The 60,948-nt window shown below is 34.7% G+C and overlaps 1 protein-coding gene and 1 long non-coding RNA gene across 3 annotated transcripts; one reads left to right on the top strand and one right to left on the bottom strand.

The window, feature by feature from the left end:
• Nucleotides 1-10,812: 10,812 nt before the first annotated feature.
• LOC109815173 (polynucleotide 5'-hydroxyl-kinase NOL9) lies at nucleotides 10,813-15,842 on the bottom strand. 2 transcript variants are annotated; one of them, XR_003805638.2, is made up of 9 exons: nucleotides 15,689-15,842; nucleotides 15,330-15,601; nucleotides 14,786-14,819; nucleotides 14,040-14,209; nucleotides 13,727-13,910; nucleotides 13,432-13,612; nucleotides 12,995-13,098; nucleotides 12,301-12,428; nucleotides 10,813-11,154 (listed from the first exon to the last, which is right to left on the bottom strand). XR_003805638.2 is itself a non-coding variant. In XM_020379813.3 (9 exons), the coding sequence occupies exons 2-9, from the start codon at nucleotides 15,589-15,591 to the stop codon at nucleotides 11,101-11,103; spliced, it is 1,113 nt and encodes a 370-aa protein (XP_020235402.1). In that variant the 5' UTR covers nucleotides 15,592-15,601; nucleotides 15,689-15,842; the 3' UTR covers nucleotides 10,813-11,100. The 2 variants fall into 2 exon arrangements, 1 of the variants encoding a protein (XP_020235402.1); XM_020379813.3 differs by having other exon boundaries at nucleotides 12,999-13,098.
• A 35,075-nt stretch (nucleotides 15,843-50,917) lies between these two features.
• On the top strand, nucleotides 50,918-54,196 carry LOC145958950 (uncharacterized). The gene is made up of 2 exons (XR_014434526.1): nucleotides 50,918-52,293; nucleotides 52,385-54,196. It is a non-coding gene; the product is annotated as an uncharacterized LOC145958950 (long non-coding RNA).
• The last annotated feature ends 6,752 nt before the right edge of the window (nucleotides 54,197-60,948 follow it).

Raw genomic sequence — 60,948 nt, 5'->3', positions numbered from 1 at the left:
CTTTCACCTACAATTGTCTTCATGGAAATGGTTAGTCTCGAAGTAGTGAGGGTTCTATAACCCTACAATAAAATTGACACATCTCATAAAACTTGTGTACTCTTTACATTGTGAATGTGTGAAGAAAAGAAACACTAAAATGAGGGTTAAATAGTATTACTAAAAAACTCTTACTTTTTGCATAATAATAAAGTAGTAATGTAACATTATGAGAAGACAGACGAAGCAAAGAACAAACTCAAAGATTTATACTAGTTCATCTCAATTATTGAGAATATGTCAAATTCTTGATTCAACCAGATTGAATTCTGATATTTTATCAAAGATACAAATATTTTTTTACCAAGTCACTTCTAACTCAACCTTAAATATTCTTTGAATTATCTTTTCAAATAACTATCCAAGTATTCTTTTTCTACAAAGTCTCTCCAAGTTTCAACACTGAATATTCTTTTATAGACAAGTCTTTTCGGGCTCAAACCCAATAACTTAAAGTTACAAATGTTTACAAAGTTGTTTTGTCCTCCTAATTTCAAGACTTGATACAACAAGTTAAGTACAAAGATGATTACAAAAAGAGTGAAGAAATAATATTTTGTTCTAGATTGTCGTTTCTTTCTTTCTGAACTTCAAACTTTATTTTATAAGGCTTCAGTTAAGATGATCTTTATAAATCCTTGAGCTTATCTCTCATGGCTTGTTTCATCTGTCTTCACAATTTGCTTCTTAAGGAGAAAAGTGTTTGTTGGTCTAATAAATGCTTGCATTAAGTTTTTTCACCAAATTATCACTTCTTATCTGATTGAAAAAGTTACTTATCACCTTTTAGCATTGAATAGGTAGAACCATGTGTGTGTTAGGTTGGTGCAATACTAAAATAGCTTAAACAATTGCCTTTGTGTTTGCAAGGATCTACGTGTCCTATTCTGACATTTTTTTTCCATTTTGTAAAGTGTTGGTATGAAGGAAGTATTTTTAAATTTGATTTGTTAAGAAAACATTTAGACGCTATCAATTTCTTGTTTAAAGATCATTAATGATAAAGATTTAATGCATATATTTTCTTATGACTTAAGATTCATCTTATTCAAGAATAGAATCATTGATAAGTGTTATGATTTCATTAAGTTTTTGGCCTAATTTGAAGCACTTATATCAATTTTCCTTGCTTTAGACCTTGTTTTTAACTCAAAACATATCTAAATTGTTAGGTGATCACATTTTTTCTTTGAATCATGTTTTTAGGTAACTCACAAGTATTTGGCTGTTGTTTTGTAGTTTGGGAGAAAGTTAGGAAAGGAGGAAGGAAGCCAAGGACAAAGTGATGAACTCAAAGTAGAAGAAATATTTGCTTATGTCTCCAGGCTAAGCCTTAAATCCACGCTTAGCCTCAGCTTGACAGAGAATCACTGGAACAAAAATTTAATCTTCAAGCTGAGCGTGGAATTGGTGCTGAGCGTGAGAGTCCCATAAACTCATTTCTTTCCATACCTATCCTCAAGCTTAGCGTGGCATCTCACGCTCAGCATAGATTGTGCTGACATGTCATTATTCACATAAGACAAAAGCTTTTATGACCTAAAAGAGGATATTTCGAGGAGAGAAGCAAGGAGAATCATTCTTGGAGTTTGTGTGGCGGCTGGAAAGTTCTGGAACTTTCAAGATCAAGCTTCTTCCCTTCTTCATCATTTTGTAGATTTCTATATGTCTATGTGTAGCTAATCTCACCCTTGTTAGGGTTTGATGTAACCAAACCCATTCTCATGTGTAAACTCTAAGTCATCAATGTTAATTGTTATTCAATTTTATTGCTTTGTTTCTATGCATAATACTTGTTATGGCTTGATCACCCTTAACTTGAACTTGAGGTTTTTAAGAGATTGAGAAATGATTTTAAACCTTTGAAATGAAATAGAGCAGCTAATGGTGCTTATTGCTAGAGATAGAGTAAATACCATTAGTCTTTCTTAAGCTCTGGTTTTTAAAGTTGGTTTCTTGGTTAAATTATGCAAGAAATTAATAGTTTAAGTTAGCAACTTAGATGCCAACTTGTAAGAGATTAGGGTTGGTTATTTTTGAGAGTGATTGATAAATTCTGAATGATAACTATTGTGAGCTTAGTGATAAACATGAGAGGAAGGTTTAGTGAAGTCAAACCCCAATATTTATTAATATTTCTTTAGAATCAAGTTTGCACCCTAAGTGTTCACCAAAATACCAAAAAGAATTCTTATTGTTTGCTTACATTATTTACTGCAACAAATCAATTTCTTATTATTTTTTGGTAGCTTAGTTAGTATAACAAGTGAATTTGTAAAGTGTTGCGTAAGTCCCTTTGGAGACGATACTAATACTTTCATTGAACTACTTATACGATTTGATACACTTGCTAAGCGAGATAACAATCATCTTAATGTAGCTTTCATCTTATACTAGGATTCGTCTTATTAAAGAGTTGCATTCTAGTAGAAGATTTATCTTAATCATTTTAAAAAACTTTATTCTATTGATCAATAATATTCTCTTTGTTTATTAGCAAAAAAACTTAAGATTAAAGAGAATCAAAGATTATCTTTTAACCTAACACAATGTCATAATCATCAACTAAACTTGATGAGTGATATGAAATAAGGCTGAGGAATAATATTGCTAGTTGTTGGATATGAGTTAGTTTCGTGTGTCCCATTTTTAAGGAAATTGTTAGATTCAATTTTGAGAGTTAGATATAAAGAGTTAGTAAACAATTAGATAGACACTTTTTGTTGTATCTAGATCTCCTTTCTTGTAAACTCTCAAATACACAATAAACTCTTCGGAACCTTTTCTCTTATAAGGTTCCCTGTTTCATCTCTGTTCTTCGAATTATATCCGAATTCCTAGAACTAAGAAATATTGTAACAATTGGTATTAGCCGGGACGATTCATTTGGACTAATCTTCCATGGCAGACTCAACTCGTCATGCGGTAGCCATGAGAGAGTTGGAAGAACGGTTGTCAGCGAAGTTGGATGATCGTTTGGTGGAACTTGTGGGTTCGATACAACAAACTTTGATTGATTCTATGAAAGAAACGTTGCAAGAATTGATGGGTAATGTGGGAAATATATCAGGATCATCAGGTATTCAGGGACACAATCGCGGGCCTTCTTATTCTTGTGGAACTAGGCTTGCTAGGATTGATTTTCCCAGGTTTAATGGTGAGAATGTGAACTAGTGGCTCTATCAATGTGACAATTTTTTTCTTATTGATAATACACCTAATGACTTTCGCGTTAAACTTGTTGTTGTTCATATGGAGGGTCGGGCTTTACAGTGGTACACGGCTATTGATAAAACTACTAATTGTTCTAATTTGCCTTGGCTTAAGTACAAGAAACTGGTTCTTGAAAGGTTTGGTGATGTTTGTGATGATCTAATGACGAATTTAATGAAATTGAGGCAGAAAAAGTTAGTCATCGAATATTATGAGGAGTTTGATGCTATTATTACTCACTTCAATTTGTCTGAGGAGTATTTGCTTAGTTGTTTTTTGGGAGGGCTTAAGAAGGATATTCAAATGATGGTAAGGATCACTACTAGAAAAATTAAAATTTGTGACGGATAAAATGTCGTCACTTATAGTGACGACTTTTGTGACGAAAATTTTATTTTTGTGATGGACTACTTATTTTTAGAGTTTGTGACGGATTTGGTGACGGATTTTGATTCCTCTCTAAATATTTCGTCACAAAATTTAATGAATAATTTTGTGACAGATTCTGTGACGAAAATTTTTTAAAAATTATATTCCGTCACAAAATCCGTCACAATCTGTGAAGGATTATGTATCCCTCTCAAAATAGAAAATTTTATTGTACAATTATTATATTTAAGAATTATGTATAAATAAAAAATATTTTGCTAAAAAAATATTTAAAAAATTATGAAACTAAAATATTTTTTTCATCAAAAGATTAAAAATTAAAACATAAGAAATGAATTAATTTAAATAATAAGTTGTCATTTTGAAGTATAAGAAATTAAAATATGAATTAGGAAAAAACTTTTAATTTAAAAATACTTATGGAATTATAAAAAGACAATATTATTTTTCATTTTAACTAAAAAAGCTAAAAATAAATATATAAAAGTATATTTATAAATTATATATAATTATATATAACTATATATATATATATATATATATATATATATATATATATATATATAATGGTTGAAGCTAGAAAAATCATTGTGCTTGATCATTTAATAAAAAGTACAATTAAGTCTATCAATAAATATATAAAAATATTATCATCATATTTTATAATACACTTAAATGGAATAATTTAATATATATTATATAATTAATAAAAGGTGAAAGAAAAAAAAATATATATATATATATATAATTAATTATAAAGTGTATTATATATGTTATATAATACACTTTATAATTAATACTTGTATATTAGAAAAAAAGGTGAAAATAATATATATTATATAATTAATAAATCTGGAATAATTTAATTATTTTTTATTTAAAAATTCGTAAAAATAAAAAATTAGGATTTTGTGACGGATTTTGAATCCCTCATAATTTGTGACGGATTCTATGACGGAAAAATTTTAAAAATTGTATTCCGTCACAAATTTCATCACAATTTGTGAGGGATTACGTATCTCTCTCAAAATAGAAAATTTTATTGCACAATTATTATATTTAAGAATTATGTATAAATATAAAATATTTTACTAAAAAAATAATTAAAAAATTATGAAACTAAAATATTTTTTTCATCAAAAGATTAAAAATTAAAACATAAGAAATGAATTAATTTAAATAATAAGTTGTCATTTTGAAGTATAAGAAATTAAAATATGAATTAGGAAAAAACTTTTAATTTAAAAATACTTATGAAATTATAAAAAGACAATATCAATTTGCATTTTAACTAAAAAACTAAAAAAGTATATTTATAAATTATATATAATTATATATAACTATATATATATATATAATGGTTGACGCTAGAAAATTCATTGTGCTTGATCATTTAATAAAAAGTACAATTAAGTCTATCAATAAATATATAAAAATATTATCATCATACTTTATAATACACTTAAATGGAATAATTTATTATATATTATATAATTAATAAAAGGTAAAAATATATAATTAATTATAAAGTGTATTATATATATATATTATATAATACACTTTATAATTAACACTTGTATATTAGAAAAAAAGGTGAAAATAATATATATTATATAATTAATAAATATGAAATAATTTAATTATTTTTTATTTAAAAATTCGTAAAAATAAAAAATTAGGATTTTGTGACGGATATTGAATCCCTCCCAATTTGTGACGGATTCTGTGACGGATAATTTTTAAAAATTGTATTCTGTCACAAATTCCGTCACAATCTGTGAGGGATTATGTATCCCTCTCAAAATAGAAAATTTTATTGTACAATTATGTTAAAAGATAGATGAAAAAGAGAAGGATAATATATTTTTAATACAAAGATGAAACTATTACTTTGTAATACATTGTCATTTGCATTTATTTAAACTTCTTTTAATTTTTATAATTAGTTTAAAAAATATTTATGATAATTTATAATATATAATTTATAAAATAATATATGAAAGTAAAAACATTCCTTAATAAATTAATAAAGATGTGACTCTAATATAGCAGATCAATATCTGTGAATGCAAGTAATGAAAAAATAAAATATATATATATATATATATATATATATATATATATATATATATATATATGGTTGATGCTGAAGAATTTATGGAACTTGATCATTATTTTGGATTTAAGTGTTACATGTATAATTTTAATAAATTTTATAAAAAAAATCATTATTTATAATATCTTTTATTAATTAAAAAATTAGTTAAAGGATTATAAGTATTAGAATTAAAGTTAAATTTATAAAATCATCTAATAATCGAATATAAGGTTTTAGTAATTGATTACAAGTTTCGCAATCTAAACAACTATTTATTCTTTTCGTTTTTTCTCGTGTAACCGTTTCGAATAAATTGTTTTAATTTTCAAATTCTATTTATGCATTACAGTTTCGGAGTCTATTGTCCTTTTCTTTTTTGTGGAAGATATCACGCTGAACTCAGTCCGTACGTATTGGGTAGTTTGGTCCAATCAACATTATTTTTTGGTCTTAATTTTTGGATGACTTAATTATCAAAAGGTTTGATCTTTTTCTTTTTATTTTATTTTTTTTGGAAAAATAACGCAAACAAATATAAGTTTAGTTTTTTTTGAAAATTTTTACTTAATTGGTGTTATGAGAGAAATAAATTTTAAAATAAATTTTCATTTAATTATTTATAAAAATACTTTTATATTCAAATATTTACTAAAAATATACTTTCAATTAAAATATATTTTAAAAATTTTGTTAATTCATTATCATTCATTCACTTGATTAAAAAGTGATAAAATATAATTAATTTTCAATTAATTTAATAAAATAAAAATTCTAAAATAAATTATATTATGATTTTAACTATGAATCTATTGTAAATTTATTAGTTTGATGTTTAATGATGTTTGATATTATTGTGATAAAAATTGATATTTTTTCATATTTATATATATATTGTTAAATAAATACTGAACTGATAAGGTAGCTCAGATGGCTGGAGAAGGAGTGTTAAGGTTAGAATGAGTAGAAGGTAAGAGGTTCGAATCTTACCACTGCCAATTATCTGAAAATTAATAATTAATACTTGTAGATTAGAAAAAAAAAGTAAAAATAATATATATTGTATAATTAATAAATCTGGAATAATTTAATTATTTTTTATTTAAAAATTTTGTAAAAATAAAAAATTAGAATTTTGTGACAGATTTTGAATCCCTCACAATTTGTGACGGATTTTGAGTCCCTCACAGTTTGTGAAGAATACGGTCCCTCACAAATTGCGACGACTTCTTAGGCCGTCACAAATTGCGATGGAATTTTATTCAAGTATTAACATTTATTTAAGTAATTTGTGACGGAAAATTTATTAGTTAGTGACGACATATTTCCGTCACTAATTGTGATGGACTGAATTTTTCCGTCACTAAATATTTTGTGACGCCATTTTTTGTGACGACCCAAAATCCGTCACAAATTCCGTCACTAATAATTTTGTGACGGATTTTCTTTAATTTTGTGACGGATTCTTTCCGTCTCTAATTTCCATTTTTCTAGTAGTGGATGTTTCAACCAACTATAGTAAGTAAGGTTTTTTAGTTAGCAAGATTATATGAGGCTGCTAATACTTGAAGTTCCGTGATTAATGAGATCAATAAAGAGCAGAAAGGTGTATTGGGCCATAAACCATTGAGTGTTGATAATTCTAATTCTTCCAGTATAGTAAATAATGCTAGTAAGATTATGGCAAGGTCAAGGAAGAGTTTGACCCCTGCATACATGAATGAAAGGAGGGCCAAGGGTCTTTGCTATTTTTGTGATGAACCTTACTCACCTGAACATAGTTTGACTCACAAGAAGTTGCAAGTGCATGTTTTGGAGATTGATGATGAGGATGACCAGTGGGATACAATGGATAATGTAAATGATGGACTTGCAGTAGGGGAACCACAAATATCGGTTAATGCATTGACAGGAGTTGCTAGTTTTTGTACCATGAGGATTACGGGGTATTATCAGAAAAAACCTTTGCACATCCTTATCGATAGTGGCAACACACACAATTTCTTGGATATTGAAGTGGCTAAGAAGTATGGGTGAAATATTGAAGGAAGGGAGCCTTTAAGTGTTGCGGTAGTAGATGGGTCCAAGCTTACAATTTCTTTTATAGTGAAAGGCTTCACTTGGTCTATTCAGCAAACTACATTTACTTCGGACATGTTATTGATTCCTTTAGGTTGTTGTGATTTGGTTTTAGGGATTGAATGGTTAGTCATTTGGGCAATATTACTTGGAATTTTTCTAAGTTGACAATGGACTTCAAGGTCCATGGTAAGATGCATGTGTTGAGAGGCTCTCCTAATACGGGTGTTAAGACTGCTAAGAAACAACAACTCAACAAGACCTTGGGTGATGGTGTTCATGTTTCCATGCTACAGCTTCGTGAGGAGGAGGGAGGATTATTACAGTCTTTAACTACTCATGTTGCTCAACCGTCATTACCGGAGGAAATGGACCAACTGTTAAAAGAGTTTGATGACATATTTGAAGATGCCTTTGCAGAGAAGGAGCTTGAAGAAATTCTGGATAGGATGACAATTAAAAGGAAGGGAGCAGCAATGACGAAAGTTCTTGTTAAATGGAAGCACCAACTTCTAGAGGAATTTTACGATGACTTGAAGAAGAAGTACCCTTTATTCCATCCTTGAGGACAAGGATGTTGGCAAGAAGGGGGCATTGATATGAAATAAGGTTGAGGAATAATATTGCTAGCTGTTGGATATGAGTTAGTTACGTGTGTCCCATTTTTAAGGAAATTGTTAGATTTAATTTTGAGAGTTAGATATAAAGAGCCAGTAAACAATTAGAGAGACACTTTTTGTTGTATCTAGATCTCCTTTCTTGTAAACTCTCAAATACACAATAAACTCTTCGGAACCTTTTCTCTTATAAGGTTCCCTATTTCATCTCTGTTCTTCGAATTATATCTGAATTCCTAGAACTAAGATATATTGTAACAATGAGGAATGTCTTGAAATATTAAATGCTAAATAGTTCATAAAAAATGGAAGTATAGGCGCAAAATTCCAATCAAGACAAATATATTAAAATGCCCACAAAAGAAAGCATGGTTTAGGCTTGAAAGGAAAGGAATAATTCTGAATACTCTCCCTCGATTACTCAGTTATCAGTTATGGTTTTCCTTTTATGACTACTCTGCAATTTCTCTGTACTTTCTATAGTTTCTAGTAGCTTAAGTTCCAATATAAGAAATTCACCAATTTCATAATACTAAATAGAGAGATTGTCTTCATCATTGTTCATTGTGTATTGAACTTGTAATTGTTACAACATCAAAACACACGGGTTCTCAAACACAGTTACATATTTAAGATTTAGGGTTGATACATGTCATTTAACTACACTTTTTTATATATATTTTTTTATACCCAGAGTGGCACCCGGTATAAAAGATGGCAACTTGACTGGGATTTCTATACATCTTGCGTAAAATGCTCCTTGATTAGATATTTCAGCAATTCAACCAGTTGAAAAACCACTTATATTATTTAATACTTTGTAATAAAAAGGTTAAATACCTCTTTTGGTCCCTTACAATATTTTTTTGTTTCAATTTAGTTCCACTTTAATTTTAGGTTTCAATTTGGTCCCCAATAATTTAAATCATTGCAATTTGGGACTTCCGTCTAAATGATTTAAACGGAGTTAACTGGTGGCCACGTGGATGCCAGGTGGATGCCACGTAGATGCCACGTAGGTGGATCCCAAAATACTTGAATACACCTGGAACCAGAACGACCCGTTCTGAAACCAGAACGGGCCGTTCTGGTCCAGAATTTCTTGCAAAAAAAATCAAAATACAAAACATTTCAAACACTAGATTTGGTAATATTGTTAATGGGGATTAATAACTTCAATTGCTAAACATTTGGGCTATACAGTATATCATTAAGGATGATGTAGTGTATCACTAAGGACAATGGTAACAAGTTTTATTTTATTGTTAGTGAAACTGGAGTGAACCACTTACTACCAAATTGACACTATACAGTCAAGGATGAAACGAAACAGTGTTTTTCCTTGAAGTCATTGACGATGTACCCCAAAAATAACAACCTGTTCTTGAGGAGATACATCCTGAATTTTTGTGGTTTAGAGTTTCCCTTCAGCGTTACCCAGGTGATTTCCTTTCTTAATAATTTCTTTGAACTTTTTTAGTATATGTTATGTTCTGAATTTTTGTTTTCAGTTTCTAAACCATATTTCTGTCTTTGAATTTATGATATATTATGAATTTTTATTTTCAATTTTTGAATCACATTGTGGCATTTTAGTCAAGATTTTGAACTGGATAAGTTCAAATCAAAGAAATATTTTGGAAAGTCTTATCATATTTGATTTTTTTTTAGTTTTATTCATAAATGAATATTAATTTATTGTATTTTTTTATTATATATTTATTAATATAGATATAAAAAAAAATACAATAAAAAGCATGACGTTCCAGAACGGCCCGTTCTGGTTTCAGGTTTTTTTCAGGGATTTTGGCGTCCACGTACGCATCCACATGGCATCCACGAAGATGCCACGTGACCAACAGTTAACTCTGTCTAAATCATTTGGACAGAAGTCCCAAATTGCACTAATTTAAGTTATTGAAGACCAAATTGAGACCTAAAATTAAAGTGAGACTAAATTGAAACAAAAAAATATTGTAAGGGACCAAAAGAAGTATTTAACCTAATAAAAATTTCTAGAGAAATATAATCTTGTGACTTTCTTCCTAACAAATTTAGATATCTTTTAGCATGAGATTAAAACGATATATTTTGAAACTACAATGAACATATATAATTTATCTATGAAATATTTACAAAAACATTTGAATTATATTTCATTCTTATTTTTGAATCTATCTTTAAGACTTTTTTCAATTAAAAGTTTCAAAAGGACGTATTTTTTTCATTATTTTTATTATTATCAATAAAGTTACTTTTCTTTAAATTTTATTCCTTTTTTTTATAGTTTACGTGTACTTATAAATATTCATATAATGCACGGTATTCAAGTGAGCTTTAACTTATAAAATTATATAACTTTATATAATACAATTTCCATACCAAATAATTGACAATGCTATAAAGTAAACTCAATTGCATTATTCATACAATTTTGTTGGATTTTCATAAATCGCATAAGGAAAAATAATTTCTCTCGGGAATATGTAAATTATAATGGAAAACGAAGCTTCTATATAATAACTATAAGAGTTGGCTACTATCCTGTCAATATGCCTATTATAATGCTCCTTTGTTTAGTCGTCCAATGATGACAATATTTGACCTAAAATCTCACCATTAGCAGATCCTAATAACTTATAGTGCTCTTTGCCTACACATGAATAACTACTTTGTAGTCAAAGTATTTGCTGACATGTAAGGTGAGATGCATCCCTGAACCTGAAAAGAAGTCAGTTTTATATGAGAAGAAACGTGCATAATTAATCGTTAAACAGATATAATAATAATAATAATAATAATAACCCCAAAGCAGCACAGAATGTAATGACATGTAATCTAAATATATCTTAAATATTTTCAACATGTCACCTCATTAAAAGTAATAAATCCCAGAAACATAAGACAGAATCTCTAGTCTAACTTGCAAATGAACTTAGGCAACTAGCATTCCTCTCAAACCATAACCTTCCATCGTGTACAGAACCCAACAACCTTCCTCTGAACTTTTAAAATTTAAAACACCCAAACAACCAGGTAGAAGAGAGGAGGAGAAACTGCAATTAATTTCAATAGGAAGGTATCTACGAAAAGAGAAGAAAAAAACTCAACACCATATCAAATCCAAACAACCAAACACAGAACAGACAAGATAGAGGGAAGCAACGCTGGACCATTCAAAGGCTGACCTAAACAAACATCTCCTTTTTGGCTGGCCAAAACCAGATGCAACTTGGGACAACTCTTGCTCCCAGATTTATGACACTCAGGCGCACCTTATTGGCTAAAAAGTAAAAAACACTAATTTAAGGCAGCTCCAACACGATGCTTTCATCGTAGGATAGGCCATCTATCTAGAAGCAGCTCCATTTCATGGGCAACCATTTCCTCTAATATCTATAGGGACAGCTTCAGCATGTTGGTAAATGATCTGTTTGAATAATTTTTTTCCAAAAGCACTTTTAGGAGAAAAAAATAAAAAAGAAAGTGGAATTAAACTTCATAAACTAAAACTAATTTATTCATAAGTTAAAAATAAGATTTCAGAAAAAGTTAAGATAATTTCTACAAATTAACTTATATACAAGCTAATTTTAACTTATGGAGAAACTTGTTTTATTTTCCCTTGCTATTATTCTCTTTTAAAAGTTTTTAAGAAGTTTACTCAAATAGATCCTTAGTCTCTTCACACAGGAAGCCCTTTGCTTCTATATAGAAATACTTTAACAGAACACATTCTAATGACTATTAAAAAAGCTGTAATTAAACAAAAAAAGAAAACAATATGGTTAAAAATTAACACATAATCTTCCGTTTCTATAAGATCGTGTTAAGAAGAAAGCAAAATAATGTAAAACAATCTCTTGCCTGCAATAAACAGGTAGGAATTTGGATATAACCCTGTAGTAAGAGGTTGACTTTTTCCAGAGAACTATGTGGCACAGGAGTAATGACATAGAGCACACCTTTGACTGTGTCAATGCCCCTCACAATCCCTGATAGATAAGAAATCAAGACTTGTTCAACAATTAACATGCTTAGAAGTATGGAAATGCACAACAAATAGAACACTAGAAGGCTGTATGATTTGTGCCATCAGGAACAATACACTTTTTTTTTCATTATCTTCTACATTTGTGGAAGTATGATAACCTAAATAGGTAGAGGTCCCTTAAAATATATTACACTTGAGATGTATTGCAACGGTAAGATACACTCGTAAAATGTTACAACCAATAGACATGAGATCTAATGAAGCTAACTTACAAATGCACGTTACTTAACAGTATTTTATGTGCCCCACTGCTACAAAACTTTTGAAACTTATTGTCAAGCTCAATAATTTAATTTATCTTTTAAACAAAATTATAATTCCCATTTTGTTTGCGAGACATTTGAAATTCTCAAAACTTGAAAAATACAGAATGGAACACTTTCAGCTAGTTTGCAATACTACTGCGACCTAAATTGCTTTCTAAATCTGAAATTTCAATTTTGCAGATGTATTTACATTTCAGAACAAGACATAATGAGACGTTACAGAATTCAGTAGTTAAATTACCTACCGAGCCCTAGACACCAAGGTAAATTTTCAGGTACATCAGAATCAACTGCTAAGCCAACAATGGTAGCATTCAAACTGTAGAAGATTTCAGAGCTTGGGACCTACAAAGATACGGATGGACAATAAAAAATGTTCTGAACACTTATATATAAGAAAATAGATCTAAGAAATATTGCTGAAATTCTTGACATATAGATTTGAAAATCAAGTGGGGTCAGAATAAAAATGAACCATAATGATTGAAAACCGAACAAATAAAGGGCAGCTCAATTCAATCACAATTATTCACAAGATTCCACCGTTATGGTGCTAGAAAAGGGCTAGCTGTATGCAACTTTAACTTCTGAAACATCAAGTCACAAGGTAGCAATCTTACTATTGCACTGAGGTGTGACTCAGAATCAGAACAGGTAAAAAGTAAAATTTGAACCAACCTCACAATGAAGATGTTGAATCTTTATGCTTGCAATGGGAACTTCATAAGGACAGTGATAGGCCAAGGCATGTGCAAGTTCCTTGATCGTAGAAATATTTGAATCACTAGAAAAGCACTGTCTGAAATAAGCCATTATTCTCAAATCACGCAGGAGACGAGCATCCTTCTTAACGAGCACCCTGGCCAAACAAATAGGGATATTCTATGATACTTGATTGAGGCATAAAAAATGGAAAGAAAAGGACCAAACTAGCAGCTGCAACTGATAAAGTTCTTATCAGATTAGAGCTTACAATCTATTTAACAAGTCCTGACGAGCTGAATTTATCTCAATCAAGTTAATTGTTTCATCATGTTCCCCATCTAACCAGAATTCTCCAGCAGGTAAATTCTTATTTTCACTTGATATGTTTATCTTAACCACATGTGTTGGACAAATATATTTCAACATGTCCACTAATACATCATAACCAACACCTGAAATGCAAGAGGAAAGAAACCATCAGTACTAGAATATATTGCTATCATTCTATAAAAGAAATAGTTTACGTGCAGTAAAAGTACAAATGCAGGATTAAAAAAGTCAGACTAATAAAAGAAGGTTACCTTTCACCCAGCCAGGAGTATTCACAATAAGAGGTAACTCAATTTTATGAGGATAATCTCCCTTATCAGAAATGCAATATTCATTTCGGTAATAATCATACATGGCACACACATAACTTAAGTATGTAGATGGATCTCTCTTACAAGAAACATCACCAAAGAAAAGGCATCTGTTACAACAGAATAAATGACAGTTAGTGAGTCAAGCAAATCCATAACATGTTCAATCAAATAATAACTAAATTGGCCGACACTTGTGTGATTGATTACAAAGATCCAACACAGATGATAAATGACATCCAACTAATTGTCCGTAAAAAAGTGGCACAACAATAAAAAAAGCCCCCCAACCCCAAACCATTCCAAGAGAGAGAGAGAGCAGAATGTCTGTGACCCTTCGCTCTTACAGCATCTTCAGAAAAAGGAACAACCATGTATGGAACAATATTATCTGAAAAATGTCATAATATAAAATATTTGTAATTTGTTAATATAACCAGTGATCTGATGTCAAAACAGTTCTACTTAATCTGGAAGGCATGCGATGCAACTCCTCAATAGTATTCATCTTAACCTAACAAACAAATAAAGAATACAATATGCTAAAACTTTACATAGTTCACTATATGTGAAAATGGCATCCCAAACAACGGAGCAGCCTTGTCAAATATTTCAAATTCAAAACAACATTACAAAAACAAAGAGATTCAGCTCCCAAATTATTGAGATAAGATAGCACTTCATACCTCTCCGGTGTCTTCAGGCATGGAACTGTCAAATCTAAAATAATCAAAAAGAAAAAAAAGAATTACTTTTAAATAAATTATAAAATATTGGCTTAAATATATTTTTAGTGATACAAATTTAAGGAGATTTTGTTTTGAGTCCCTCAAATTTAAAAGTTTTATTACTAGTCCCAAAATTTTAAAAAAATCTTATTTTTATACTTATACTCAAATTTTATAAGGAAATCTGTCACATTCGAATAAATATATCATCTGGTATCCCTGTTAGTAAAAAATATTTATATTATGTTAAACCCTAAATCCTAAAAAATTACATTAAACCTGAGTGATCTTATATAATTATCTCAATATGTCATATTATGGGATCTTATTGATGACTTGCAGGACTAAAATAATTTTTTTTAAAAAATTACAAGATTAATAGCAACAGAATTTGAGGGAAAAAACAAATTTACCATAAATTTGAAAGATTAAAAATATATTTAAGCCTAAAATATTTTTATGCAAAATAAAAAGAAAAAAGGGTAGGGATTGACTAACCTACCTGGAGTTACTTTATGAAGAATGGTTAGTGACAGAAAAGCAGGAGGAGTAAACTCAGGTTGGCCAACATCAGTATCCAGATAAGCTACTTTGGAGTATTTGTGCAAAAGGATATTTAGGAGATAGCGGGAGAAGGTTGTCTTCCCACAATTCTTGGCACCACATATAAGAGCAATAGGAGGTGTTGAACTCTCTGCAATGGACTCTCCGGCCTCTAACCATTGCTCTGGAATGTATATCTCTGGCGAAGGGGAAGAACCCATCTCTTTCTCTCTGCAAAATTGTAAGACAGGTTTTCTTTATCAAACATAATTATTGTCGATGACCCATAAAAATTTACGAATGCTCTTCCTGATTTACCAATGTTAGAGAGGAACGCCACAACACCAAAGCAAGGTGAATTGGGTTTTGGTTTTTGAACCCTTTTTTCCGAAATCTAATATAGGACGGTTCGGACCAGTGGGTTCGGATCGGGGAAACCCACCCTTCCTTGAATTCCAAAATTAATATTTGATTTGGAATTTGATTTCTTAGGATTTGGTATCAAAATTAAATATAACAAAAAAATTAATAATTTAGTTTATACATGTATATGATAAATTATTGTTTCAATATAATTCAAATTTAATAATTTTTTTAGAACATAAAAATTTAATAATTAATAAGATAGAAATTTAATATATAAATTATATTATAATTTATAATAAATATGTTTAAATATAGATATTATTTTGAATTTCTAATGAATAATTTTAAATAAGATATAAAATTAATTTTAAATATTATTTTTTTAAAATAATTATTGAAATTCAATATATATATATATATATATATATATATTGATATTTTATCATGTATCATACATAAGTTAAATGTTTATTATATAACTAAAATTTAAAATAAATTATATGTATAAATAAATACTATGTTTGAATATATGAATTGTATTATAAATTTATGATAAATAATTAGTTAAACTGACCTTTCAGTTTATCTATTTTTATCTGTTTATAATTTTGTTTTTCTATTTTAAAATAGAGACATTTAGTTTTTTCGATTTTAAAAATATAGAATTTTAATTCTTTTATCAAATTGACATATATTAATCATTAAATTTTAATGTTTATTTATACTTAAGTGATGTGACATTTATTAATATAATATTTTTAAAAAATTATATTAAAAAAAATTTTGTATGTTATTTTTAAATTTTTTATATCTTTATTAGTATTTGTTTCATAAGTTAAATCTTTATTATAAATAACAAAAATTTACAACAAAAAAAATTACTTATATAAATAACTATTATATTTGAATATATCACTTTTACATCTGTTATACCAATCAATAATTTTGAATTTAATAATGTTTTTTCAAAATTCATAGTTAAATTAAAATTTTGTATTACCTTGAATACATATGCTAAATTTTGTTAAAAATAAAAAATAATAAGAATGTAATCAAATTATTTATTTTTTAGTATATTTTTTTAAAGTATATATTACGTTAATTTTAATTTATATAAATGAGGTATCTATTTATTTTGTATTAATATAAAATGTATACATGATCTAAGTGAAAAAAGTTTCAATTTAATAATGAATTTTAGTGCAATAGTTGTAAAAATTATTTCATTAATAACTTTATATTACAAATGAATTTTGTTCATCTAATCGTTGGATTATAATTTTATATTATATTATATTTTTATGTTAAATTTTATTAAAATTGAATAACAAGTTGAAAGTGATGTTCCTGTCAAAAAAAAATTGAAAGTGAACAATTTGCCCATATTATGATTTTAAAAATATGGGATTTTACGATTTTCGTGTGTGCTAAAAATTCTCATGATAAATGCTTTAGATTTTTGTTATTAGTAATATTTGATAGTTTATAATTTGTTCTTCTAATCTTATAAATTAATATTTTAATAAGATAAATACATTTTATTGTATTATTATATTAAAATTTATAAATATTTTAAATTTATAGTAAATATACCAGTAAATTATACATTTGAATTTTTTCTTCAGATCCAATTTGATTCCTTATTTTTTTTCAAATTTTTAATCTAGTCCTTTAAGTTTTAAAAGTGGACCAAAATGTTTCTTTTCGTCATGTTTAATTACTATCATTAGGTGTTGAAACGAAACATGTTGATGTGAAAAAAAAAACTCCATTTTGGCATCAAAGTTTGAGAAAAATTGTAACGACTCACCATGATCTCTACACTTAGTAGAATCGCACTACTACTAGTAAATTAAGAGAAATATTAAGCTGGATAACTCATGCATACAAGTATAGACAAGAATAAAAATAAGTTTTTGTATACAAAATAGAACACCATATATGTGCAGTCATCCTAAAAATAATATTTTCTAGTGCCGGTCAAGTACAGACAAAACCGTTACCAAAAATGGTAACTCTAACAAGAGGATCAAACTTCTCGTCTCGCAGCAGTCACCTCAACTCCAAGTTATCCCTGACCTGCTCCCATACCAAGTATGATCATCGCAGTCCCACCACATGGAAATAGAAGGGTAAGCTAGAGTTCAAAAAATCAATTATACAAGTACATAATAAAATATATACTACACATGCATCCAAATCAAGTCCTAAAGGAACTTCCATCTCAATCAATCATCCATTCATCAAACATGAAGTCAAACACCATACACTTCATCATCATAACAATCATGCAATACATGCAACTCATGAAAGATATCAATGCATATCAATCATCTAATGCGTCGGCACGCATACACCTAGGAGATCTCCCTAACAGTAGAGCAATGTAAGTGACATCCCAATCCTATCGAAACCACCCCAACCGTTTTCATGCCCAATGCGCTCGCTCGGTCACAGCTAAACAGGATAAAAATCCTCACTCGGGTTTACTCGGATGATATCACTTACACAATTGGAAGTCTAGATCCACCGTTAGGTATAACATAGCTAGGTACAGCCTTAACACGACCTTGGCATGCATTACCAATTCACTTGTGGAGTTCGCCCGCCGACTATCTGTAAGGATCCACGCACCTCCTTCCCAAGTACTTGGTTAAGGGAATAACCCTCGACCTCATACTCCGCTCCAATGCTAGCTAAGGACTTAGAGGAGACTCACCCAACCTAGTGGCCTACCTGAGCACCACTCTCACCCAAATCCAGTGGCCTACCTAAGCACCACTCTCATATATCAGTGGTCTATCCAAGCACCACTCTCAAGAGACTCTATGTGAGCTCTTCTAGTTCAAAAATATTTTCCCTCTCCTCAAGTCCTAGGCTAGACTCGTGCCATAAGACATCACATGCAATTATTCATCATACATCATACATAATCTGCCCACCATCATGATCAACAATCATACACATATGAACATATACTCATGCCATATCATATTTAAACATTAATTCATATATATCATTACCAAGCATACATATGAATCACACCTCACCATACATCATATATCATACATACATGATCTAAAACTTCAACTTTAAACATGCATGAGCATTAATTTCAATCCAAAAACATCAAACCCACTCACGCCCAGTGCAACCAAATCATGCGCTGCCTAACATCTAACTCGACAGCCTTAAGCTCTTCCACGCCCGGCGCCCTCAACTTGCGGCTGGCCTAATCCTAGTCAGAGAGTTCAAAAACTCATCCAAACCAGCAATTTCAGCCATATGCAAACACAAAAACACAATGCATAGGCTCCATACAACACAAAAACAAACTCAAAATCAACATGCACCCATCCGATGCATCAAAATCACCAAAAACCCCACTTTTCCCAAAACCCCGAAAAATGAGCGAATTCTCCAATCTAGCCATGGATCCTCGACTTTCATGCATCAATTCACTAAACTCACATGCAACTAAACGATAAACTTTCTAGCTTCTCTCAGCTGAAAATTGGCTCAAAATGGCCAAGAACTGAGAAGAAATAGAATTTCCTTTCGAAGCTCAACCTGAAAACTTCAATCCACCCAAAGCAAGGTTCCTAGTCTAGAGTCCTTCTCTCTAAAACCTCTCTCTAAGTTCCCCTTCTTTCTCCTCATGTGGCCTATTTATAGAAATCTAGAGTGGCCATAACGGTCCGTTTCGAATCTGGAACGGCCCGTTCTAGACTCAAACGTCATGTGTAAAATTCACATGCAGAACAACCCGTTCTCAAACCAGAACGGTTCGTTCTAGGGTTGCCTTTTACTCACAATGACCCTGTTTGGAACGGCCCATTCCCAACAAGGATTTATAGGCCTATTTAGTAGTTCGAAATGGCCCGTTCCAGTTTGGGAACGGCCCGTTCTAGGCTACTGAATCACCTTTGTTTTAGTAGTTTGGAACGACCTGTTCCAATTTTGGAACGCCCCGTTCCAATCTACTAACTACGTTACAATACCTCCAAACAAATAGGAATTTTCATCCCCGAAAATAGGCTTACCTGAGAAGAGAAGTGGATACCATTCCTTGAACTGACTCTCCACCTCCCTGGTCACCTCACCAGTAGTTGTATCCTAGAGAACTTTCACCAAGCTGATGGATTTGCCCCTAAGCTCCTTCAACTTGTGATTAGCCACAGCTACCGATCTCTTCTCATAGGTCAAGTTCTCTCTAACTTGCACCTCATCCATCTCTACCACATGACTCGGGTCTCTGATGTACTTCCTCAACTGTGAAACGTGAAACACATCATGTAGGTTAGACAAAACCGGAGGCAACGCCAACTGATAAGCTACCAGACCTACACGACGAAGGATCTGGTAAGGACCAATGAACCTCGGAGTGAGCTTCTTAGCCCTTACTGCCCTTCCCACACCAGTAGTGGGTGTCACCCTAAGAAACACGTGCTCTCTCTCCTCAAACTCTAGAGGTCTCCTCCTCCTATCAGCATAGGACTTTTGTCGACTCTAGGTAGCCCTCAACTTCTCTTGAATCTGTCTCACCATGTCAGTAGTCTGAAGAACTAACTCTGGACCAACCACTACTGACTCACCCTCCTGATACCAACATAATGGAGTCCTACACCTCCTTCCATACAAAGGCTCAAACTAGAACGACCCGTTCTCAAACTAGAATGGCTCGTTCTGCGTTGCCTTTTACTCACAACGACCCTGTTTGGAACAGCCCGTTCCCAACAAGGATTTATAGGCCTATTTAGTAGTTCAAAACGGCCCATTCCAGTTTGGGAACGACCCTTCTGGGCTACTAAATCACCCTTGTTTTAGTAGTTTGGAACGATCCGTTCCAATTTTGGAACGTCCCGTTCCAGTCTACTAACTATATTACAAAAATGATCTACACTAATAAAAAAAATGGGATTTAACAACATAACATTAAATTTATTGTAAACTTGATACAATTTGCAACGTGGTGATAATTTTGAAAATAATGTTAATTATATTACATTGGTTTTAAATTAATTGATGTAGTATAATACTTTTTACACAGGTTGTAGTTTAACCGATGTAGAAAGGTATGTTGATTTGAATTTGAATTGATATAAAAAATGGTATATTACATTGATTGAACTACAATCGATGCAATATGTCTTTTAAATTACATAAACAGATAATGTTTTCAATGTTGGTGGGTGCTCAACGAGGTTTGAAAGGCCTTTACTCTCATTTCATATTTTCCTATGTTGTTTTTTTAGTAAGCACTTCCTTTGGACCCCTGAATTTGGAAGGTGTTATTATATTAATCATTGAAATTAAGAAATTGTCAAATAAGTTCCTAAAATATCAAATAAGTCCTTAAATTTGACTACTTATTATCATTTTGGATCCTAAATATATATCAATATTATTATTTTAGTCACACATTTTTTTTTGTGTTGTGGACTAATATCATTGTGAATTTATACTTTCAAGAATATATTTGACAATTTCTTAGTTTTAGAGACTCGTATAAAAGTATTTTCCAAATCTAGGAACTAATTTGGGTGTTTAGTCTTGTTTTTGTTTTTATAAAATTACGAAGAGGAAAGGACTTGATAGGTTGCATATTTGGTTGGATTCGTGAAGGAGAATGGAATCATGGCTATGGTAACAAATCTGAGTAGTGTTGGGTTTTGGGGTGAAGGTTTGTTGAGGCATTCATAAAGGGGGGAATAAAGATGAGGCATTGGGTTTGTGGAGGCACGAGTTCCCAGAGGTGTTTGCATATAAGGAAACCTAAGCATTTGTAAGGCAAAAAAGGGTACAATGTGAGGGTTTTTAGTGTAGTATGGGGTAAGGGAGAAGTGGCGATGGTCCTAAAATAAGGAGGTAGAGGAAAGATATTTTTGTATTTTGTTTTTCCATCACTTCTATGTCGTTTAATTATAACCAATATACAAACTCATTACATTTCACATCACTAGCATTTACATTTGTTCTTTAATCGATGTAGAGTACCTTTTTTAACTAATGTAAAAGATCCTCCTTGTACTAGTGTCAACATTTGATAATGGCATCTTACTTGCATGTAGAGAATGGGGGCCAACAAATTAAGAAAAATGGTCTACATGATGAAAATAACAATGATGACTATTGATAAGTGCTATGATTTCATTAAGTTTATGGCCTAATTTGAAGCACTTATATCAATTTTTGTTGCTTTAGATCTTGTTTCTAACTCAAAACATATCTAAATTGTTAGGTGATCACATGTTGTCTTTGAATCATGTTTTTAGGTGACTTACAAGTATTTGGTTGTTGTTTTGTAGTTTAGGAGTGTAATGTAGCAAGTTGTTTCAGAAGGCCCAAAAGCCCAATATAGGTGATATAGTAGCCCAGAACGGGCGTTCCCAATCTGGAACGGGCCGTTCTAAACTATTAAATTGACCTGTAAATTGTAGTTGAGAACGGGCCATTATGGATGGAGTACGGGCCATTCTGGATGGAGTACGAGACATTCTGAAGGGAGTACGGGCTGTTCTAGATGGAGAACAGGCCGTTCTGGATGAGTTCCATAATGGGTTGTTCTGGTTTCAGAACGGGCTGTTCTGCATGTAATTTTTACACATGATGAAGGGGTGCAGAACAGGTCATTCCGAATTCAGAACAGGCCGTTCTGGCCACTCCGGAACTTCTATAAATAGGGGTTGTGTGGTTGAGGAGAAAATGAAGTTTTTAGAGAGAAGTTTTAGAGAGAAGGACTCTGAGTGTGTGAGCTCTTTTCTCTCTCAAATTTCTCTGTATGATTCCTTTTCTCCTCTAGATCACTAATGTCTTCTGTCTTTTCTGGAAATTTAGATTAGGAAGCTTGCTTTGGGAAGATTGAACTTCCGAGTTGAGCTTCGGAAGAAAATTCTACTTCTTCTCAGTTATTGGCTATTTTGAGTCAATCTTCAGGTGAGGGAAGCTAGAATGTTTGTTGTTTAGGTTGCATGTGAGTTTAGAAACTCAATTGATGCATGAATGTTGAGAATCCATAAATGGATTGAAGAAAATCTCATTTTTTTGGGGTTTTGAGAAAAAGGAGGATTTTGATGATTTTGATGCATAGGTTGGATGTATGTGAGATCTAAGTTTATTTAAGTTGTATGGATCCTATGCATTGTGTTTTTGTATTTGCATGTGGCTAGATTTGTTGGTTTGGATGAGAGTTTTTGAACTCTCTGATTGGGATTTAGGCCGGGCGCAGGTTGAGCGCTCTGGGCGTGGAAGAGCTTAGAGCTCTCGGGTTGGTGTTAGGCCAGGCGCGAGCTGACTGCGCCGAGCGTGAATATGTTTATAAATAATTTATTTAAATTGATGCTTATGCATGTTTAAAGTTAAAGTTTTGGATCATGTATGTATGATATATGATGTATGCTGAGGTGTGATTCATATGTATGCATAGTGATGATATATATGAATGTTTAAATATGATATGATATGAGTATATGTTCATATGTGTATGGTTATTGATCATAATGGTGGGTAGACCATGTATGATTTATGATGCATTATTGCATGTGATATCTTATGACATGTGTATGATTGTTGATCATGATGGTGGGCAGACCATGTATGATGTATGATGCATAATTGCATGTGATGCCTTATGGCATGAGTCTAGCCTAGGACTTGAGGAGAGGAAAAATATTTTCGAACTGGAAGAGCTTACATAGAGTCTCTTGAGAGTGGTGCTTGGATAGGCCACTGATATATGAGAGTGGTGCTTAGGTAGGCCACTGGATTTGGGAGTGGTGCTCAGGTAGGCCACTGGGTTGGGTGAGTTTCCTGTAAGTCCTTAGCTAGTGTTGGAGCGGGATATGAGGTCGAGGGTTATTCCCTTAACTAAGTACTCGGCAAGGTGCATGGATCCTTGCAGATAGTCGGTGGGTGTAACATCCCAAATTTTATACTTTATATTTATGAAAATTATTTTTCTATAGTTATTAATTAATAAAAAGGGTTCTTTTTATATAGAATATTTTAGAGATTTTAATAAATGATTATTATGTATTTTAAATATTTATGGGATTATTAAAGGGATTTTATAATTAAAAATAATAAAATAATATTCTGGGTTCAGAACGGGCCGTTCCCAAAAGTGGAACGGGCCGTTCCAAAAGTGGAACGGGTCGTTCCAAAAGTGGAACGGGCCGTTCCAAATTTGTAAAAATGCCTATTTGGTTTTTACCAGAACGGGCATTTCCGAATTCAGTACAGGCCGTTCCGGGTACGCCAGAATGCCTATAAATAGGAGGTAGGGGGTGAAGAAAAAATTATAACTAAGGGAGAAGGTGAAAATTTTAGAGAGAGAGAGAGAGAGAGAGAGAAAGAAAGAGAGGGAAAGAAAGAGGGAATCTAGAGGGGGAGGTTCTGCTCAAGTTTTAGTTCCTGCTTATTCAGGTAAGGGGGAGGAGAACTTTATCTCTTTAAAATTTTATATACTATTATGTTTATTTATTTATGTTATTTTTTTATGTGTATTTATTCAGTGGGGTGTCCCTAACCTCATTTATTTGCTTAATCTATGATTATTTTTATCCATATTAATTATTAAGGTGTTCATATTTTATATTGTTTAATTATTCTGTAATGATTGTCATTTTTATTTATATCATTGGTATTCTTAATATATTCTTTTTACGTAAATATATTTATTATAAATATATTTATAATCAACTATGATATAGTTGTGATATCTTGGACTCGTCTTGTTGTTATTTCTTCATGTATTTATGAAGATAAATATTATTCTATGGCCATAGAAGATAAAGTTTGAATTATTTGTAGCTGGAGGTTTGACCTTGGGGATTTAAATGAGTAAGAAATGAAGGTGAAATATCCTATTATTGGTTAAGGTAAAATATCCTTTTGTTGGTTGGTATTGTGATGATGCTCATTTATCTTGACTAGTCACTACAAGTATAATTCAAATTTTATTGTATCATGAAAATCTAATATATGATTTCTATATATATTTATATATATATATATATATATATGTTTAATATTGATTATAAATAATTCTATTTATTCTTTTGAATTATTGTATTTATTGGATATTGTTCTTACTCCTCTCTTTTCTTTGTTTTTAAAATTAAATATATTATAAAATAAATGGATCTACTTGGAATTCCATATCATTTTACAGTTGTTATAGCTGTTGTCTTCCTTGGAAGGAATTGGAATGTGGAGGCTATTTGACGAATCTATTATAATTTTATTTGTTATTGAAAATTTATTCTTACTATCAATGTAAATATTGTAATAAAAGTGAAAGAAAGAAATATTGTGTAAAATAATACGTTATTGTAAATATTTTAGAACGATATATCATGTATTAAATTCATAAAATATTCTTTATCTTTATAAAAAAATATTATTAATGATATAATTGCAAAAATATTATATAAGAAAATATATAATTATTATTATATAAATTGGGCGTATACATTAAGGCGTTACAATGGGCGAACTCCACAATTGACTTGGTTATGCATGCCAAGGTCGTGGTAAGCCCGTACCTAGCTGTGCTATACCTGACGATGGATCTGGACTTTCAATTGTGTAAGTGACATCATTCAAGTAAACCCGAGTGAGGATTATATCCTGTTTAGCTGTGACCGAGCGGGCGCATTGGGCGTGAAAACGGTTGGGGTGGTTTCGGTAGGATGGGATGTCACTTATACAGCTCTATTGTTAGGGAGATCTCCTAGGTGTATGCGTGACGATGCATTAGATGATTGATATGCATTGATATCTGTCATGAGTTGCATGTATTGCATGATTGTCATGATGATGAAGTGTATGGTGTTTGACTTCATGTTTGATGAATGGATGATTGATTGAGATGGAAGGTTCCTTTGGGACTTGATTGGGATGCATGTGTAGTATAGATTTTATTCTGTACTTGTATGATTTATTTTTGAACTCTAACTTACCCTTCTGTTTCCATGTGGTGGGACTGCAATGATCATACTTGGTATGAGAGCATGTCAGGGATAGCTTGGAGTAGAGGTGACCGTTGCGAGACGGGGAGTTTGAGCCTCGTGTTAGAGTTACCATTTTTGGGTAACGATTTTGTCTGTGCTTGACCGGCACTACGAAATATTTTGGGATGACTGTACATATATGGTGTTTTATTTTGTATACAGAAACTTAGTTATTTTGATCCTTATATCTATGCATGTATGTATGTGTTATCCAATTTAATATTCTCTTAGTTAACTAGTTGTAGTGCGATTCCACTAAGTGTAGAGACCATGGCGGGTCGTTACAAGGAGAAAGCTAGGAAAGAAGGAAGAAAGCAAAGGACAAAGTGGTGAACTCAAAGTAGAAGGAATTTTTGGTTAAATCTCCAGGCTAAGCCTCAGATCCACGCTTAGCCTCATCTTAGCAGAGAATCACTGAAATAAACATTAATTCTCAAGCTGAGCATGGAATTGGCATTGAGCGTTCAGAGTCCCATAACATCATTTCTTTTCAGACCTATCCTTCACGCTTAGCATGGTATCTCACGCTTAGCGTGAATTGTGTTGACATATCATTATTCACATAAGACAAAAGATTTTATGACCTAAAAGAAGAATTTTTGAGGATAAAAGTAAAAGGAATCATTCTTGGAGTCTGTGTGACAATTGGAGAGCTCTAGAACCTTCAAGATCAAGCTTCTTCCTTTCTTCATCATTTTGTAGAGTTCTACATGTCTATTTGTAGCTAATCTCACCCTTGTTGGGGTTTGATGTAACTAAACTCATTCTCATGTGTAAACTCTAGGTAATCAATCTCAGTTGTTATTCAGTTTTATTGCTCTATTTCTGTGCATAATGCTTGTTATGGCTTGATCACCCATAACTTAAACTTGAGGTTTTAAAGAGATTGAGAAATGATTTTAAACCTTTGACTTGAAATAGAGCAGTTAAAGGTGCTTATTGCTAGAGATAGAGTAAATTTCATTGGTCTTTCTTAAGCTCTGGTTTTTAAAGCAAGTTTCTTGGTTAAACTATGCAAGAGATTGATAGTTTAAGTTGGCAACTTAGATGCCAACTTGTAAGAGATTAAGGTTGGTTATTTTTTAGAGTGATGATAAATTCTGAATGATAACTATTGTGAGCTTAGTGATAACCATGAGAGGAAAGTTTAGTGAAGTCAAACCCCAACATTTATTAATATTTCTTTAGAATCAAGTTTTGCACTCTAAGTGTTTACAAAAATACCAAAAAGAATTCTTATTGCTTGTTTACATTATTTACTGCAACAAATTGAACTCTTATTGCTTTTCGGTAGCTTAGTTAGTATAATAAGTGAATTTGTAAAGTGTTGCGCAAGTCCCTTGGGAGACGATACTCATACTTTCATTGAACTACTTATATGATTTGGTACACTTGCCAAGGGAGATAACAAGTTTCTAGTGTCGTTGTCAGGGACTTGCGTCTCAATACTTAGGCAAAGTGACTTGGATTACTAATCTAGGCTTTGATTCATTTTTTTTACGTTTTGCAGTTATTATATTCTTTTTCTTTTAATTCATTGTATCTGTGTTGCTGACTGTTTGTTGTAGCTTTGTAATTATGGTTTATGCGAGGTACTGTTCTCGCCAGTGATTAGCTTACGATCTGGAAATTGAGAAAATAGCTAGGAGGAATAGGGGAACAGTAAGGAAGTAAAGGTTACTAGCCAAGCAGGCACAACACAAAGAGGCTACTTCGTCCTCTCTCAATCCTTCTTTATCTAAAATCTTAGAGGAAGCTGAAATGGTAGAAGAAAGACCAAGGATTACTCTTGGTGATCATGCAGTTGCCACTAGTACTACTCATTTTTCTAGCATTGCCACTCCTGCAATCATTGCCACTAATTTTGAGATGAAGCCAGCACTGTTGAATCTGATTCAGAACAATCAATTTGCGAGCCTTGATCATGAGGACCCATATCTGCATCTCCATACTTTTTATTGAGCTTTGTGACATAGTGAAGATACATTAGGTTCTTAAAGATGTGATTCGGATGAAGTTGTTTCCTTTCTCACTGCTTGGGAAAGCAAAGACGTGGCTCAATGCTCTACCACATCAAAGCTTAACCAAGTGGTCCGATATAGAGACAAAGTTCTTGGCAAGATTCTTCCCTCTTGCTAAGATCAATCAAGCAAAAAGTGAGATTGTCACATTCTCTCAGAAGCAAGATGAACTTCTTTCCGAGGTTTGGGAGAGATACAAATCCTTGTTGAGGAGATGTCCAAGTCATGGATTTGATGACCTTACTCAGGTTAATATTTTTCTGGGTGGATTGCAGCCACGGGTGAAAATTCTATTGGATGCCTCAGCTGGAGGTCGCATGCGTTTTAAAACACCAGAGGAGGCTATAGAGTTGATTGATGCTATGGCAGTAAATGATTATGATTTACTAGCTGAAAGTGAGTCAAGACAGAAAAGAGGAATTCTAGAGTAGGGATCTCAAGATGCTTTATTAGCTCAAAATAAGCTCTTGTCCCAGCAAATTGAGGCTCTTACCAAGCAAGTTGCTCGGATTCCACAACAACTACAATCCACTCAACATCAAGTTCTAGGTTGTGATCTTTGTGGGTTGAATCATCCTCACGGGCAGTGAATTGATACTTTCCCATCTCATGGAAAAGAGGTGAATTACATGGAGAATCAAGCTCGACAAGGAGGAAACTATGGTGGTAATTATGGGAAGAATTGGCAATCACACCCTAGCACTGGGTGGAACCAGAATGATATTGCTCAGTCTAGTAGACCTCTTATGCAAAAGCCCAACTTGTATGAAAGAAAGTCTAAACTAGAAGAAACATTGAACCAGTTCATGCAGGTCTCAATCTCTAACCACAAGAGTATTGAAGCATCTATAAAAAATCTGGAGATTCAAATGGGGCAGTTGGCCAAACAATTGGATGAAAATTCTGGTGGAAATTTTTCAGCTAATACTCACACTAATCCAAAGGAGAATTGTAGTGCAATTACAACAAGAGGTGGTAAGAGAGTGGGTGTTTTGGAGGATGAGGAAGAGCAGCAGGAAAAAGAGGCAAAAGTGAGAGAGGGAAGTGGAGAAAATAATGAAAAAAATAAAAAAGGAGAAAATGTAAAAGAGAATGTCATAGAGTGACAAAGGTTGGCTGAGGAAGTTGTTAAAAAATCAAAGAACCAACTAGCAAGATATTTTTTATTGTTTTGTTTTTTATTGTTTTTGTTTATTTTTTTTTTGAAAAAGATAGATATGCTAATGCATCACTATCTGGACAAGAGATCCTAACTAGGTTAGCACCTCAATCCACACCAATCATCTGTAGCATATCAGAATGAACTAAAATATAAAGGAAAGTAAAAGTACAAGTGGGGGGATCAAACCAAAACCCACGATAAAATGTAAAGTAAAGAAAAGAAAAAACAAAAAACAAATAGAACATAGGCCAAAGCCAATGTACAACATCAAAGCATGATATCTAGTCAAATACCAAAAACAAGCAAACTAGTGCATACATCAAGATAGTTTGGAAGACTTGGCTCTCCGTGATATAGTTCTAGGCTTATTTGGAGAGGCTTTTTTAAGCTTAAGAATCTGAACTTTTTCAGAGTATGAGACCCATATCTACATGCTGCTTCAAGGACACGTAAGTCATGTTGGACATCTGGGTGAAATTCAGATAAATTTGGTTCAATGACTGTCTCAAAACTATGCTTCGGCCTTAGGTTGCTATGAACATGAGGGATGAACTCCTCCAGATCTTCTTCTGATTCAGATGCAGCCTCAGCAATTGCAGCAAAATCCCATTTTGAATAACACTTGCTAGTTGCTGTTAAGCTTGATTTTTATGCAACATTTCCTGCATCAGCAGTAGCCCCAGCCGCAACACCAGAATTTTGGTCTATGTTCGAGTCATCCTAGTTAGGATCATTAGAAATATCTTCTAATGATGGCATTCCCTCAAGAGAATTCTCCTTGGAAGCCATTGCAGAAGTGGCACCCGGGACTGCATCAATTTTAGCTTCTGCATGAGCAGCTGCATCACAATCCACAGTTGTTATATGAGTTGCTGCAACTATATCAGCAGTTGTAAACACCTGCTCATCTGCCTTTTCCAACAAGGTGTTGTTCAGCAATGCACCAGCCATCATTGTAGAGGTATCAACTGCCTTTCCAGCAAGCGGTGCAAGTTCAAATTCAAGCAATGTGTGAGCAGCTGCACTTTCTATTGCACCTGCTGCAGATGCAACCTTTTCTAGCCCCAAAATAGCACTAGGCACAACTGCCTTTTCCAGCTCCAAGTACGTCTTTATTCCATCATCAGTAGCACAAGGTTGATTCAGTTACAATTCTGATCTAGTGATTGAGACATGATTTGGCTTAGCCAATCCATCGACTAGCTGAGCATTTGGTGCAATTGGATCAGCTGGATCACCTACATGTTGACCAGCTTCAAACACACCTAAATTGTGCCCCGAAGCTGTTGTACCAGATGTTTTCCGTGATCCATGATTCATCTTTTGCTTATTTTATGGCTTTGCTCCAGCCGTTTCTTCATGGTTATGGTTGTCCATGTTGCATGTAGAATTTACGTGGCCTATACAATGATAATTGGAACAAAACATAGGAAGCCTATCAAATTCAAAAGTAACAAAGAATGCATAACCTTCCCGTTCCACCAGCAGCTGAGTCAGAATCTTGTTCGCAAGATCAACTTCAATTAAGACCCGAGAAAAGTGTCCATATGTCCGTTGTAAGGTTGTTTTGTCCAAGGTGATTAGCGTTCCCACTGCAGATGTAATTGCAAGAATGATTCTTGAGCTCCAATATTCTTGAGGCACCTCCAAGATTCGTAACCAGACCTGAGCATGAGAGTTCCTATGACTCTTTGGATTAAAATCTGGCTTCCAAAGAGAAAGCCTTAGCAATCCCGGATCCAAGTTCCATGATCCAGCCGCAAGAACGTTCCAAGATCATTGTAGCTCTAAAATTCTATTTCAAAATAGCCCCTACTGAGAGGGATGATGTTCCATCCTGCTATGTGGCGCCACAAAACTGAAAGTTTAGTTTTCAAATCTGTTACCTTGAGTGGCTTTTGTCCTTTAGCCAAAAGGACTCTCCCGTGAAGATTCTTTGAGCACCTTGCTAGACCTTCTTGGTATGCATCTTCAGGGATCTTGATGGCAAGAAAGTTCCCCTTCCAACAAGGTCGAGGAAGAGAGGAGAAGCTTGGAGCCACCGAAGAAGAGGTGACCACATAAGCGAAAGAAGGTTTCAACGGAGGCTTAGAAGGCCTCAAAGGTGACGAAGTTCCAAGGCAAGGCCAAGGACATGATAACATGTCCACCATGCCTAAGCATGGATGTACAAGAAACCTCCTTCAAGCTTGGAGAGTTCTTGGAGAATTCTTGGAGGTAGAGAGCAAGTGAATTTTGTACAAGTAGATACCTTTTTTCTGAGCAGACAGAAGTCCCTTTTGTAGCAAGATAATTGAAGATGAAATCCAAGGTGTCGAGTACCAAGGATGTACCATATCCCCAAGCCTTAAGTAAAAATGATAAAGAGAAGCAATTTGCATGCTTCATGGAGCTTTTTAAAAAGCTTCAGATCAATATTCCACTCTTAAAGGCATTGGAGCAGATGCCCACTTATACGAAATTCATGAAAGATCTCTTGACCAAGAAAAGAAAGTTCATTGAGCAAGAGATCATTGAGTTGGAAGCGGGGTGTAGTGCCATAATTCAAAATAACTTACCTCCTAAGTTCAAGGACCTTGGAAGCTTTACAATTCCAATCACTATTGGGGACCTATCGGTTGAAAGAGCATTGCTAGACTTGGGTGCAAGCATTAACCTCATGCCCTTGTTTATGTTAGATAGAGTTGGCTAGGTGGTAGTAAAACTGACACGCATGACTTTGCAACTGTGACACCCTTACTACCCCAACACATGGATTGTAATAATGAAAACTTAACAAAAACAATTTTCAGTTTCGGTAAAAGGGTTCACATGAGAATCTTCAAAATTATTCTTCAATAACCACAACAATAAAAATGAAACGTGAGAGTTTACAAATGATTTTCAAAAATAATATTTACAATTCTAATTCCATATAACAATCTATGTCCTAAAGAAAATCCTCTACCCCGATGTCACAATATCAGAGCATACCCACAACTCAACCGTTAGATTCTAGATGCCACTCGTAGCCGGATCTTCCTCACCTAAAATATCCACAAATCGCACGGTGAGAAAAGAAAACATCTATATATATAGCACATAAGAAAACACAACATATTATCTCATTATAACTTAATATTCATAAATATTTCAACATATCGTATTTCAATCAATCATGCATCGTCATCACATCATAATTCTCAATCACACCAATCATCACAAATCTTGCACTTCACACTATGCCAAGGTCACGCTACCCATTTAACAATCTCAGGCCGTGCTCACCCCTGATATAACACTGTGCCAAGGTCACGTTATCCCTATTCCAGGGCCGTGCTCACCCTTGACATGTTAACCAAGGTCACGATACCCACGTAACAATCCAGAGCCGTGCTCACCCCTAATATAACATTGTGCCAAGGTCACGTTACCCCTAACCTAAGGTCGTGCTCACCCCTGACATGTTAACCAAGGTCACGATACTCATGTAACAATCCAGAGCCGTGCTCACCCCTGATATAACACTGTGTCAAGGTCACGTTACCCCTAACCTAGGGTCGTGCTCACCCCTGACATGTTAACCAAGGTCACGATACTCATGTAACAATCCAGAGCCGTGCTCACCCCTGATATAACACTGTGCCAAGGTCACGTTACCCCTAACCTAGGGTCGTGCTCACCCCTGACATGTTAACCAAGGTCACGATACTCATGTAACAATATCGGGTCGTGCTCACCCCTGGTCATAGGTGTGAAGAACCACAATCACATCTCATTCACATCCACATCCACATCCACATCCACATCTCAATTCCACAATACATACACAATCCACACAAAATGGTGATTCACATACCCCTCAAGTAATTCATCATCTAGATCATCAAATAATATAACAATAACATTCATAAACTAATATAACAAACAACAGAATTATCAATTTAATATAATTTTAACGTAAACAGTAAAATCCCCAATTGTTCCAAAACCTAACTCACAGGCACTTTTCTACAATTTCGTTCTCCCTCTCAGATCATCATTCTTACAAATTATTAGCATATCTATAATCCTCAACACATATAGAATCTAATGGGATCCTCAATTTCTCAAACAGAAATCATCCAATTTTTCACAACCTAACTTACAAACACTTTTCTATAATTTCGTTCTCTCTCCCAGAGCATCATTTTTACAAGTTAAACATATATTCGTAATCCTAAATATATATAGAATCACATAAGATAATTAATCCTCCAAACAGAAATAATTATAAAATTATTCATAACCCTAAGGGCTCTTCCTCTACCCAATTCCCTCATGTAACTCTACATATAAATAATCTCATTTTCCCCCGTACCTGGATAAATAGGAACTCGGGCAGAACCTCCTCCTCTTTTTCCTTAAACAAGGATCGGAACTAAAACTGGAGCAGAACCTCATCCTCTGAGTTCTTCTTGGTCTTCAGAGAGAAGAAGAGGAACGAAAGAGAGAACAGAAGAGAAGAGAGAATAGAAGAGAAGAGAGAGTGAGAATGAGAGGTGTGTAGAAATGAGAGGATTTGAGGCCTATTTATAGGATTTTTCGCCCACCTACCACTACGGCCCGTTCCAAAATCGGAATGACCCGTTCTGGGCCCTTCAAACCAACGTAAATTTTTAAATTGGAACGGCCCGTTCCCAAACCAGAACGACCCGTTCTCAAACCCAGCAGAACGACCCGTTTTGCTTCCAGAATGGCCCGTTCTCCAAACCAGAACGACCCGTTCTCCCATCAGAACGGCCCGTTCTGCTTCTACCATTTTGGCCATACTCACTATTCCAGAACGGCCCGTTTCAAAATTGAAACGGCCCGTTCTGGGCCACGAATTGGGCCTTTGGCCCACGAAAAGTGGGCTGTTACAATAACTAGCCGACCGGTCTATCAAGTACCCTTATGGGGTGATTGATTACATGCTAGTTAAAGTTAACAAATTCACATTTCCAGCTGATTTTGTGATTTTGGACATGGAAGAGGACTCTAATGTTCCTATTATCTTGGGGAGGCCATTTATGAAGACTGCACAAGCAATCATTGATGTAGGGGATGGTGAATTTAAATTGAAGGTCCAAGATGAGGTAATCACTTTCAATGTATTTGAAGCCACGACCCATCCGAATGATAAGGGTGCTTGTTTCTGAATGGATGTGCTGGATGAGGTAGTGTTTGAGGCTACAAAGAAGCTAAAAAAAATCAGTTCCGAATGATGTAATCTGCTTGAAGCTACTTCCATTCTCACTACTTGAGAAAGCTAAATTGTTGCTTAATGCTTATGAGTCAGCTAAGCATTACAAGGAAAGGGTGAAGTTATATCATGAATGGAATATTTTAAAACAAGATTTTCAGCTAGGACAGCTTGTGCTCTTTTACAACTCCCTGTTGAGACTATTTCCAAGAAAGATGAAGTTAAAGTGGTCAGGGCCATTCAGAGTTAAGAAATTTAGGCCTCATGGAGCAATACAAGTGGAGGATCTTGCCTCTAAAGAGATTTGGGTGGTAAATGGCCAAAGACTCAAACTCTACCTAGGCGGTGAAATTGATCGAGCTTATTCCACCGTTGCATTGAAAACCCCCTGAAGTCTTGGCTTGTCAAGCTAGTGACATAAAACAAGTGCTTTATGGGAGGAAACCATCATTCCTAATCCAAAAACAAGTTAGCATGCCTTTAATTTCAGTTATTTTTGTGTTAGTGTGTTTTAGGTGTTGGTACATGGTTAATCATTGTGTTTGCTTCTTAGTTGAGAAAGTCTTGTGATTGTGATGGCTTGAGGAACTTCATGTTGAGCTGTACTTGAAAAGTTCGAAAAATCTATAGTAAATTTGAAATCCATGCTTAGCATGAAGTTCCACACTAAGCTATATGGGTGCAGAGGAAAAAATAAAAATTCTCTAGAAGTGCCACGCTCAGCCTTATTTTCATGCTGAGCCCCAAAATTGAACTGGAAAATTGGGAGTTCTCTCTAAAACTCCCACACTAAGCTTAGAATCCACGCTCAACGTGGATGTGACAAAGAATTTAGGCTCTTGGAGCTCCCACGCTAAGCCCTAGAACCCACGCTTAGCCTAGGAGTCACTTTTTACAATAAACGCTCTCACTCTCTCTCCAGAAGTCCATTCTTTTTCTCGTACCTCTATTTAACCTCTCACAATCACTCTCAAACCCTAGGCTACATTCTTCTCCTTCTCGAGTTCTTGCTAGCTCTTGGTGTGGGTAGTGCTACATTTCTCTCATCTTGTTCACCAAAGGCGCGAAGGTAAGTTTCTTTTCCCCAACCTTCTGTGCTTCCTTCCATTGTATGCTTCTTGGTTCATATTCTTATCTCTCCATTCATTTAATCTCACTACCCATTTTCGCGCAAACCCTTGCATTCATGGTGTTTTTTATTTTATTTTCATGGTTAGTGTTCATTGATGGTGTTTGCACATGTGTGGTGTTATCTCTTTAAAATTTGTCTTCTTTAAATCCTCAACTACAACTTATTATACTCATGTAGCATGGCCAGGGGGCCATGATCAATAGCAGGAGGGAGGTGATGCAGTTGATGATGATAAGGAGTTTGAGGATGAGGAAGCTAGTGAGGAAAATGATGGTGAAAAAGAGTCGGACGAGGCTGAAGAGGATGGGGAGGAATACTAAGTTGTTTCACTTTGGAAAATTGAGTTTTGTTATTTTGTTCTATTATTTTGCTCTGTTATTTTGTTTTGTTATCCTGTTGTTTACTACCTTATTAACCTTTTACCTTTTGTTGCGTACTGTGAGTGGTATGGATGCTAATTAGTAGTAAACTTTGCATGTTTACATATTTCAATGATTTTGACCATGTGGTTTTAATGCATTTTAAAAATTGGTAAATCAAAAATCAGGTGTGCATGTCTTTCTTAGTTCACAAAGATATTTTAGGACACAAGATCAAATATGTTTGTGGTTGCACTCTAGGGATAATTAGTGATCGTGTGTGATAGTTACTTTTGTGGTTAATGACTGTTGCATGATACTTTTGAAAATTCTTGAACACCTTTATTATCCCATGTGAGTTTTGGGCCCTTTTACTATAAGAGTGTTGCCATTTGATTTCATGCGGTTGATTTTGCTTGAATCTCTTTTGAGTTTGCATAGCATATGTTGTTTAGAGATGATCAAGGCAATTTTTCTTGTAAATTTGAGCCACTTGACCAAAAAGCCAAAACAGAAAAGTGAATCCATTGCACCCTACTTTGAGCCAAACAGTGAATTCATTGAAAACCTTGGAGCCCTTAAGAAAAACAAAATATTCCCACACCTTAGGAATAAGAGAACAGTCAGATTGATCATAAGAGGAGAAAAGTCTTAAGTTTGGGGTATTTTTGGGTAATCAATGTTGTTGAGCATATCGATAGATGTTGCATGTTATGGTTGTACAACTGTGACCATTGGTCAGTTGTTATTCAGTTTAAAAAATCAAAAATTAAAAATTAAAAAAAAATCAAAAATTAAAAAAGTGATTAAAATGTGTGAATCAGTGTGTTGTATAAATTACATGCTTTGGATGAAGGTATTATCTTGGGACTTCTAGGGATAGAGAAAGAAGAAGAATTATACATGGTGATCATTAAGACTTGCTCTTCTACTCCTGTGGTGTCCTTTGTTTACCCAGAAAAACCAATTTCTTTTGTTAGCCCAGCCACGTTACAACCCATGAAAGACGTTGTGATCTATGCATGATTATGTGATTATTTGAATTTAATTGAGATGAAAAGCAAAGTTGACTTGTGTGATTCAATTGTGTAAATTTGACAGATATTCTCACCTGAATACACTTGTGTGAAAGAGAGAAACACTAACCTTGGTGAGGAAGAGGTTGTTCTTTAATTTTCATTAGTATCACTACCATGCTTGTTAATTCCTTTGGGAATTGTTGCAATACACTTTTGATATCAAATTGTGTGGGCACCACATTAATTGGCTGATCAAGTGTCAACATTTTCTTGTGTTCAACTCTTGGAAGACATGCATGGCTGTTTTTTGTAATCACCAGTGTTCAAATCGTGTTTAATTAGGAGATTACGTTGTGTGTTAACTTAGTTGCTTCATTTTTCTTTGCTTGAGGACAAGCAAGATCTTAAGTGTGGGGTATGACTATGATAGTTAAATTGATGGTGCAAATGGTATAAGATTTAGTAATTAGGAAGAAGAAATAAATGATTTTGAAGGGTTTGATGGTGTTTTTTAAATACCTACAAAAGATATGAATTTGAATTTTCCAAAGAAGGGAAGGAAGGGGGATAACATTTCAAAGCATAAGATAAGTACATCCACAATTAAAGGAGAAAAACCTAAGGGCTCAAAGGTTGTACAATCTAGTAATGAATGTCTGCACAAACTACATAAGTAAAATTAATGGGTGATGGTTCTTATAACTCAAAGAAGATGGATAGTGGAATAGAAAAGGAAGGGACACAACAAAAGTCCAAGTACATAGTGTTTGTTTTCCCTAAAGATATGACTAACTACTTTGGAAGTAAAGAATATTTCAAAGAGGTTATGATGACATATATTTTGTACACTTTAGTAGGAACTTAAAAATATTGAAAATTGATAAAGCAAGGATTAGGATTGGTTGCAAGGAAGGTTGTCATTGGTCAGCATATTGTGCAAAGCTACCAAATGAGGAAACTTGGCAATTAAGGACCATGATGGATAGCTACTTATGAAGTAGAAAATACAAAGCAAAGCAAGAGGTTGTCCTCTAGTATTAGGGAGTTCCTAACATTAAGATTGTTGATCTAAGATACACGGTTCATAAAGAGTTGAACTCCAAGGTTACAAAGTCAATAACATTAAAGGACTTTTTCCAAACCAACATTGATGGTTCCTTTAGAGAGAAATACAAGCACTTATATGCTTATTGCCATGAGTTGTTGAGATTTGATACATGTTCTAATATTAAGATATTAGTAGACACTTACTAAGGTAATGAGGAGGATTTGGGAAGCTTGAGAGGTGTTTGAACCCTATTTTTCGAAGACTTTGTTTGTCTTAATGCATGCAATAAGGTTTTTCTTAAATGTTGACCTATTATTGGTTTTGATGGTTGTTTCCTAAATGGGTATTATTAGGTGAGGGGGGCACAAATCTTAGCCATTGTTGGAAAAGACTCAAATGACTAGATGTTACCTATAGCTAATTTTTTAAAACCCAAATTGGTAATCAACTTGATCAAAACTAGGTTAATGGGTTATTGTTTGAACTAGTGAGTCATTGGTTGAACTATATACATGTAATTAAACATAAATTAAAAAGAAATATAAAATATATTTAAATCATACATCTATCGATTAAATAATTTGGCTTGGTGGTTACTAACTCTCTAAATATCCAAAGTGTTAGGATTCAATTCCCATGTTGTATATAAAAAAAAAAAGTTAGCATGCAACAATAGAAAGTCAATATGGAACAAGGTGCTAGGATTTAAAATGATAAGAAATAAATGAATCGTGTTCATGACCAACTTGTGGTTTGCTGGTTTAAATGCATAAGCAACCAATTTATATTGGTTGGTGATGTAACTGATCCAATAAAGTGCTTAGACTGGTTGTATTATTGATGCTCGATTCAACCAACCGATTGAAGATGATTTTTAAAACTATAACATTAATTTGTTATGGTTAAAGGAGAAAATAGGGATTCATAGTAATGGTTCTTAGATATTTTATTCAATGACCTAAATGATACCACACAATGTTAGACATTCATACACTATAATATTATACAAACAAAAAAATAAGCTCCTACTCAAAGTTGTTTCATTTTGGTCCTTTTTGAATAGATTCAATTTAATTAATTATTTTTAATTAGATTCAATTTGATCCTTTGTATTTTTAATTAGATTCAATTTAGCTTTTTCTTTTTAAATCACAACGTAATTTTTTATTTATTTATTGAGGATTGATTTCAACAATTGATGAATTGCTTCCAAGTGTTTTACAAAGATTTTGCGTGATAGACTTACTTGTAGAATAACTTCAAAAAAAAATCTTTGGGTTAAAGTTAAAAATGGTGATGTTGAAGGCTAGGAAAATGATATACCCACAAGCTTGGGAGAGAATAATAAGGGAGATGAGAAAAGAAAATGAAGAGGGAATAAAGTACTTAATGAAATTTCCTTTAAGGTAATGGAGTAGGTCTTACATCACAACACACTCCAAGAATGACATGTTGAATAATGTGTTTGAAGCATTTAATAGTATCGATTTGGAACTACGAAGAAACCTATAATTACCATTAGAAATGAAAAAATGAGTCAGTCCAGCTGTTTAGGCTCACCTTGCCATTAGCCCACCAAATAAAAACAAGTTGGAAGCCTTGGCCTATTTCGCCTAAGGACGGGTTAATGGGCCAACGACCAAAAACAATCTTAAAAAAGGGGAAAAAAAGGTAGAAAAAAGGATGCTTGCATATTTATTTTGGATACCTTTTCTAACATATTTCTTTTTCTATATTTAAAGGATCTATATAAATTAGTGTACCTAAATAATAAAATAAATATCAAATTATCACAAATTTGATTTGATTTCCTACACTACAGATCTTAAATTTGCTACATTTTAAAATAGATATATAATTATAATAATTCTTCTAACAAATTTGTTATATAACAAATCTTAATAACACATGTAACATTGTTAAAAAAAATAAAAAAAAAAAAAAAAAAAAAAAAAAAGAGGCTGATTCAGTAGCCCAGAACGGGCCGTTCCCAAATTGGAACGGGCCGTTCCAAGCTACTGAATTTAACTACATATTGTGGTTGAGAACGAGCCGTTCTGGGAAGGAGAACGGGCCGTTCTGGAGGGAGAACGGGCCGTTCTGGAGGGAGAACGGGACGTTCTGGAGGGAGAACGGGACGTTCTGGAGGGAGAACGGGCCGTTCCGGATGAGTCCCGGAACGGGCCGTTCTGATTTCAGAACTGGCCGTTCTGGGCGTTAATTTTGTGCATGATTTGGGAGTTCGGAACGGGCCGTTCCGAACTCGGTACGGGCCGTTCTGGGCCAATCCGAAAGTCTATAAATAGGGGGTTGGGGGCCTTCAGGAGTTTCGGAGTTTTTAGAGAGAAGTTTTAGAGAGAAGGTCTCTGGGTCAGTGAGCTCCTTTCTCTCCCAAATTTCTCTGTTTGACTCCTTTTCTCCTCTAGATCACTAACTCCTTCTGACTTTTCTTGAAATTCAGATCAGAAAGCTTGTTTTGGGAAGACTGAAGTTCCGAGTTGAGCCTCGAGGGAAAATTCTACTTTTGTTCAGTCTTTGGCTATCTGAGCCAATCTTCAGGTAAGGGAAGCTAGAATGTTTGTTATTTAAGTTGCATGTGAGTTTAGAAACTTAATTGATGCATGGAAGTTGAGGATCCATGGCTGGATCGGAGAATTCGCTAATTGTTCAAAGTCTTGGAAAAAAAAATAGGGGTTCTGGTGAATTTGATGCATCAGATGGGTGCATGTTGATTCTAGGTTTATTTAAGTTGTATGAAGTCTATGCATTGTATTTTTGTGTTTGCATGTGGCTGGATTTGTTGGTGTGGATGAGAGTTTGTGAACTCTGTTATTGGAATTTAGGCCGGGCGCAGGTTGAATGTGCTAGGCGTGGATGAGTCTTGGGACTCTCAGGCTGGGATTAGGCTGGGCGAGCTCAGGCTACGCCGAGCGTGAATAAGTTTATGAATGAATTGATGCTTATGCATGTTTAAAGTTAAAGTTTTAGATCATGTATATATGATATATGATGTATGGTGAGGTGTGATTCATATGTATGCTTTGTGATGATACGTATGAATGTTTGAATATGATATGACATGCGTATATGTTCATATGAGTATGATTGTTGATCATGATGGTGGGCAGACCATTATGATGTATGATGCATTATTGCATGTGATGTCTTATGACATGTGTATGATTGTTGATCATGATGGTGGGCAGACCATTATGATGTATGATGCATGATTGCATGTGATGCCTATGGCATGAGTCTAGCCTAGGACTTGAGGAGAGGAAAAATATTTTCGAACTGGAAGAGCTCACATAGAGTCTCTTGAGAGTGGTGCTTGGATAGGCCACTGATATATGAGAGTGGTGCTCTGGGAGGCCACTGGATTTGGGAGAGTGGTGCTCAGATAGGCCACTGGGTTGGGTGAGTCTCCTCTAAGTCCTTAGCTAGTGTTGGAGCGGGGTATGAGGTCGAGGGTTATTCCCTTAACCAAGTACTCGGGAAGGTGCGTGGATCCTTGCGGATAGTCGGTGGGCGAACTCCACAATTGACTTGGTTAATGCATGCCAAGGTCGTGGTAAGCCCGTACCCAGCTGTGCTATACCTGACGGTGGATCTGGACTTCCAATTGTGTAAGTGACATCATCCGAGTAAACCCGAGGGAGGATTATATATCCTGTTTAGCTGTGACCGAGCTGGCGCATTGGGCGTGAAAACGGTTGGGGAGGTTTCGGTAGGATGGAATGTCACTTATACAGCTCTATTGTTGTGGAGATCTCCTAGGTGTATGCGTGACGACGCATTAGATGATTGATATGCATTGATATCTGTCATGAGATGCATTTATTGCATGATTATTAATATGATGAAGTGTGGTGTTTGACTTCATGACTGGTGGATTATATTTTATGCATGAGTAGTATTGGATAGAGTGTATGGTGTGACTCTATGAATACGATTGTGTAGTATAGATTATTATGATTCATTTTATGAATTCTAGCTTACCCTTATGTTTCCATGTGGTGGAACTGCGATGATCATACTTGGTATGGGAGCAGATCAGGGCTAGCTTGGAGTCGAGGTGACCGCTGCGAGACGGGGAGTTTGATCCTCGTGTTAGGGTTACCATTTTGGGTAGCGATTTTTGTCTGTTTGACCGGCACTAGGAAATATTATTTTTGGGATGACTGTACATATATGGCATTTTATTTTGTATTTAAAGAATTTGGTTATTTTTATTCTTATCTATACCTGTAAGTATGAGTTATCCAATTTAATATTTTCCTTAGTTCACTAGTAGTAGTGCGATTCCACTAAGTGTAGAGACCATGGCGGGTCGTTACACTTTTATGGTATCAGAGCCGGTCGAGTCTGTTAGGATGCTCTGTGGGGAGTGATCCTTCTATGTTTCTGTTGTATCATATCTTTGATATGTGTTAATTTTGGTGAGTTGTAGTGATAAAGTGTTAGTAAAAGAATGTTTGAATTCTTTTTGTATGGTGAGGTCTCAGTTTGATCATATCGCTAGAACTATGGAGATGATGGCCATAGTGATGCAATAGTAAAGTGCTTACTTTGCTTAGATGGAGGTGGGTAGAGCTGCGGTTGAGGCAGCTAGACCGGTGGTCTCTCAGGCAGAGTTCAGGAGATGTTAGCTTCTTCAGTTCAAGGGGGATTCAGATCTTGATGTGGCATATTAGTGGTTGTGTGAGATGGAAAAGATCTTCAGTGTTTTGAGATCTTCTGAGGAAAGGAAGTTGGCCTATGCAATATGTATACTGGCAGGCGAGGCTGAGTACTGGTGGAGAGACACCAAACAAATATTAGAGAACAGGAGTGTACATGTTGATAGGGATTGCATTAAGAGAGCCTGTCTGTTCTAGATTATGCTATGAGGTTGAGCGTTTAACTCGTTTCTACTCTCAGGCCATATCTGAGGCTTGGAGATGTAGAAAGTTTGTAGAGGGATTGAGGCACGAGCTGAAGAGGGTCATAGTCCCTATGTCCATAGTGGAGTTTCCTGCCTTGGTTGAGAAGACAAAGACTGTTGAGAGTTTGGAGGGTGGTAGTAGCAGTGGTAAGGCTGCTAGAGTTCAGGAGGGGAGGCCAGTAGAGGGGACCCTATGACAGACCTGTACAGTCTCAGAGAGGAGCTGTTAGTAGGGGACCTCGACCTGTTACTTCTCAGGGCGGAGCACAGTTGGTGCGGTGCTACAGATGTAAAAGAGCACATATGGTTAGAGATTGTTCTCATCCGGGGAATGTTTGCTTCAGATGTGGTAGGCCAAGCCACATCTCTAGAGATTGTCAAACACCACCGACTTCATCTGGGAGTGCCCCGAGGCCACCCAGACCTACAACTACGGGGAGAGTGTTTACATTATCAGGTGCAAAGGCTTCCACTTCATCAGACTTGGTGAAGGGGAAAGGGAAGGCAGCAGGTGAGGATGTTTTATTTTTGTTCGATTCTGGTGCCACACATTCATTTATTTTTGTTGATTGTGTGGGGAGATTGGGTTGCTCATGATAGATATTAACATAATCTTAGGGATGGATTGGTTATCTGCCCATCACATCCTTATAGATTGTGCTCAGAGAAGATTGATATTTCCTCAGTTGGAGGATGAGGTGTTGTTGTCAGCGGGTCAGGCTGAGTAGTTGATGAAAGATGGAGCTGAGTGCTTCATGTTGTTTGTCGTTTTGAATGATTGAGATGGAGAGGGTCATCACTGGGATTGAGATTGTCAGTGAGTTTCCTGAGGTGTTCCCAGATGATGTGTCGGGATTGTTACCTATGCGTGATGTTGTATTTAGCATTGACCTGGTATTGGGTGCAAGATCGGTATCAGTGGCTTCTTATAGGATGATTCAAGCTAAGTTGGTAAAGCTGAAGAAACAGATCGAGGATTTGTTGGAGAAATAGTAGAGAGGTCCAATGTTTCTCCTTAGGGTGCCTTGGTACTGTTAGTAGAGAAAGATGGTGGGGCCCGTTTGTGTGATTATCGGCAATCGGTAACTGAACAAATTGACGATAAGGAATAGGTATCCGCTTTTGAGAATTGATGAATTGATGGATCAACTGAGGGGAGCTTCGATGTTTTGATGATATATTGGTGTATTCTAGATCTTTGGAGGATCACTATGAGCATTTGAGGTTGGTTTTACAGGTACTGAGAAAGAGGTAGTTGTATGCCAAGCTGTCCAAGGGTGAGTTTTGACTGTCTGAGGTGAGATTTGGGGCATGTGATATCGATAGAGGGGATTACAGGAGATCCAGCCAAGGTGGAGGCTGTGATCCAGTGGGAGCGTCAGAGGACTGTTACGGGGATTAGGAGTTTTGTTGGGTTAACGGGTTACTATCAGAGATTTATAGAAGAGTTTCTCTCGAATAGTAATGCCTTTGACTTAACTGACTTGGAAAGATCAGTTTTTAGTTTGGATGGACGCTTGTGAGCAGAGTTTTCAGGAATTGAAGGAGTGATTGAATACTTCTCCAGTTTTGGTGTTACCTAATACTGATGAGTATTTTGACGTGTGTTGTGATGCTTTTCACCAGGGGTTGGGCTGTGTGTTGATACAGGAAGGAAGAATAGTAGTGTATGCTTCGAGGCAACATAAGACTCATGAGAGGAATTATCCTACTCATGATTTGGAGCTTGCAGCTATGGTGGTTGCCTTGAAGTCGTGGAGGCACTATCTGTATGATGCGAGATTCAATGTATTTAAGGATAAAAAGGAGTTTGAGTATGAGGCAGAGGAGGTGGATGGAATTCCTAAAGGATTTTGATTTCAAAGTTGATGTATCATCCTGGGAAGGCGAGTGTGGTAGCGGATGTATTGAGTAGGAAATCCATTCATGTGTCAGCTATGTTGATTAAGGAGTTGGAGCTGATTGAGTAGTTTAGAGATTTGAGACTAGAAGTGGAGGTTGTCCAAGATCACATTAGTTGCGGTATGATCACCATAACTAATGAGTTCTTGAGACAGGTGGGAACTAAGCAATTACAAGATCTAGAATTGTTGAGGATTTTGGGATTGCTTGGTATTAAGAGGGCAGCTGTTTTTAAGCTTAGTGCTGATGGAGATTCTCAAGTGGAAGTGTGATAATGTCACTAAGGACTTTGTGGTTGGGTTGCCTAGGACAGCTAGGAATAGTGACTCTATCTGGGTGATTGTTGATAGGTTGACAAGTGTGCGCACTTTCTTCCTATCAAGAGGTGGTCCTTGGAGAGGCTTGCACAGTTGTATATCAGAGAGATAGTACGGTTGCATGGAGTGTCTTACAGTATTATCTCTAACAGAGATCCAAGGTTTACTTCCCGGTGGGCAGACTCTGCATCAGGCTTTGGGAACAAGGTTGAGGTTGAGCTCTGTTTATCATCCACAGATAGATGGTCAGTCGGAGAGGACAATTCAGTCAATGGAGGATCTCTTGAGAGCTTATGTGTTGGATCATCTGGGTAGCTGGGAAGAGGTGTTACCACTGGTAAAGTTTAATTATAATAACAGTTATCACTTGATTATTGGCATGACACTTTTTGAGGCTTTATATGGCAGGAGGTGTAGGACTCCATTATGTTAGTATCAAGAGGGTGAGCCAGTAGTGGTTGGTCCAGAGTTAGTTCTTCAGACTACTGAGATGGTGAGATAAATTCAGCAAAGGTTGAGGGCTACCCAGAGTTGATGAAAGTCCTATGCCGATAGGAGGAGGAGACCTCTAGAATTTGATGAGGGAGAGCATGTGTTTCACATTTCACAGTTTAGGAAGTACATCCCAGATCTGAGTCAAGTGGTAGAGATGGATGAGGTGCAAGTTAGAGAGAACTTGACCTAAGAGAAGAAACCGGTAGCTGTGGTTGATCACAAGTTGAAGAAGTTTTGTGGCAAATCCATCAGCTTGGTGAGAATTGTTTGGGATGCATCTACTGGTGAGGTTACCTGGGAGGTGGAGAGTCAATTCAAGGAACAGTATCCATTCCTCTCTTCAGGTAGACCTATTTTCGGGGACGAAAATTCCTATTTGTTGGGGAGTATTGTAACATTGTTAAAAAAAAAAAAAAAAAAAAAAAAAAAAAAAAGAGGCTGATTCAGTAGCCCAGAACGGGCCGTTCCCAAATTGGAACGGGCCGTTCCAAGCTACTGAATTTAACTACATATTGTGGTTGAGAACGAGCCGTTCTGGGAAGGAGAACGGGCCGTTCTGGAGGGAGAACGGGCCGTTCTGGAGGGAGAACGGGACGTTCTGGAGGGAGAACGGGACGTTCTGGAGGGAGAACGGGCCGTTCCGGATGAGTCCCGGAACGGGCCGTTCTGATTTCAGAACTGGCCGTTCTGGGCGTTAATTTTGTGCATGATTTGGGAGTTCGGAACGGGCCGTTCCGAACTCGGTACGGGCCGTTCTGGGCCAATCCGAAAGTCTATAAATAGGGGGTTGGGGGCCTTCAGGAGTTTCGGAGTTTTTAGAGAGAAGTTTTAGAGAGAAGGTCTCTGGGTCAGTGAGCTCCTTTCTCTCCCAAATTTCTCTGTTTGACTCCTTTTCTCCTCTAGATCACTAACTCCTTCTGACTTTTCTTGAAATTCAGATCAGAAAGCTTGTTTTGGGAAGACTGAAGTTCCGAGTTGAGCCTCGAGGGAAAATTCTACTTTTGTTCAGTCTTTGGCTATCTGAGCCAATCTTCAGGTAAGGGAAGCTAGAATGTTTGTTATTTAAGTTGCATGTGAGTTTAGAAACTTAATTGATGCATGGAAGTTGAGGATCCATGGCTGGATCGGAGAATTCGCTAATTGTTCAAAGTCTTGGAAAAAAAATAGGGGTTCTGGTGAATTTGATGCATCAGATGGGTGCATGTTGATTCTAGGTTTATTTAAGTTGTATGAAGTCTATGCATTGTATTTTTGTGTTTGCATGTGGCTGGATTTGTTGGTGTGGATGAGAGTTTGTGAACTCTGTTATTGGAATTTAGGCCGGGCGCAGGTTGAATGTGCTAGGCGTGGATGAGTCTTGGGACTCTCAGGCTGGGATTAGGCTGGGCGAGCTCAGGCTACGCCGAGCGTGAATAAGTTTATGAATGAATTGATGCTTATGCATGTTTAAAGTTAAAGTTTTAGATCATGTATATATGATATATGATGTATGGTGAGGTGTGATTCATATGTATGCTTTGTGATGATACGTATGAATGTTTGAATATGATATGACATGCGTATATGTTCATATGAGTATGATTGTTGATCATGATGGTGGGCAGACCATTATGATGTATGATGCATTATTGCATGTGATGTCTTATGACATGTGTATGATTGTTGATCATGATGGTGGGCAGACCATTATGATGTATGATGCATGATTGCATGTGATGCCTATGGCATGAGTCTAGCCTAGGACTTGAGGAGAGGAAAAATATTTTCGAACTGGAAGAGCTCACATAGAGTCTCTTGAGAGTGGTGCTTGGATAGGCCACTGATATATGAGAGTGGTGCTCTGGGAGGCCACTGGATTTGGGAGAGTGGTGCTCAGATAGGCCACTGGGTTGGGTGAGTCTCCTCTAAGTCCTTAGCTAGTGTTGGAGCGGGGTATGAGGTCGAGGGTTATTCCCTTAACCAAGTACTCGGGAAGGTGCGTGGATCCTTGCGGATAGTCGGTGGGCGAACTCCACAATTGACTTGGTTAATGCATGCCAAGGTCGTGGTAAGCCCGTACCCAGCTGTGCTATACCTGACGGTGGATCTGGACTTCCAATTGTGTAAGTGACATCATCCGAGTAAACCCGAGGGAGGATTATATATCCTGTTTAGCTGTGACCGAGCTGGCGCATTGGGCGTGAAAACGGTTGGGGAGGTTTCGGTAGGATGGAATGTCACTTATACAGCTCTATTGTTGTGGAGATCTCCTAGGTGTATGCGTGACGACGCATTAGATGATTGATATGCATTGATATCTGTCATGAGATGCATTTATTGCATGATTATTAATATGATGAAGTGTGGTGTTTGACTTCATGACTGGTGGATTATATTTTATGCATGAGTAGTATTGGATAGAGTGTATGGTGTGACTCTATGAATACGATTGTGTAGTATAGATTATTATGATTCATTTTATGAATTCTAGCTTACCCTTATGTTTCCATGTGGTGGAACTGCGATGATCATACTTGGTATGGGAGCAGATCAGGGCTAGCTTGGAGTCGAGGTGACCGCTGCGAGACGGGGAGTTTGATCCTCGTGTTAGGGTTACCATTTTGGGTAGCGATTTTTGTCTGTTTGACCGGCACTAGGAAATATTATTTTTGGGATGACTGTACATATATGGCATTTTATTTTGTATTTAAAGAATTTGGTTATTTTTATTCTTATCTATACCTGTAAGTATGAGTTATCCAATTTAATATTTTCCTTAGTTCACTAGTAGTAGTGCGATTCCACTAAGTGTAGAGACCATGGCGGGTCGTTACACTTTTATGGTATCAGAGCCGGTCGAGTCTGTTAGGATGCTCTGTGGGGAGTGATCCTTCTATGTTTCTGTTGTATCATATCTTTGATATGTGTTAATTTTGGTGAGTTGTAGTGATAAAGTGTTAGTAAAAGAATGTTTGAATTCTTTTTGTATGGTGAGGTCTCAGTTTGATCATATCGCTAGAACTATGGAGATGATGGCCATAGTGATGCAATAGTAAAGTGCTTACTTTGCTTAGATGGAGGTGGGTAGAGCTGCGGTTGAGGCAGCTAGACCGGTGGTCTCTCAGGCAGAGTTCAGGAGATGTTAGCTTCTTCAGTTCAAGGGGGATTCAGATCTTGATGTGGCATATTAGTGGTTGTGTGAGATGGAAAAGATCTTCAGTGTTTTGAGATCTTCTGAGGAAAGGAAGTTGGCCTATGCAATATGTATACTGGCAGGCGAGGCTGAGTACTGGTGGAGAGACACCAAACAAATATTAGAGAACAGGAGTGTACATGTTGATAGGGATTGCATTAAGAGAGCCTGTCTGTTCTAGATTATGCTATGAGGTTGAGCGTTTAACTCGTTTCTACTCTCAGGCCATATCTGAGGCTTGGAGATGTAGAAAGTTTGTAGAGGGATTGAGGCACGAGCTGAAGAGGGTCATAGTCCCTATGTCCATAGTGGAGTTTCCTGCCTTGGTTGAGAAGACAAAGACTGTTGAGAGTTTGGAGGGTGGTAGTAGCAGTGGTAAGGCTGCTAGAGTTCAGGAGGGGAGGCCAGTAGAGGGGACCCTATGACAGACCTGTACAGTCTCAGAGAGGAGCTGTTAGTAGGGGACCTCGACCTGTTACTTCTCAGGGCGGAGCACAGTTGGTGCGGTGCTACAGATGTAAAAGAGCACATATGGTTAGAGATTGTTCTCATCCGGGGAATGTTTGCTTCAGATGTGGTAGGCCAAGCCACATCTCTAGAGATTGTCAAACACCACCGACTTCATCTGGGAGTGCCCCGAGGCCACCCAGACCTACAACTACGGGGAGAGTGTTTACATTATCAGGTGCAAAGGCTTCCACTTCATCAGACTTGGTGAAGGGGAAAGGGAAGGCAGCAGGTGAGGATGTTTTATTTTTGTTCGATTCTGGTGCCACACATTCATTTATTTTTGTTGATTGTGTGGGGAGATTGGGTTGCTCATGATAGATATTAACATAATCTTAGGGATGGATTGGTTATCTGCCCATCACATCCTTATAGATTGTGCTCAGAGAAGATTGATATTTCCTCAGTTGGAGGATGAGGTGTTGTTGTCAGCGGGTCAGGCTGAGTAGTTGATGAAAGATGGAGCTGAGTGCTTCATGTTGTTTGTCGTTTTGAATGATTGAGATGGAGAGGGTCATCACTGGGATTGAGATTGTCAGTGAGTTTCCTGAGGTGTTCCCAGATGATGTGTCGGGATTGTTACCTATGCGTGATGTTGTATTTAGCATTGACCTGGTATTGGGTGCAAGATCGGTATCAGTGGCTTCTTATAGGATGATTCAAGCTAAGTTGGTAAAGCTGAAGAAACAGATCGAGGATTTGTTGGAGAAATAGTAGAGAGGTCCAATGTTTCTCCTTAGGGTGCCTTGGTACTGTTAGTAGAGAAAGATGGTGGGGCCCGTTTGTGTGATTATCGGCAATCGGTAACTGAACAAATTGACGATAAGGAATAGGTATCCGCTTTTGAGAATTGATGAATTGATGGATCAACTGAGGGGAGCTTCGATGTTTTGATGATATATTGGTGTATTCTAGATCTTTGGAGGATCACTATGAGCATTTGAGGTTGGTTTTACAGGTACTGAGAAAGAGGTAGTTGTATGCCAAGCTGTCCAAGGGTGAGTTTTGACTGTCTGAGGTGAGATTTGGGGCATGTGATATCGATAGAGGGGATTACAGGAGATCCAGCCAAGGTGGAGGCTGTGATCCAGTGGGAGCGTCAGAGGACTGTTACGGGGATTAGGAGTTTTGTTGGGTTAACGGGTTACTATCAGAGATTTATAGAAGAGTTTCTCTCGAATAGTAATGCCTTTGACTTAACTGACTTGGAAAGATCAGTTTTTAGTTTGGATGGACGCTTGTGAGCAGAGTTTTCAGGAATTGAAGGAGTGATTGAATACTTCTCCAGTTTTGGTGTTACCTAATACTGATGAGTATTTTGACGTGTGTTGTGATGCTTTTCACCAGGGGTTGGGCTGTGTGTTGATACAGGAAGGAAGAATAGTAGTGTATGCTTCGAGGCAACATAAGACTCATGAGAGGAATTATCCTACTCATGATTTGGAGCTTGCAGCTATGGTGGTTGCCTTGAAGTCGTGGAGGCACTATCTGTATGATGCGAGATTCAATGTATTTAAGGATAAAAAGGAGTTTGAGTATGAGGCAGAGGAGGTGGATGGAATTCCTAAAGGATTTTGATTTCAAAGTTGATGTATCATCCTGGGAAGGCGAGTGTGGTAGCGGATGTATTGAGTAGGAAATCCATTCATGTGTCAGCTATGTTGATTAAGGAGTTGGAGCTGATTGAGTAGTTTAGAGATTTGAGACTAGAAGTGGAGGTTGTCCAAGATCACATTAGTTGCGGTATGATCACCATAACTAATGAGTTCTTGAGACAGGTGGGAACTAAGCAATTACAAGATCTAGAATTGTTGAGGATTTTGGGATTGCTTGGTATTAAGAGGGCAGCTGTTTTTAAGCTTAGTGCTGATGGAGATTCTCAAGTGGAAGTGTGATAATGTCACTAAGGACTTTGTGGTTGGGTTGCCTAGGACAGCTAGGAATAGTGACTCTATCTGGGTGATTGTTGATAGGTTGACAAGTGTGCGCACTTTCTTCCTATCAAGAGGTGGTCCTTGGAGAGGCTTGCACAGTTGTATATCAGAGAGATAGTACGGTTGCATGGAGTGTCTTACAGTATTATCTCTAACAGAGATCCAAGGTTTACTTCCCGGTGGGCAGACTCTGCATCAGGCTTTGGGAACAAGGTTGAGGTTGAGCTCTGTTTATCATCCACAGATAGATGGTCAGTCGGAGAGGACAATTCAGTCAATGGAGGATCTCTTGAGAGCTTATGTGTTGGATCATCTGGGTAGCTGGGAAGAGGTGTTACCACTGGTAAAGTTTAATTATAATAACAGTTATCACTTGATTATTGGCATGACACTTTTTGAGGCTTTATATGGCAGGAGGTGTAGGACTCCATTATGTTAGTATCAAGAGGGTGAGCCAGTAGTGGTTGGTCCAGAGTTAGTTCTTCAGACTACTGAGATGGTGAGATAAATTCAGCAAAGGTTGAGGGCTACCCAGAGTTGATGAAAGTCCTATGCCGATAGGAGGAGGAGACCTCTAGAATTTGATGAGGGAGAGCATGTGTTTCACATTTCACAGTTTAGGAAGTACATCCCAGATCTGAGTCAAGTGGTAGAGATGGATGAGGTGCAAGTTAGAGAGAACTTGACCTAAGAGAAGAAACCGGTAGCTGTGGTTGATCACAAGTTGAAGAAGTTTTGTGGCAAATCCATCAGCTTGGTGAGAATTGTTTGGGATGCATCTACTGGTGAGGTTACCTGGGAGGTGGAGAGTCAATTCAAGGAACAGTATCCATTCCTCTCTTCAGGTAGACCTATTTTCGGGGACGAAAATTCCTATTTGTTGGGGAGTATTGTAACATTGTTAAAAAAAAAAAAAAAAAAAAAAAAAAAAAAAAAGAGGCTGATTCAGTAGCCCAGAACGGGCCGTTCCCAAATTGGAACGGGCCGTTCCAAGCTACTGAATTTAACTACATATTGTGGTTGAGAACGAGCCGTTCTGGGAAGGAGAACGGGCCGTTCTGGAGGGAGAACGGGCCGTTCTGGAGGGAGAACGGGACGTTCTGGAGGGAGAACGGGACGTTCTGGAGGGAGAACGGGCCGTTCCGGATGAGTCCCGGAACGGGCCGTTCTGATTTCAGAACTGGCCGTTCTGGGCGTTAATTTTGTGCATGATTTGGGAGTTCGGAACGGGCCGTTCCGAACTCGGTACGGGCCGTTCTGGGCCAATCCGAAAGTCTATAAATAGGGGGTTGGGGGCCTTCAGGAGTTTCGGAGTTTTTAGAGAGAAGTTTTAGAGAGAAGGTCTCTGGGTCAGTGAGCTCCTTTCTCTCCCAAATTTCTCTGTTTGACTCCTTTTCTCCTCTAGATCACTAACTCCTTCTGACTTTTCTTGAAATTCAGATCAGAAAGCTTGTTTTGGGAAGACTGAAGTTCCGAGTTGAGCCTCGAGGGAAAATTCTACTTTTGTTCAGTCTTTGGCTATCTGAGCCAATCTTCAGGTAAGGGAAGCTAGAATGTTTGTTATTTAAGTTGCATGTGAGTTTAGAAACTTAATTGATGCATGGAAGTTGAGGATCCATGGCTGGATCGGAGAATTCGCTAATTGTTCAAAGTCTTGGAAAAAAAAATAGGGGTTCTGGTGAATTTGATGCATCAGATGGGTGCATGTTGATTCTAGGTTTATTTAAGTTGTATGAAGTCTATGCATTGTATTTTTGTGTTTGCATGTGGCTGGATTTGTTGGTGTGGATGAGAGTTTGTGAACTCTGTTATTGGAATTTAGGCCGGGCGCAGGTTGAATGTGCTAGGCGTGGATGAGTCTTGGGACTCTCAGGCTGGGATTAGGCTGGGCGAGCTCAGGCTACGCCGAGCGTGAATAAGTTTATGAATGAATTGATGCTTATGCATGTTTAAAGTTAAAGTTTTAGATCATGTATATATGATATATGATGTATGGTGAGGTGTGATTCATATGTATGCTTTGTGATGATACGTATGAATGTTTGAATATGATATGACATGCGTATATGTTCATATGAGTATGATTGTTGATCATGATGGTGGGCAGACCATTATGATGTATGATGCATTATTGCATGTGATGTCTTATGACATGTGTATGATTGTTGATCATGATGGTGGGCAGACCATTATGATGTATGATGCATGATTGCATGTGATGCCTATGGCATGAGTCTAGCCTAGGACTTGAGGAGAGGAAAAATATTTTCGAACTGGAAGAGCTCACATAGAGTCTCTTGAGAGTGGTGCTTGGATAGGCCACTGATATATGAGAGTGGTGCTCTGGGAGGCCACTGGATTTGGGAGAGTGGTGCTCAGATAGGCCACTGGGTTGGGTGAGTCTCCTCTAAGTCCTTAGCTAGTGTTGGAGCGGGGTATGAGGTCGAGGGTTATTCCCTTAACCAAGTACTCGGGAAGGTGCGTGGATCCTTGCGGATAGTCGGTGGGCGAACTCCACAATTGACTTGGTTAATGCATGCCAAGGTCGTGGTAAGCCCGTACCCAGCTGTGCTATACCTGACGGTGGATCTGGACTTCCAATTGTGTAAGTGACATCATCCGAGTAAACCCGAGGGAGGATTATATATCCTGTTTAGCTGTGACCGAGCTGGCGCATTGGGCGTGAAAACGGTTGGGGAGGTTTCGGTAGGATGGAATGTCACTTATACAGCTCTATTGTTGTGGAGATCTCCTAGGTGTATGCGTGACGACGCATTAGATGATTGATATGCATTGATATCTGTCATGAGATGCATTTATTGCATGATTATTAATATGATGAAGTGTGGTGTTTGACTTCATGACTGGTGGATTATATTTTATGCATGAGTAGTATTGGATAGAGTGTATGGTGTGACTCTATGAATACGATTGTGTAGTATAGATTATTATGATTCATTTTATGAATTCTAGCTTACCCTTATGTTTCCATGTGGTGGAACTGCGATGATCATACTTGGTATGGGAGCAGATCAAGGCTAGCTTGGAGTCGAGGTGACCGCTGCGAGACGGGGAGTTTGATCCTCGTGTTAGGGTTACCATTTTGGGTAGCGATTTTTGTCTGTTTGACCGGCACTAGGAAATATTATTTTTGGGATGACTGTACATATATGGCATTTTATTTTGTATTTAAAGAATTTGGTTATTTTTATTCTTATCTATACCTGTAAGTATGAGTTATCCAATTTAATATTTTCCTTAGTTCACTAGTAGTAGTGCGATTCCACTAAGTGTAGAGACCATGGCGGGTCGTTACAACACATGTAACTTAGTTAACTTAATATTGAAAGTAATAAATAAAAGTTAGGTGATCCATAGGCCAACCAGACCTATCATTAAACTAGGCAGGTTAGGATACCTATCCTGACTCGTAATTCATGACTTCTTGTCATCTCTAATTATATGTTGAGAAAATATACATATATTTAATGTTGATGTGAGTTGCAAATAAATAAATAAAAAATAATTATAAACTCTATGTTTTAATACCTAAAGACAATAAGATAAATATGACAAAGGTTACTTTTAGTCTAATTTAAAAAATATAATGGATCAAGTTGAACTTTTTTTTTAAAATAAATGAATATAAATTTTAAAAATAAGATAAAAGATCAAATATATTAATCAAAATTTTAATATTATCAATTCATTAAAATTAAATTATTTTAAATTTAACTTATAAAAATAATTATTATTTACATATATATCAATCTGTTATTAGATGCCAATGGAAAAGTACATTTTAATTTATTAAGTTGTTTATAAATATTTATTTTATTTATTATATACACTATATTAAAAGTATATTTCAAAATCAAAGAGACAAATTTTGTGTTTAAAATATACTTTTCTTTGAGATATACAGCGTGAGATAGAAGATTCTACATGATGTGAGATAGAAGATTCCATATGATGTCATGTACGTGCTATACACTCAATTATAAACAAATGGTTCATAATCAAGTCATTAGTAAATATAGGCATTAAGAAAGTGATACCGAGAGAAGTATTATGAAAACACAAAAATAAGATATTAAATAACCGACATTATCGAAGAATCTTGTTCCTCTTCCACTTTAGACTTTGTGCAACTTGGTTCATGAAGTATCGAACATGTGGCTTATTGATTTGGAATAAAATTTTCTTTTTATTTGAATATTTTTTATTTTCTTAATATGGTTTTATCAATTTAGTCTTTGAAACTTGAATTTTTTTTCCCTTCTTTATTTGTCTCTTTGTTTATTTAAGTTTACTTATTACCTTTACAAATTTTGTAACATTAAATGACGAGAAATTACATATGTAAATATAATTATATATCACTTGCTAATTTTAAAAAGTATTTTTTTGTTTTTCTCATATTTATTTTTGTTTTGAAATAACATGACAATATATTGTCCGAACTGAAAAAGAAATAAGACATATATAGTAAGATTCTGTATTTAATAGATTGAATTCCTTTACTAAAAAAATTGCATTCCGTACGATAAATTTGTAACATTCTTTTCTGTAATAAGAAGATACAAAAAGAAAAGAAAGAAAATGTGAAATATTGAGATGGTTTTGTGGTGAAGACAGATAAAATTAAATTAATAACCGTATAAAAAAAGCTCAGTAAAAATAATTATACGAAATGCTACATAAATAATTAATATTATCTTTAATTTTAATTATAAATAACATTAGACAAATCATCGAGACAAAAAAATTAATATAAACAAAGAAGTAAATAAATATAAATTTTATTTTAAATATATACTTTATATCATATTTAATGTTAGTTATAAATGATTGTATATAAAATAAAATTAACAATAAATAAAGAGAATAAAAAAAATATAACCCTTAATAACTATGAAAATTAATGATTATTACAAATAATTATGAATAAAGAAAAAAATTATTTGTTGTTTATAATTAAAGATAGTATCACTTTAGTCAAAATTTTACTGTTATATTGGTAGGGACCTGACTCCTGAGTTTGATGGACACAATTAGAACTAAAAAAAAAAGATCTTTCAATGAAGTGGATGAGCATGATAAAATCCACCCACTAAAAAATGGGTACATGCATATATATCATTGGATTAATTAAGTAGAGTTTCCTGGAAAATAAAAGAAACAAATATTCCAATATTCCATGTATCGATCTAGCTGGCCACATAATCTCTCTTACAAGATCTTATGCTTAGTTATAAATGGACACATAATTGGTGTTTTCTTGTAACCATATAAGCATTATAGATAGAAGAGTGAAGATGTCTGTTTGTGAGAAATCAATGCATGTAGTAGCAAATATTTTCACCCTACCCACTTTGTCTTTTGCACAAAAGACACTCGGAAATTCTACTACAAGGAAGACTAAGAAGAATCTTTCAGGTTGTGAAGCCTCTCAGAAGGGACCAGTGATGTACGAGCTGCAAGAGCCACAGAGGCAAGCAAGTTCCAAATACCTAAAGCCAGTTAAGAGCAACGATCACGGATTAACAACCGAAGTGATTCAGATAGAGAAAGTAAAAGATCATCGTGACGTTAATGAATTGGCTCAAGTGTTCATCGAGAAGACACGTAGAAAATTACTACGTCACACCTAAACCTTACCTTAATGTAACTTTGATTACTATATAGTTTAATATATCTTGTAGTAATGCGTATCAGTGTATGAGATATATCATTACTTAATACTTATGCGCCCAGTTGTTTTGATTTACATAAACCAACGGTTGGCTACTACTTGCTTGGAGAAAATAAATTCAAGATGTTTTTATTATGATATGGACTCAATTATTACCTTTTACTTTTTTTTTACTACAATAAAATAAATTTTTTAGTGATATTTAATATTATTTTTAATGACAATAAAAACTACTATAATATCTTTTAGTTGATGAGGGTTGTCATATATACTTATATATTTTTTAATTATTTATTTTTATTTTTAATTGATGTAAGACTTGAGTTTTTTTTTAAGAAATGATTCAATTTCTTTATTTTTAATCGATATGAAATTTGAGTTTTTCTTTAAGAAATGATCCAATTTTTTTTTATTTTTAGTCAATATGGGACTTAAGTTTTTCTTTAAGAAATGATTCATAACTTATGTACTTTTTAATTGTTTTATCTCCTAAGAGATGAAAATTATTTTTTACTTATATACTCTTGTCTTATCTATAGTCAATGTGAGACTTAATTTTTTTCAATACACCCCCTTAAGTTTAACACTATTGAACTTGGTAATAGTAAGTGATTTGATATCAAATTAGAATAGTGAGTTATGGGTCTAACTTAATCCTACAAAACCAACTTATATACTCTTTAATTATATTATCTCTAGTCGATGATGTGGGACTTAATTTTTCATAATAAATAATTGTCGTTAATATTAAATTTTGGTATAATCTAAATACATTTTTAGTAGCTATTATATATTAATCATTAATATTTATATTAGATAATAAAATAGTGACAATTAATATATTGTTATTAAATAATTATCGTTAATAATAAATTTTGTTGTAGTGTTTCAATACTATTTCCTTGCTAATAAAATATATGGAAGATTGTTTTATTTTTAAAATTTCATAGAAGAGACTCGGGTATATATATAATCACTACAAGAAAAATGCAAATTTTCGACGAAAAATTTTCGACGGATATTTCTGTTAGAAATTTCTGACGGATTTATATTTCTGTCAGAAATTTCCGACGAAAATATAAATCCGTCAGAAGTTTTTGTTTCCGTCGGAAAATTTAAGACCATAGCACACTTTCTAATATCCCTTGTTTTAACTCTTCGGGGATCCGATGATCGCTTTTTTTGAAATTTATAAATATTATTTTTAATATTATAAAATGAATAAATTTTAATTTTATTTTAAAAAAAAAAATTTCTTTAATTTTATCTTTTTAAAATGACTTAAATATGTCTTTAATCCTTATAAAATTAATAAGTTTTGATTTTAGTTTCTGTAAAAAAAAAATGTTTTTCATTTTCTAAAATTGGAATTTTTATTTTTAATTCTTATTTTTTATGTAACCATTTTTAACTACTTTTTTATTTTTTTTTTAAAAAAAGATAAATAATTATCTTAGGTGTCACCTACAACAATTACGTACTATTATCATATTAATATTTAACACCTCTAATTTTTTTTAGTTTTTTAAAATAAATATTATTTATCTACCTTATAATAATCAAACTAGTGAATTTATATTTTAGAGGGATGAAAATCAAATAAAAATATTTTATTCATTTTATAAGTACGAAACAATCTTTATAAATCTTACAAGGATGAAAAATAAAGAAAAAAATTTACAAAGACCAAAATCAAAATCACCCATCTTATAGGGACTAAAATATATTTAAACCTTCTAAAATTAATATTTTCGATCTTAACAATTATTTTAAATAAATAATATTTATTTTTAAATATTTATAAAATATTTAGAGATGTTAGTATATTGTCTTTAAAATTATAGTAAGCAAGTTCAAGTGTGAATATTTTCATATTTGTGTGTTTCATGAGTTTTCTATTAAATAATTAGTGCATATATTAGTTTATTTAACATAATTAGTAGTTTTATATTTTAGAAGAAAAAACATTATTTTTTTATTTTCTAGAAGTAATAAGCTTAAAATTACACACACACACACACACACACACACACACACACACACACACACACACATATATATATATATATATATAATATGGGGGGTTATAATTATACCGGTGTAACTTTTACTAAGTATTACACCGCTCAATAACTTTATATTAAATGTGAATTTTGTAAATTCAACCGTTAAATTGAAAATTCTTTACTCTTAAATCATATATACAAAATGTTATATTAATCGAAGATGATTTCTTATAAAAGTTAGTATTTTATTAATGGTTGATAATTAGAAAATAAAACAAGGATAAATACATTTTTTAAATTTTATATGTTTGATTTAAGATAACTTACAAAATAACTCTTGGTAAAGTTATTTCGCTCAATAACTCATGGTGTGTTGAATTAATCGATTCAATTAGTTGTTAAATTACAAGTTATTAAATTTTACTAATAATATGAAAAAAATTAATTAGCTTTGGAATAAGTTATTTTCTAATTAACAATATAATTGAAACATTAATTATTTTAAATTATTTAACTAAAATCTTATTGACAATTTACTATATGATCCTAATATTTTTGTATAACTAATATCTGGTTTTAAATTTGATATGAGAATATTATGATATAATTAGATAAGATTTTAAGTTAGTATTTTATTAATGGTTGATAATTAGAAAATAAAACAAGGATAAATACATTTTTTGAATTTTATATGTTTGATTTAAGGTAAATAAATATATTAAATTAATTAATAATTTATTTAAAGTGTTAAAATTTAATTTATAAGTATGTAATAAATAAATATTTATAATTTTATAAATTATATTATCATTATAAATTATAAAATTAAATAATTTAGATTATAATTTTAAATAGAAATAAGTAGATGTTAATTATAAAAGTAAGTACATATAAATAAAGAATAATTGAATATATTATTATTATTATTATTCGTAATATAAAATTATTATATATTATTATTATAGTACAAGTATGAGATTGTATATTTGAGGATGATTTAAATGAATTAATTTGTACAAGTTATATTGAAAACATACATATATATTTCGGTAGCTTACTCATTAGAACTTCACAGTTAAGCCTGCTTGACCTTGAGTAGTATAGGGATGGGTGACCTTCTGAGAAGTTTCATAGAAATTGCACAAGTAAGGATAAAACACGCTAAAAAGTGAAATGTGAAATAGAACCTTGGGAGGCCAAATATGAGGGTTGTTACTTTAATAAATTTATTAAAATTAAAAAAAATTATAATTTTTGACAGATATTTCCGTAAAAAATTTCTGACGGATATTTTTGACGGATTAAATTATTTCCAATGCCACTTTTTCTGACGGATTTAAATCTGTCATAAATCTGTAAAAAAAAAATCTGTCAGAAATTTACTTTTTTCCGTCAAAATTTTCCGTCAGAAATTAGCATTTTTCTTTTAATGAATTGAGTTACAAATTACTTGATAACAACTTGTGGATAAAGATAAAAACTGAAAGATAAAAGTTATAAATTACAAGCTACATATAACAAACTTAATCTTAATCTTAATCTAAATTTGAAATATGATAGTTAATTTGACCTTTATCTATTAAGAAACTAACGTGGTCTTATCTATTACAAATTAACATATAAAGAATTAATAACTTCGAACTCTGTTACTTCATTATTACTCCCCCCTCAAGTTGGAGAGTGGGGGTTAATAACTACCAACTTGGGTAACTGATCATGAAACAATTTATGACCTTCTACCACTGTAAACAAATATGTTGGTTGTTGTTTCATGTGCAAATAACTTGTTGCAATGGTTTGATGCTTCAATGACTCCTAAATAAAATGATAATCAACTTCCATATGTTTCATTTGTTCATGAAAAATTGGATTTGTTGCTATATGAAGTTTGATTGACATTCGCAAAATAATTGAGTAGCACCTAAATAAGAGACTTGTAAAGTAAGCAGTATGTCTCATAACCAAATAACTTCACTTATTGCATAAGCCATTGCCCAATACTCCGTTTCACAAGAAGAGTGTGCCACTGTATGTTGTTTTTTTAGTTTTTCATGACGCTAGTGTGGATCCTAACTTCATCAAATAACCTAAAATAGATCACTCGGTGTTGGGACAAGAAGCCCAATCAAATTTGCAATATCCCACAAGTTTCAAATCATTATCCTTTGAAAATAAAAGACCTTGCCCAAAAGATATTTTAGGTACCAAAGTACATGCATAACTGCCTCCCAATGTGCTTGACAAGGTGCCTGCATAAATTGGTTGAGCACATGAATAGAGTAACTAATTTATGGTGGAGTAAT

Source organism: Cajanus cajan, chromosome 6, assembly GCF_000230855.2.
Source record: "Cajanus cajan strain Asha chromosome 6, NIPB_CcT2T_4, whole genome shotgun sequence".
Classification (NCBI taxonomy): domain Eukaryota; kingdom Viridiplantae; phylum Streptophyta; class Magnoliopsida; order Fabales; family Fabaceae; genus Cajanus; species Cajanus cajan.
The sequence above is the reverse complement of the archived record's forward strand: the minus strand, read 5'-3'. Positions and strand labels throughout refer to the sequence as shown.

What these genes read in the sequence shown, in the direction of transcription:
- LOC109815173 (XM_020379813.3), bottom strand. Translation starts at nt 15,591, where the DNA reads ATGGGTTCTTCCCCTTCGCCAGAGATATACATTCCAGAGCAATGGTTA. An exon ending in TCTTCATAAAGTAACTCCAG is followed by an intron (nt 14,820 to 15,329) that starts GTAGGTTAGTCA and finishes TGATTATTTTAG; the next exon opens with ATTTGACAGTTCCATGCCTG. An exon ending in TTCAACATCTTCATTGTGAG is followed by an intron (nt 13,099 to 13,431) that starts GTTGGTTCAAAT and finishes GTATCTTTGTAG; the next exon opens with GTCCCAAGCTCTGAAATCTT.